At 35.1% G+C, this 55,937-nt stretch overlaps 3 protein-coding genes and 1 long non-coding RNA gene across 5 annotated transcripts; 3 read left to right on the top strand and 1 right to left on the bottom strand.

Moving 5' to 3' along the window:
• The first annotated feature begins 866 nt into the window (after positions 1-866).
• Positions 867-1,628, top strand: LOC148211777 (polygalacturonase-like). Its single transcript, XM_088122915.1, has 3 exons — positions 867-1,001; positions 1,089-1,382; positions 1,530-1,628. Exons 1-3 carry the CDS (start codon positions 867-869, stop codon positions 1,626-1,628), a joined length of 528 nt encoding a protein of 175 aa, XP_087979041.1.
• LOC148211776 (exopolygalacturonase-like) lies at positions 1,082-2,463 on the top strand. The gene is made up of 3 exons (XM_088123107.1): positions 1,082-1,382; positions 1,530-2,045; positions 2,164-2,463. Exons 2-3 carry the CDS (start codon positions 1,878-1,880, stop codon positions 2,422-2,424), a joined length of 429 nt encoding a protein of 142 aa, XP_087979233.1. The 5' UTR covers positions 1,082-1,382; positions 1,530-1,877; the 3' UTR covers positions 2,425-2,463.
• Positions 2,464-37,481: 35,018 nt separating this feature from the next.
• Positions 37,482-39,589, bottom strand: LOC148211775 (uncharacterized). The gene is made up of 3 exons (XR_015790471.1): positions 39,181-39,589; positions 38,690-38,734; positions 37,482-37,636 (listed from the first exon to the last, which is right to left on the bottom strand). It is a non-coding gene; the product is annotated as an uncharacterized LOC148211775 (long non-coding RNA).
• A 4,489-nt stretch (positions 39,590-44,078) lies between these two features.
• Positions 44,079-45,907, top strand: LOC111024445 (exopolygalacturonase). 2 transcript variants are annotated; one of them, XM_022302134.2, is made up of 4 exons: positions 44,079-44,276; positions 44,357-44,656; positions 44,804-45,321; positions 45,440-45,907. In XM_022302134.2, exons 3-4 carry the CDS (start codon positions 45,232-45,234, stop codon positions 45,698-45,700), a joined length of 351 nt encoding a protein of 116 aa, XP_022157826.2. In that variant the 5' UTR covers positions 44,079-44,276; positions 44,357-44,656; positions 44,804-45,231; the 3' UTR covers positions 45,701-45,907. The 2 variants fall into 2 exon arrangements, with proteins under 2 accessions (XP_022157826.2, XP_087979230.1); XM_088123104.1 differs by lacking the exon at positions 45,440-45,907 and having other exon boundaries at positions 44,080-44,276; positions 44,804-45,260.
• The last annotated feature ends 10,030 nt before the right edge of the window (positions 45,908-55,937 follow it).

The following is a 55,937-nucleotide window of genomic DNA, read 5'->3' as shown; positions in this document are numbered from 1 at the left end:
AAGTTTTTGGAGCTGTTACTTGTCTAATTTTGTCAAAGTTATAACTATATATTTTAACAATAGTTTTAGGTCCCACATGTTTTACGATATCATAAATCATATTATGTGTGTGTAAAGACTCTCCGATCCCGTGAGCAAGACTAATGACCGATCATGTTTTAATATTCATTCCTTCTATATTTTTTTTAGAGTAAAAGCAAAGACGTACAAGGTGACTAATCGACGATATTTACTACCTAGATTTCAGTCTCCAAATTAGTTTTTTATGTTTTTTTGTTGAGATCAATTGTTTATCAAAAGTCAATTTTGTTATTATTATGATTTATGTAGATTTTATATGAAATATCAAATAGACATCTTAATTATTTATATGTATGTTTATCGTTATTGTTTTAAATGTTAAAAGACTGTCTAAGTTAGTTAAAAAAGTCCGAGTTGTCATAAATATAGAACATTTGAATCAATGAAAAAAAAAAAATTAAATTTTAAATTATTGAAATAGGATGATATTTGAATAATTATAAATCAAATCCGCATTAATTACTCATATTTTTGTACACACACACTTGTTACGTATTGTGCTATGTGGCCATGCAGTTTGTCTCGGATACAAATTTACGGAATGAATTTTGTTGAAGTGACTAAGAGAAGTAGTCTGTTCCATAACAAAGCAAATGCCAATAATAGGCAAGCAATTGTTTAACTTCAACCTCTCAATGATTTTGATAAATTTAGCTCATAGGAATCGGAGATAATTTCCAATAATGTTAATTTCTTCACATATATAAAGAGGAACATTCATACTAATTTCTAAGTTAGCAATTAGGACTAAGAGAAGATAAGAAGCTTAGAAGGCACATAAAGGAATGGGATTTATTACATCAAACTTTGTAGCGTTACTGTTATTGTTACTTTTAGCGTCTACTGCTAAATGTCAACCTGGTGCGGGTGTTTTTGATATACTCAAGTATGGTGCCAAACCCAACACTGATGTTACTCAAGTAAGTGTATATAATTAATTTGATAGACCATTTTAATTTATACAATAAACGTTTATTTGATGAAGTAATTCACTCTACAGGCTTTAGCAACTGCATGGAAAGAAGCATGTGCAATCAATCACTCCAAGTAAATTACTGATTCCAAAAGGAATTTACCTATTAAGTGGAGCCAGCCTCAAAGGCCCTTGTAAGAGTCCTATTGAGGTCCAAGTAGATGGGATTTTACAAGCTCCGAGCGAAGTGAAAGGAGAAGGGTGGATTATGTTGGATTATATCGATCAATTGACATTGTCAGGCACTGGAACTTTTGATGGCCAAGGAAAAGCAGCTTGGGCAAAGAATGATTGCCACCAAAAGAAAGAATGCACCAAGCTTGCCATGGTAAGTGTTCAATCATTAAATAAATAAATATATATACATACATATACATTAATATAGCCTAATATCGTTTATTATTAAATATATGTAATCTCAATTAATTTATATACTTTTGACACTAAGAGCTTTTTATTTGTTCCAAATGAACAGAGTTTGAAGTTCAATTTCGTCACTAATTCAATAGTGAAGGATATAACTTCCTTGGACAGCAAAAATTTCCATATCAATGTTTTGGGCTGCAAAATCTGACCTTCCAACATGTGACAATTACTGCACCAGGGAATAGTCCCAACACCGATGGAATTCACATTGGTTGTTCAGAAGGGATTAACATTCTTAATACAAAAATCGCAACCGGAGATGATTGTATCTCTGTAGGAGATACTAACAAACAATAACTATCAGTGATGTAACTTGTGGACCAGGACATGGCATTGCCATAGGAAGTTTGGGCAAGTACACCAGGGAACAAGGTGTGGAAGGAGTTACAATAAAAAAATGCAAATTATTGATACTACAAACGGTGTCAGGATCAAAACATGGCCGGATTCTGCTGGTTCATTCGGAGCATCAGACATGCATTTTGAAGATATTGAAATGGTTAACGTCAGTAATCCTGTCATTATAGACCAAGAATATTGTCCATGGAATCAGTGCAATCGAAAGGTATGTATTAAAATTGTACCTTATTTAGTTCAACTAATTATTAACTGAAAAATGTATTTAAAAAAACAGTGGAAAATTGAGTTATATATGACAATAATGTTTTCTTTTTACTGCTCAGGTTCCATCAAAAATTAAGGTCAGTAAAGTTAGCTTCAAAAATATCAAAGGCACATCTGCTACTCCAGTCGCAGTCAAACTTGTTTGCAGCAAAAGCATACCATGTGAGGGTGTAGAAGTTGCTGATATTGACCTGACGTACAGTGGAAGTCAAGGTCCGATTACATCTCAGTGTGCAAATGTGAAGCCCACCATTTCCGGAAAGCAAAACCCTAAAATCTGCGCTGAAGTTGCTCCTCTTGATGGCCCATCAACTGATTAATTGGTTCTACTCTCCGAAGAGTTTCATGGAAAACCATTAGTCCATCTTTTTCCATAGCATTTTTATTTTTAGTTTTGAAAGTTTCCCATTTCGTGTGCATGCCATGGATCATGTGCATGCTTTTAATAATTTTGTTTGTATTTTTTATAGCAAAATCAATGCTCTCGAATGATAGTTACTACCTTGAGAGCAATTTAATGTTTTAAAATGAAAAAAAAATTATATCTTTTCTATGTCAAAGGAATAATCCCAAATTGTCAACTCAAATTTTTTTTTTTATACTTTTACAATGATTTTTGTTGAATAAGTTGTTGAATACTTTGGGAAAATTAGGATTTTTGACCCTCCTATAATTCAATTCGGATTTTTAACTACATTTATAAAAACTCTTATATGTATGTGTGATCCCTCCCAAGAAATTTTAACCCCTTTCAAGAATGTAAATGTCCGACATCTATAGATGTCTGGAATTTCAGATGCCCAGAATTTTAGATGTCTAGCATCTTTAGATAAGCACAATTTATAAGGATATCTCGGAATATTTGGATAGTCACGTTTGTTTTGCAGGATTTATTCTTGAGAATGTTTTAAATTTAAAAAATGTCCTATGAATATTTATATAATTTATAAATTAATTTAATATAATAGATTTATTTGAATTAATTTATTATATTTTATATGTTATTTTGTAGAACAAATTAATTCATATTAACTTATAACCATCGTCCAACAGCCCCACTAAGAATTCTAGGAAAGATTTTGGTCATCTGCTTCTGAGTGAGCTTCATGAAACCTGTGATTTTGGCCATGAAACCTGTGATTTTGCCCCCTTTCTAGTAGGTAACTCGTTCCCTGTGCCTTTGTTTCTATTGCGTTCTATCTCGTCAAAAAGATTAAGAAAAATCAGTCTAGCACAACCTCGACTAATAATCGAAAGACAGGATTGGGATGCAGGGAGGCTCAGGCAATCCATTCCTATCAATCATTCGTCAAGAAGCAGTAGAGAAAGAATTGTCTTTTGAAATCACTTTGTTTGTAATGAAAAGGAAAGCTGATAAGCAGGTTATTGCTGCTAGGTTGTGTCACAGCTTGGATGTTGTTCCATCTCCTCCTGTATATTTCATTTTCAACTTTAATACTTTTTCAAAAAGACAATCATATAATTTATGCTATCTTAGGTGCCTATCAGCACATTATATTTTTTAAGAGGAAAAATACCATAGGTATGTTGGTGGTAAAAAAATGTTGCTTTAAATTAATATTTATGATAATAATAATATATGAATAATGTAATTCCTTCAAAATATTAAAATAAATGAAGGTTTATATAATTTAATTACAATTTATTTTACATGTAAATCTAATGTACAAATATACTAATAGCATAAAATTTTTTATTGGAGCATGAGTACATTGAATTATTTAATTATAAATTTAAAATTTTAAAATAAAGAATTTTTTGAGGAAAATTAAAAAAATTGATGAAAGAAAATATATGGAGAAAATAATGAAGGACAAAAATTGAAAAAAGTAGATGCTCTCAACACAGGAATCTTGGAAACCTATGTTTCAGAAGGGCATCCAAAACTCGTAAGATGTCTCCCGTATGGACATCCTAGGATACCCGGACATCTCAACATTCTCGAGTATCTTAGATTCTTGTCAAACAAACGTGGGAATCTAGATACTCGTCCATCATGAACCTCAAATTCCCACGAAACAAATGGCCCCTTAAAAGTTTCTTATTGTATGCTTTGATTTTACGGTACTAATTGTCATTTGCTATTTGCCATGTTGGATGAATATATATCATTTATCAATCATTTGAAGTAAAATGTAGGGAACCACTTTAGGTTATTGACAGTTTATGGTAGCTAATTGAAAATGGAAGCCATCCAACCAAAATAATAATATTTTCGGAGCTAACCTGAGCATAGTTCAACTAGTTAAGACGTATATTCTCTCGGAAGTTAGAAAAGTTAGAATCTCCACCGTGAAATATTGTGTGTATATGTGTGTGCATATGTATAGAGGATCCAAATATACTTTTGGTATTAGACACCATTTATTTGGAAATTTAAAATGAATAATCTGAATTAAAATTTTCTTATTATTGTCTTAACAATATAATGCCAGCAGAAGTCCAAGTATACACTAAGAGGTTATAGCAATTGATAAAGATGTCTCCATATGAATTGTTTTGTAACCAAATGTTCTCATTTTACTCAATAAGTGAGTAACCGGTAACTCTCATGAGAGAGTTATTTTGGTATCATTAAGAAGAATTTGTTATTGTTTTGACTACCGTAGCTTGGGTTTACATGTGTATTCAATGCTGAATTATTGTTGTAATTTTGAGAATTAGTCATCTATGAGTATTATTTCAAACAGTATAAAACGTTCACTCATTTTAAGTATTTTAGGCTTGGTCGTTTAAGCACTGTTCGAGCATCAAGAACTTTCGAGGTCAGCAGCAAATTTCTCCTAATTTTCTTTATGGGTTGTAGTTTTCATTTGTTTTGGAACTATTTTATGATGTATTTGAGCTAAACCCTCTTTGGAGAGGTTAAATTCTTTTGCGTACCAACTTCATTTCTTGAGTATCAAAGCTCCTTCTACTGTTGAGTAAGGTTCATTTTTATTATTGAGTGTTCTTAAATGCTTGATCAACATACTTCAGCTCCTGGTGTTTTATTGTTGGGAAACACATAGAAATATATGTCAAACTTTGATTGGCTTTAAGATCTTTATATCTACATAGAGCGTAAAGACGTAGAGATAAGATTTACCTAATATTTGTTTTAAAAACTGATTTTATTGTTTCTTGAAGTAACAGAAGTTGTAGGATAGAAAATTTGAGTGTTTCGGAAGATAATCGTGTCTGTTTGGCTGTAGCAGAAATTCGATGTTGGGCAGTGGGTATTAGCAATAACGTAGATATACCTCCCCTTTTATTTCTCTGAATCTTTTCTTGTAGATTGTTATGTGCTTATTTACATCCCTCTCATTTGCTTGCTGTTCAGTTACGTCGATGTTGTTGGATCGACATGACTATATTAGAGGGGATGAATAATATTGAAGATTAATTTACTAAACTTTTTCAATTTTAAGTTTAAATAAAATAATTAATTGAACTTTTTATGTCAAAATGATATATGTACAATTTATACTAACAAAAATATCATAAAACAAACATTCGAGATAAGCACAACAATTATTTGCAATAAAAGAAAATATACTTGAAAAATAAATTGCAATAAATAAAAAATATAGGTTACAAAAAATATTTATGCTGAGAGATTTATAGTGGTTTGGCCATCCCTCGACGTACTTCACTCCTTGAGAACCTCTCGAGATTTTCCACTAAACACAATATTTTTATGGGTTTAAGATCGCAAGCTCATTCCTTTTACGGATTCAAGACCAAACGTTACAAATCACTCTTTTTATGAGATCTAGAACTAAACCCAACTTTGTTCCTGTGATAAAGATCAAAAACCTCACTCTATTCTTTTTACCGGGTTCAAAAACTAAACCCAAATAAATGTGGAAATTAAGATTATAATACACTAAAACTCTCCCAAATAGTAAATAAAAAGATGAAATCTCACAACACATAGATAAAAATTTTGCATGTTGATCGTTGGGACGGTTCATGCATGGTGTCATGTGTCGTGCTCCGATTGGCCTAAGATTTGAAATTATTAATATAATAAAAATTTCAAATATATCCATTTTAATACTGCCACGTGTCGAGTTGTGATTCGTCCCGACATCATAATTTTCATCACCACGTCAGCAAATATATCTGTTCAGCGCCATGTCATCATATCTTGATCATAAGATGTCACATCATCTTCCATGTTAGCTGTCACATCATCAAAAAGTAACTCATGAAATTCTACGTCAGCTGACACCTCATTGTAGAAGCAATTGCTAGCCGCAAGTGTACGGGTCAAGTTTTAATAAAGCGGTAAATCAATACCAATATCATTCTTAGGATTGGATTTCTAGATCACTCAATTACCACAAATACTTTTGCCCAATTTTATTTAGAAAATCAAATTGGAATATTGTACTATGATAAAGGCAAATTAACATAAACTATTAAAGAATCTAAATTCAATGGGAAGAACGTATCTTAGGGAATCGATTTCACCCATCGAATCTGTGGACCAATTATTTAATTAATCAAGATTGAACAAATTATAAATTCTATAGGCCAAGAACTCTGTTTAAACAAATTGTAAGTCTATCGATCTTAACTGGCTATCCCAGCGCAAACCAAATCTCCTTACTAAATTACGAAACAATATCTCTGTCTAGTTTTGTAACAAGTAAAGGCTTTAATGAACAAATCTCCTAAAAACCTCTAAACAAATCTCTAATCTATCGATCTTAAAACCCATTCAGTTATGATCCTAGTTCTCAACTCTCAACTACCTCTCCCGAGAGTAAGATTGCAAGTCTAAGATCAATAAATCGATGACCAGTCAATTAAAGCCATGAAGTAAAGAGAAATATAAATAAAATAAACAAATGCATTCAATCAAGAAAATCAAACATTCAATCCATAAATGTCAATAGCTACAATTTCTAAGATAAGGAAATTTAGCTACTCATGTTGATAAGTATGAAGGTTGTTCGAGTTTATAGACCTAGAAGTCCTTCTAGGATCCTTGCAAACTTTCACAAAAATAGCTAACCTATTGAAGATTCTAACCAAGAGTAAGGTTAGAAGATGAATCACTCTAAGATCAAACCTAGAAATCTAGGGAATTTATGATGGTCACTCCAGAATTAGCTCGATCGATACTAATACAATGAATCGATTTAACATCAAACCTAAACAATATTTGGAAGAGACAACACCCAATGTGTTAAGGAACAAAAGTTCTTCATTTCGACATGTCAAAACTGAATAATCCTCATATCAAGAGCATTACAAGCCTTTAAATAGACCAAATGGTCATTCAACAAAGAAATACCAAAAGTCTTTCAAAATCCTATTTAATGCAAATTGAAGAAATAAGACATGCAAACTAAAACTTGATTGCACATTAATCTAGATGCTTAAATGTAGAAAAAAAATGTAGAATGACTTTAAGTTTTCTTGGAAATCTAATGTAGGAGGCACTTCACGTTTGGATGATGTTTGACAAGCTTTGACTTCACAAACTCCCAAGAGGTGCAATCTGCAAAGGCACCAGTTCACAATTCTACACACAGTTTTTTTTGTCCTCAGTGCCATATCTTAAAATAGACAACTTTTCCCCTGCCATATTTGCTCCATTCTCTTCTTGACTCATTGAAGTAACATTATAAAGAATTTCGAGCTCAAAACTCTTTGTTAGTTCTTGTGCATTAACCATCTCTTGAAGATGTAGCGTGAAAACCTCTTGAATCTTCCTTGCCTTTTCTTGTAGTAATTGCTCCTTCGTGTACATGTATTTGGTCACAAATGGATTTGTATCATCCCCTCTTTCTTTAAAAGAATTTGTCCTCCAATAAAGGTCTTCATTTCCTACATAAAAATGAATCAAGTTAGTTCAATGATAAGCCTTAAAATTATCCCTTACCTCATGGGTGATTTATGATTTTCTTCCATGGACATGTCATTTCTTTTATTCGTTCTTCCTTGTGGGTGCTTGAGTTTACACAACTTGTTGAAGTCCTTGAAGTGCAACCTTGCAGTCTTGACGTAATATTGATATTCTTGGTCTTCTTTGGTTTGGAGTACTTGGGCAAACTCTTTGTTCCTTCCAAAAGTGCTTCCAAACACACTCACTTGGTTTGTTGACATTGTGCTTTAATTTATTTTTCCTCCACGTGGTACTTTGCATTTGCATTCTCCAACACAACAACCTGTCTTCTTCACCATGGAATTGTTTAAAAGACTTCTTGAACAAGTAGTTTTCCACAATTCTTTTCTCCTTAGGCTTCGTTTGCCATGGTTACCTACTCAACAAGGAAGCAAGTTATTATCTTCAAAATCAAGATCTATTTTATACTTACCTTGTAAGACAATCTTAAGATCATGAGAAAATGATAGGATAACTCTCATTGACTTAATCATAGCTTCCATCGTTACCTATATTAGACCACACTTGATTTGAAGCGTTAAAATTTCCTGCAAAAAACTTTGAAAAGTACAAGAACTAGGATAAAATATGTGAGCTTGATAGTAGGGGGTCCTTGTTCAATGCATTCATTAATTTTGGCCTATAAGGACAAATGGATTGGAGATTGGAGCTTACTCTTTTCCCTTCTTTCTCATTTGAATTTCTTTTCTCTTACGTCTTTTTCTCCTCCATTTACCTTTGTATTCAACTCACTTTCATTCTCATGAGAATCTTTGCTATGTTCTTCAATAAATTCATCAACATGTGCTTTAGATTCTTCCTCAAATTTTGCATCATATTCCTCACAACCATCGTTTGAATCAACTACAACATTTCTTATCAACATGACTTCTTTATTGACATATTCTTTGCTGATGTGTCCAAACCCTTTGCACTTTCAACATTTTAAATAATTAGTCATGTCCCTTATCTCCTTTGGAGCTTCATTTTTTTTAGTATTGTAGCTCTCAATCTCCACTTGTTTGGTAGCACCAAACTTTCCTTTTGGTTGCATCAATTTATTCCTTTTGTAGGATCTTCAATTTTGATAGCATGGTTATACATGTCTTCTAAGTAAGGTGGTAGATTTATATCAACCAGATGAATAATTTCCATATTTAGACCTCCAAAAAATCTAGACATGGTATCTTTCTCTTCTTCTCAAATTTGTACTTTTTCCATAAAAATTTCATCTCTTGATAATACTCAGCAACACTTTTTGTTTCCTGCCTCAAAGCTTGCAATTTAGTTTGCAAATATTTTTTATAATTTTTTTGGAGCATACCTCTTTCTCATGGCTTTTTTGAGTTCTTCCCAAGTTTCTATTGGATCATCCTCATTCCTTATTTTTTCGGACTCAAGATGTTTATACTATTCACTTGCATGATTGATGAATTCAGTAATGGCAAGTCTCATCTTCTTATTCTTACTATATGTATAGGAATCAAACACATGCTCTATCTTCCTTTCTCATTGCAAGTAAGCCTCGGGATCCGCCGGTCCAATAAAAGGTGGAATTTTGAGTTTAACTTCGCCATCTCTATTTTAATTTAACTAATTCTAGGCTTCATAACATTGACAGAGTTATTTCTTCCACTTCCTCTGACATTTCCTCTTCCTCCAAGTTGTCTTTCTTACTCATGTAAGAAAGACAACTTGGAGGTGTCATTCTTGTAAGACTCGTTCTTCTCTCTGTTGATGTGTCATTCTTTCTTGCCCATCCTCCTTCATCATTTCCATCATACCTTGGATTGCTTGAAGAATAGTCATAGGATCTTATGGTACTTGTGGTACTCCTTCTTGTGACATTTTTTTATAAAAAATAACAATAATAATAGTAAGAACCTTTCCAATCTTCTCACTAAGATTTTACTAAGGATACTCGTGTTTATCACTTGGGTAGGCTTTTGGTACTAGGTCAAAGATGCAAGGGTTAGCTTAAATTTTGGTGCAACCTTGCTTAAAGCTTGATATAACTAATTCAGGGATCAACTCTCACAAACTAAGACTAGAGTGACTCAATCTTAGAATCAACAACTCGACAATTTGAACGAAACACTAACAATGATGAAATTTTTTTATGTGTCTCGAATCTTCAAATGTTTTTTTTTTGCTACTGTTTTCTTTCTTTTACTATTGAATTTTGTTTCTTCTACTTCTATTTTTCTTTTGCTTCTGATTTTTTTGCTTCTTTTTTTTCTTATGATCCAAGAGAAAAATACAAGAATTTCAAGGCAAGTTGTAGTATGACTTGTCATGCTTTGTAAGAAACTACTTTCGAAAAAGAAAATGACAGAAAATAAAATTACATAAAGCAAAGATATTTCACCTTTAAAGTCGGCCAAAGGATGTCGACCAAGTGCTCTGATACAAAATGATAAGCGCGAAGGTTGCTCGGGTTTACAAAGTTAGAGGTACTTTTAGGATCTTTGCAAACTTTCACAAAAATAGCTAACTTAACCGAGTGATTGCAACCAAGAGTAAGGTTAGAAGATGAATCACTCTAAGATAAAACCTAGAATCCATGATGGTCACTCCTAGATTCTAAGCAACTCACTCCAAAGCTTGATCGAGACTAATCCAATGAATCAGTTTAACATCAAACCTAAAGCAAGATTTGAAAGAGACAACACCAAATGTGCTAAGGAACAAAAGTTCTTGATTTCAATATGTCAAATCTGAATAATCCTCATATCAACAGCATTACAAGCCTTTAAATAGGCCAAATGGTTGTTCAACAAAGAAATACCAAAAGTATTTCAAAATCCTATTTAATGCAAATTGAAGAAAATAAGACATGCAAATTAATATGTGATTGCACATTAATCTAGACGCTTAAATGCATAACAAAAAATGTAGAATGACTTTAAATTGTCTTGGAAATCTAATGTAGGAGGTGCTTCACGTTTGAATAATGGTTTGACAATCTTTGACTTCACAAACTCCCAAGAGATGCAATCTGCAAAGGCACCAGTTCACAATTATACACACTTTTTTTGTCCTCAGTGTCATATCTTAAAATAGACAACTTTTCCTATGTCATCATTGCTTCATTCTCTTATTGACTCATTAAAGTAACATTGTAAAGAATTTTGGACTCAAAACTGTTTATTGGTTCTTTTGGATTAACCATCTCTTGAAGATGTAGTGTGAAAACCTCTTGAATTTTCCTTGACTTTCTTGTAGTAATTACTCCTTTGTGTACATATAATTGGTCACAAATAGATTTGTATCACATGTTCACGATCAAACTAGCAAAAAATAAAAAAGAGAGACAAAAGTGAATATGTCGTGTTGATTGATCATTCCTAACTCAATCTCCACAATCGATCTTCAAAACTCGGCCTTTTCCTCGAAATAATTTGTAGTTCTCCTTATGGGCTCTCCATTCAATTAATCATGAAGGTCCTTATTTATATATTATTTCAGGACAACGTTGAGATGATAGGGACAGCGTCTCAACGATGTGCCCTAAGTGCTGGAAAAAATGATCCTAGCGTCGTAGCGTTGAGACGCTATGATCGGCATTGAGACGCTACGACGTGAAGCGTTTATAAATACACTTCAACATCATAGCGTTGAGACGCTCTGAGGTAGCGTTTCAATGCTACCCTTGCTGGTCAGTTGGCTGGTTGCATCATTTGAGCGTTGAGACGCTCTGGTAGCATCTCAACGCTAACCCCTCGAGTCTTCTAGCTCTAAAGTTTGTTATGGGGTCTTCTTAACTTGCTCGGGCTATGACCTTTCATTCTATTTAATGAGTTCGATGTCCCAATTCTTCTTGATCCTTAATTCTACAAAATAACATTTATGCGCGTAAATTGATCATAAAGAAACAGAAAGTAACAATTAATTCAATCATAATGATTATAAAATATTGCCCATATGAGGGGCTATCAACACCCCCAAACTTAACATTTTGCTTGTCCTCAAGCAAATATAGCAATCTAATATCAAACAATCAAGGATAATTATGGGTGTACATTTTTTTATAGTTAATTAATCCAAGTCATGCTCACGTACATGTTATTCATTATACCAACTCCCCTTTATACTTTATTTTCCTTCTTCTCAATACCAAAAAATACAAGTAAAGTTAAAAATTAATAATGTGTCTATGAGATGAATCAAATGACAATCAAGAAATAAGCCATGATAAGATATAATTTGTAAAAGAACTCAAGCATCTAATCAATTTCTTGAAATTCAATGCAAAGGACTTGACACCCTCATAGAATTCACTCCAATATCTCAATATGATTTAGGGTTCTTTTTACTCTCAAAACCAAACATAACATGTTATTACCATAGGCTTGCAAATGAATCAAATTTTCCCACTTGTAGATGAATAAATTGCAAAAATCAAAGGGACTTTAATAATTGTTGTAGCGGGGATTATGTAAAGGTGGGATAAGGAAATTTATAGGCTCAATAATCAAGACAACAGAGCTATTAAATTGCATAATAACATAAAGTACATCGTATTCCTGGCATCTTGAACTGTCCACCCATATCTTCGAGTACTAAATATTTTGGAGACGTAAAATTGATTGACTTTTTTTTTTTTTTTGAAAAAATAACCTCCAAATGACTTTTTTGTATCAGCTAAAATTTTAGACCATAATTCTCCAAATGATAATAGTTTTTTTTTTTCAATGTTAATCACCACCTCATTTTTCTTCTCTTCAACATATAACTTGCATAACGATAAGTTTTAATATATTACCGTGCAATATTTTCTCCTTTGTCTTGACCATACGGAAACATTTAAGATAAAACAATAAAAAGACCTCAAGGTTTCAAAATGGTGTACTAAACAAGAAGAAAAATAGGAAATTAGGCTCAAAGTTGGCTTACTACAGGAAAATATAGTGAAAGGTGGACTTTTTAGAAGTCAAACATAGGGTAAGCCTAAATTGCCTTTATCACATTAAAACATCTCTCCAAATAAGTGGTCATAAAATGCATTCACAAGCAAGTTCTAGAATAATTATGCTAGGTTTGATCACACACAAGAATAAAATTAAGTAGAGAAAGATGTAATGGGTTACTGATAGACTCAAAAACCTTACTTGGGTGTGTAAATTGCATCAAGTCAAGTGCATTTTCAATCAAAAATTTCAACGAGATACCATCATATAACTTTTAAGAAAAACGATCATTCTTATCGCTTTCATTCCATAACGAATCGACCCAAAGATGCATTCATAACATATCAAATATTCAGGGGTATTAATCATAATTCAAAGTTTAAAAAGAAAATCAGCATACATGAATTAGAGCAACAATCATCCCATCAATTTATACAGATCCACATGAGAGAAAAAATAAAACTATTACAAACCATAATTACTCTACAAATCCACATCACAGAAAAAACAAATTATTATAGACTAGAATTACTCAACACCCCAAACTTAAAACTTACATTGTCCCAAATGTAAATAAAATGAATGATTTCATTTGATGGACATCTAACTGCTCACTAGCATAACGGTTCTATTCATCCCGCTCGAACCCGAGCAAGCGATAATACTGATTTATAGTATCATGGTCAAAAGGGATGTGATGGCCACAAATATACAAATGACGGTCGTCATCTATAATGTTACCATAAAATTTTCGTGTAACTAGGACCACTACAGGTTCAGGTTTTTTAACAAACTCCCCCCAACCACGCTGTACAATGTTATTAAAAATGCAAGGTTGATGAATCTCACATGGTGCCAAGCTTCGCTCTTGAATTATCGTACGCTCCACACATACCAGTGATATAAATCAGCGGCCGCTTTTGAAACAAGGTGGTGGGATCAAAGTTACCTTTGATGATGTGACATGTCTAGCACGCTTGGGCTCATGGCACAAGAACAAATCTAATGCTAGGCTAATTTTGATTTCTCCACAAATTAATCTATCTCCGTCAATAAGAACTCTATCCAAGCATACAGTTGCATGGGCAACACAAAATCGAGTTCGAATTAGTCAAAATTTGTCAAAAAGTAAAGAGAATAAATATCCATGGATGTAGCTTCAAAAAAACCTCGAAAATGCCTTCCTTCCTCCTTTGAATGTGAAATAATGCTGCAACAATAGAGTGGATATGAGGGAATATGGAAGAATGGAATAGAAATTGGAAGAAATTGAGAGGGGAAGAAAAGAGGGGGAGAAATGGAATAGAAATTTCATTTTTTTAATCACCCTTTTTAATCACTTTTTTTAATTATCTGAAACGAAAAGAAAAATAATTTAATAAATAATAAAATAAATAAATAAATAAAATAAAACAAGTTAATGAAGTCCATAAAAATAAAAATAAAAAATACTAATGAATATAATAATAAATAAAAGCAAAAGAAGAAAATATGGATTTCCTCCCATTAGGTGCTTTATTTAACGTCGGTAGCTAAACGAAGCTTAAGTCACTTATTCAAGGAGGTTGAAATTTATTGTTTCCTCCATTGACCTCTTCATGTGTAGACTTTTTCATTTTAAAGTACTTTGTGACTTTGAACTTCTTTCTTTCTCATCTTGGACCCGGATGGTGAGCTCCCTTTGTTCTACATCGATTAAAATCCACCCAGTTGCCATAACATAAAAATCTACTAGAAGGATGAATTTGCCGACTTTTATCAACACGTTTTCAATGACTCCAAAAGGGTGCGTAGTCGATTTATCAGCTAACTAGATCATTACAGTGGTCGACTTAATTTCTCCAATATTTAATTTTCTGCACAAAGATAAAGGAATTAAATTAATGCACCCAAATCACATAAAGCTCTAAAACCATAAATACCAAGATTGCATGGAGAAGAAAAACTCCCTGCATATGCAAAAGAAATATTAATGTTAAGCTTTTTAAATATATCCAATAAATTTTTTTCAGTTGAGCATCAAGTTTTTTCTTTTGAAAACGTGAAGGATAAAGTAAATTATTAGGATGAGTAGGAAGAGTAGAACTAGTAGGCTTTTGAGCCTCAAGTGTTGGTGGTGCTTCCTTCTCTCTCTCGTTTGAATTGTCTTTCTCCTCAATATAGATTATTGGCTCGTCAATTGCTTCATGTTCTAGCTCTTAGAGTTGTCTTCCACTTCTCAAAGTCATTGCCTTGCAATACTCAATTAGGTTCACCTTAGTATCGCTTGGAAATTTTCCTTTCTGCATAACATTCAAAGTGTTAGCCATTTGCCCAATATACACCTCAATATTCTTGATGGCTATTGTATTTTCATCAATTTTCTCTTCCATATTTCCTATTTGTTTTTCAATTCAACTGGCCTAACTTCTAGATTCAGTGATGAAACTACCAAGTATTTCCTCAAGGGATGATATCTTTTCGTTCAACTAAGGTGTAACGTGTTTTGGTGGATGCTAAACATTCCTATTGTTGGAGTAAGAAAAATTTTCATGATTTCTCAATCTTGGATGATAATTTGTCAACAACGAAATCTGAGTCTGATTCCCTCTATAGTCAAAGTTTTTGTTGTTGACATATTGAGCTTGCTCAATGGTTGGCTCTACATAAAAAGAATATATGTTTGCAGCTGCCATTAACTCTTTTGATCCAGAAGTTCCTGGTCTTGAAAGTCGTGAAACAACACTATTCAAAACATCAACTTTAGCTTTTAGAACACTTACCTCTTACCTCATAACATCATAAATTTCAGCAACTTGCTTTGCAGTAAAACTCTCACTCTGCGACATATAGTTGTTAGCTGCTATGTCCTATAACAATAGGTGAGCATTGTCAGGTATTTTGGATAGCAAAGTTCTTCCAGCTGCAGCATCCAATATGGACCTTGTCTGTCCATTCAATCCATTATAAAACATATGTGTTTGCAACCATGTCGTATAACCATGCTGTTAGAATTTTCTCAAGAGTTCCTTATATCGCTCACAAGCTTCAAACTATTTGTTCGAAGTCATATTGTTTGAATGATCCAATTTTCGTTCTGAGTTAAGCTATTTTGGCAGGTGGAAAAAAATTTGCAAGGAATGTTTGGACCATCTCATGCCAAGTGGTGATACTCCCTTAGAGATCGTAGCCAATCTCTAGCTTTGTCCTGCAAAAAAAAAAAAGGGAAAAGGTGTAAGCAAATAACATCATCCATAACTCCATTCATTTTTACTATAACACAAATATCCAAAAATGTTGTTAAATGACCGTCTGGATCATCTGTGGCATTACCCCTAAAAGGACTCTCTCAAACCGTTTGTATCAAACTAGGTTTGAGCTCAACATTATTTGCATTAATTGGCAAATTGGTTATCCCAATATTGTCAGGGAAGTTTGGCTGACAATATTCTGTAATGGTTTTATGATCCTGCACCATTTGAGGTTGTTGCAAGATTGGTTTAGGTGAATGATGATTCTCAAATGAATCGAACGAATCGTCGATATCTTCAACCTTTTCCCTTTTTTCCTTTCGATTGTGCAAGTTCTTTCAACTTCAGGATTAAATGGAAATAAAGATGCATCTATCTTTGCGCATAAAATTTCGTGTAGAATATAAAAATAATCTCACAATCAATAAAATAAATAAAAGAACAAAAATCTAAATTAAGATCAAACAATTTCTCCACCATTTTGAGTGAAACTAAATAATTGTCAATCCGTGGTAATGGCGCAAAAAACTTGTAGGAGAAATTGTTAACCGCAAGTGCACAGGTCAAGTTTTAATAAAGTGGTAAGTCAATACTGATATCGTTGTCACTATTAGGTTTCTAGATCACTCAATTACCACAAATACTGTTGCCCAATTTTATTTAGAAAATCAAATTGGAATATTTGTAATATGATAAAGGCAAATTAACATAAATTATTAAAGAATGTAAATTCAATGGGAAGAACGATCTTACAGAATAGATTTCACACCGATCGAATCTATGGACAAATTATTTAATTTATCAAGATTGAACATATTATAAATTCTATAGGTCAAGAACTCTAAAATCTCAACTGCTTCTCCCGAGTGTATGCCAAATCTCCTTACTAAATTACAAAACCAATATCTCTATCTAGTTGTGTAACAAGTAAATGCTTTAATGAACAAGTCTCTTAACGACCTCTAAAGAAATTCTAAATCTATCAATCTTAAAAGTCATTCAGTTATGAATCCCAGTTCTCAAGTCTCAACCACATCTACCAAGCTTAGGATTGCAAGTCTAAGATCAATTAATTAATCTGTGGCCAATAGATTAAAGGCATGAAGCAAAGAGAAACATAAATAGAATGAACAAATGCATTCAATCAAGAAAATCAAAAAAATGAATTCATAGCGTCAATGGCTACATCAATCCCCAAGACAAGGGAATTCAGCTACTCATGATCATGATCAACTAGAAAAGTAAAAGAAAAAGAGGAAAGTGAACCCGTCGTGTTGATTTATCGTCCCCGACTCAATCTCCACAATCGATCTTCAAAACTGCACTTCTTCCCTCGAAATACTTTGCAATTCTCCCTCTAGGCTCTCCCTTCAATTCATCATGAAGGTCTTTATTATAGATTATTTAAGGACAACATTGAGACGCTAGGGACAACGTGTAGCGTCAAGACGCTATGAATGGCGTTGAGACGCTACAACGTGAAGCGTTAATAAGCATGCTTTAACATCGTAGCGTTGAGATGCTTTGAGGATGGTTAGTTGGTTGGATGCATCGTTTGAGTGTTGAGATGTTCTGGTAACGTCTCAATGCTACCCCCCGTCAGGTCTTCTAGATCTAAATTATGTTGTGGGGCCTTCTCAACTTGCTCGATATATATCTTTTTGATGGGATTGAATCCCTAGCGGATGCGATTTATCGCTTGGTTTGATTTTTCCTTTTGAAATTAAAAAACACAGAAAACAAAAATAGAGGAAGACTCTGGTTTACCTTTAAAGTCTTTTCTTTCAGAAAAACCAAATGGACAACACCAAACAATATTCCTTGCTATGTATGTGGCGAAGATCCGATTTGTGGGACCGATTACATGGAATTGAGAAGGTAGCAAATTTAAGAGAGATCTCTTAGTCTTTTTGTTTTTGCAATGCTGGGAAGAGGAAAAAAATAGTATAAAAGAGTTCTTTTACACTTTAACAAAAAGTGACATGGAATAATTCTCCACGTCACAGCAACTTCCCACTCCCATACAATTGTAGGGGAGTTTTTAATTAATAATAATACTTATTAATAATTAATATAATTAATTAATTAATATAATCAATTAATTAATTAATAATATAATTCAAATCTCTCCAATCCGGAAACACAATTCAGCAACCCCAATTCAAATCAATCTTTTAATTTCAGCATTTAGTTTTCTGCACTTTCAAATTTATTTTTAATGAATTGAAGTATGATTGTTCTTGCATATACTGTCCTGTGCATATTGTTCTTGCGCTGCTTTCTTAAGTAATAATGTTGCCAGTAGCTCTATAGTCTTGAGTTAGCTTTCTGCTAAAGCATACACTTGTGGGCAGTGAGTGTTTTTGTTCCTGCTCTAGCTTAGGTTCCAGTACGAAGGCCCCAACAGCATCCTGTGAGTACAATTAAAAAACAGAGAACACTTAGATGAAAAGCTTCCATAACTTCCATATCCATGTCAACCACTACCTTAGTATCACCATAGACTCAATCTTTCTATTTCACACCCTTTTTGATGTCCCTTTACACCATCTATATTTGACCTGCGAAAAATGTCCCTTCTGTAACTCCATTTTTCTTAGTTCTAAGTTTGGGGGTAGGCGGGAGCATCCTATATCCTGCTATCAGTCGCATTGGGGACAATGTTACATCTAAGTTCGGGGGTGTGCGTGCTTGCTTTGTTTTTGTAAGGATAAGCTTGTAATGTATAACTACAAATCTTTCTAGTCCTATAATTCAGCTCTAAAAAAAAAAAAAATTAAGGAGGCTGCAGGGCTAAGAAGGGCTAGTAGCCCATAGTTAAAAAGCTAGAATGGTAATAATAGTGTAGTGGTGAAAACAAGCGAAAGGGAGTTGCGAAGTGTATCCCTAGGTGAGTTGATGGCTTTAAAGAGGAAAGTAGGATGATGCTAGAGCTGTATGAAAGAACCTTTGTTAGAGTTAGAGCAAAGGCTTAGCTGCTCTCTTGTAGATGTTTTAAGTGAAATCAGACCCGTAGGCTATAGTAGTTGCTGGCAGTGCGTGTGAAAGTAGAAAGCAGTGCTTGATGCAAGATGTACGTTCATTAGATGCAGGAGTTGTCATTACTCAGGGATGCTAGAATTAATCTTGCTGGAGGACAAGCAAGGTCTTAAGTTTTGGAGTGTGATAACTCTCGAATAGAGAGTGTTTTGTGGGCTAAACAAGGGTATTTATGCGCGGAAATGTGAGAATCTATTCCAAATAGCCAAAAAGAATGTGAGAATTTCAAGAGTGGACTTGAATTACATGTATAATTCTTAGATTTCACTCAATTTTATGATTTAATGCTAAATTACTAAGGATTTGTACAAAAAGAGAGTAGCAGGGCACTCAGGTCGAGTAGGATGCGGCCTTGTTAAAGAAGTGCTGCTGAAACGCTGAGAAATTAAGCCCAAACCTTGGAAGCTTGCAGTCACCTGGATGCTCCAGAGTAGAGACTAGAGCAGTAACTCATTTAAGTTAACATCTATTTTACTACGTCCATATAACGTCTCGCGGGTGCCCTAAGTTTTAAGGCTTGGTATTTAAGGAAAAGGGGTCCTGAGCTGACGGGGGAGAGACAAGAGGACAAATTGATTCGTTCATTTTTTGGAAGCATTGATTTTAGGGAATGTTTCCGTGTTGACATGGAGATTCTTATCGAGAAAGTGAAGGGTGACAAATTACTGAGGATTTGCACTGCACATCTGAGGAAGCTTTCTGCTCTGTTTTCATTCTCTTCAACGATAAACTCCTCTCCTTCATTTTCCTTCTCTTTTCTTCTTTCCATTATGAACTAAACCCCACCTTCGGGGAGAGATTGGAAGGTTTCTGTAATATTTCCGACTTGCTACACATTAGAACTTTGAAGTATTGATTTAACAGAAATGTGTTTATTTTCTTTCTCACTAAACTTGTGTGGCCAACTCATTTAGGGTGCTAGCTTACTTGAGGCTCGAGAGAGTCCTTGTTGAGTGGATTGATTTCTTTAGCTATAGTTTCATTTTTCTCTCTCCGAAACAGGACAGTGAATATCAGTGATGGGTTCACTCTATAGCACCCCGTTAGCCACTTATTTATTACTTAAATCAACAGCAGGAGTTGGGTTAGAGCAAGGTTTAGGGTAAATCTTGGAAGAGAGCCGTGAAGGTCTGGGTAATCAAGTCTTTAAGAAAGCTCTTAGTGTAGCATTTTGAGAGTAAACAGTACTAGAGTCGGAGCTGCTCAGGATGCTCTAGAGCATTGTTGACTGCACAGTAATTTATTTGCACCAGTTTTTACCGTGTCCGTACAGCCTCCTGGTGGTGCCCTAATTTTTAAGGACACGACATAAATAGAAGAATAGTGCCCAGCCACACAGAGAGTCCCAGAACAGAAAAAATATTTGGGCATCGAAAAGAGGAAACATTCCCAACATTTTCTCATCGAAGAAGGAGCTGAAGGACGTGGGCTGATTCTCCTTGACATCACCATTTTACTGTTGAGGAAGCCTTCATTTTTCTTTTGTCTTCTTCATCAATGAGCTTCATTTCTTCTCTACCCACTATTTTATTTTCTTTTAGCATGAACTAGACCCCACCTTTGGGGGGGATGAACTCGCTGTAGGTCTTGTTTATTTATGTTTTAGTAACTCATATATTTACACTGATTTAATAGAGGTGTTTTTATCCTTTCATCTTACTGATTTTGTTTGGTCAACATTATTAGTTTGCTATGCTCACTTGAGGCTTGAGAAAATCCTTGTGTTGCGTGTTTGCCTCTATTTGTGTAGGATTTCTCTCTTTGAAGTAGAATGGTGAGTACTCAGGGAAGAGACTCACTCTTTCGTGCCTATAAACTGTATGTATTGTTTGTTTAGTCTACAACGAGGGTTGAGGTTAAACATGTTTGGGTATCTTGGGAGAGAGCCATGTCGATTTGGGCACTCAGTATTTTGAGTTTACTAGAGCATAGTTAGACGTGAGTGAGAGCATTAGAGTGATTCCCCCTCGATTTACCTTCATTTCGCATTTTCTGTCTGTTTTCCGTTTTCGGATGCTCGAGAGCATAATTGCAGAATATTTTTATTCTTTTTCATTTTTCTGTTTTTATCATTTACTGTTACAGCATCCAGAACACTCTAAACAAATTATTTTTATTTTAATTTTTGGTATTCTTAGTTGCTATTTCAAGTAAAATTGTAACCCCCATGGAGACGACCTTGTTTTTATACTACAACGGATTGTTTTGGTGTATACTTGCACCAATTTTCTCCTAGTTGTGAGGAAGCGAACATAGTCTCGTGTCCTCAACTTCTTGAGGTGTCTTAGGACATTGTTCCCTAGATAGATGAATTCCATACCCAAAAGGCAATAAGTGCTTCTTGAAATTCTGAATCGAATATCGAACAAGCATCTTGTCGATATAAGTTGGTTAAGATAAGGCTAGCGTTTTGTTCTTGCGATCCTTTAGAATTTGGATGTCAATGACATGTTAAGCTTCTCTCAAATCCTTTATTTCGATCTCAATAGTTAGCCACTTATTTATGTCAATGAGATATCCTACATCATTTCCAATGAGTATGATATCATCCACATACAATACTAAAAATGCTACAGTGTTGTTGACGATCTTCTTGTATACACAAGACTCATCGACATTTTGGTCAAAACCATAATATTTGATCCCAGTATCATACCTTTATGTTCCATGATCGAGATGCTTGTTTCAATCTATATACGGATCGTTATGCTTGCACAACTTTTGCTCTTGACCTTGTGCTATGAACCCTTCGGGTTGAACCATATAAATACTTTCTTTAAGATTGCCATTCAGAAAGGCAATCTTGATGTCCATTTGCCAAATTTCATAGTCATAATATGTGGCAATAGACAAGAGTATTCTTATGGACTTGAGCATAGCTATAGGGGAGAAAGTTTTCTCATAGTCCACTCCTTCCCTTTGTAGCCTATCGCCACAAGCCTCGCCTTATAGGTTTGTGTCTTTCCTTCTGCATCTTGTTTTCACTTATAGATCCATTTGCACCATATGGGTTTTACCCATTTGGGTTGATCTACAAGTTCCCAAATGAAATTGAAGTACATAGACTTCATTTCCAGGTCCATGGCTTTGACCCATTTGTCCATGTCAACATCTTTCATTGCCTGTTTATAGGTCAATGGATCATCGACAACGTCATCAGGTATGACAACTTGGTTTCAGTTAAACCCACATAGCAGTCAGGTCGTAACACAACCCTCCCACTATGTCGAGGTACCCTCAATTCTTGAGGTGGATGTGACTGACGTGATGAACAACTCTTGTTAAAGTGCTAGCTTGATGAATAACTCTTGTTGATGTGTTTGCAGCCTCTTCAGAACTCTCGTTTATCAATACTTTGCTTTGTGATTTATGATCTTAAATGTGGTCTTCTTCCAAGAAAGTGGCTTTGTCGATATGAACACTCTATTTTCTTGAGGGTCGAAAAAGAGCTCACCTCTCGTCTCTTTAGGAACCTACGAATAGGCATACTTTTGAACGAGACTCTAGTTTCCTTGGGTTGGTCATAAGCACTTGTGCCGGACATCCTCAAATCTAGAAGTGACGTAAACTAGCATTACGATGCTTCCATAGGTCAAAAGATGTTTCAGAAACACTTTTCGATGGAACTACGTTCAAAATGTATACAGCAGTCACTATTGTGTAACCCGAAAATGAGCTAGACAACTGAACATAGCTCATCATTGACTGAACCATGTCTAACAGAGTTCTCCTTTCTAATACACTATTCTGTTACGGTGTATCATGGGTTGAGAAATGGGATGCGATTCCATTAGTACAACAATTCGAACCGTTGATGTCAGTTGGCCATTCCTAACAATGTTAGTTGCTTAAATGATGTCGGTTTTACGGGAAGGCGCCTCGTTTTCCAAAAATTCGAAGTACAACAACTGACATTAACATAAACAAATAATGTTGGTTCATTTTTATGTATGTGCTAGTTTTAAATAGACATTAAACATGATGGATAATATACATACATGCGCAGCGGAAGTGAGCAAGAATCGAAATAACAATCTAGATGCATAATACAACCTAGGATTAAACATGCATGATCATACATTATGATGCTTAGAGATAAGTAGAGAAAAATACAAACCTTTGTAGCTTTTCAAAAATCTTCAAATAGCTCCAATGAAGGACCACCAAGAGACAAAAATCTTCTCCCCTTGCTTCATTCAACGCCACCAAAATTTCGGAAATTTTCGGCGTTGTCCTTTCCTGTTCAGAATCATAAAAAACTAGGGGCTTTTTAGTCAAGATAGGATCTGGAAAAGATGGAGACAAAATACCTTGTAGAGTGGCCGGTGGAGTCTCATCCATAATTGCGTCAGGAGCAATTTGGCATTGAATTTCGACTGTGGCCGAATCTGAATGCCCCAAGGGCTCCGTGTCGTGTTTGAGTCCCCACTAACCTGTTCTTGACCTTCAACATGCACAACAATAGTATTGGAAAGAGGGGGAGGGATAGACAGTTCTATAGACTCGAAAATGGGGTTATCTTGAGAAAGATTCATCCTACGACGTATACTCGTGCTATTTAACTCATGTTGAATCTCCTCACTCACTTTCTTTGAGTTTTCCATGAATTCTTGCCATTTATATTTAATTCCTCAATTTTCGCATAAACCCTCTCATTCTCTTTATCCTTAATTTCGTTATTTTTACTGAACATCTCCACTCTCTCTTGAAGTCTAGCTATTTCTTCATCTAAAACAGCACCTTTTTCCTCTAAAGTTTGATTTTTTCGAAGATAGACTTTATTAACTCCTCCTAATTTCTTCTCACTATGATCCTCTTTATTAACCCTAGCATCATTAGATTCCATATTAATTTTTTTCAGAATTTGTACCACCTATGGATAGATTTCTCCTAGGGTTCATTCTTATAGCTTCCTCATATTTTCTTCTTTGATCCCTAGGATCAAAAACTAATTTTTCATGAGAAATCTGAGAGGTTCAAGAGGAATCATATCCGATTTAGTTGGTGGAGGCAACAACACTCTCTTATTCTCCTTCTCTTTGTTGTGTGGCTTGGAGGAAGATGAACCTTCCATGGTTCTTGATCTTGCTTCACGATCAACAACGAAAATCTCTCCAATAAACCCTAAATATGCCGAAAAAGAGAGAGATGAGAGAGACTTTGAGATTCTTTAAGATTTCTTGAGATAAGATTTGAAAACAAATGAGAAAATCTTGGTGAAAATCATGAATGGGGTGTTTTGAAATCCTAGGGCTTTTTGTTTTATGTTTTAAAACATATTAAAAATATAATTGGGTTTAAAATTGGGCCTCTTTTTATTTAAAAATAACCCAAAGCCCATTTAAACATAACCCACATAATGCCCACGAAAGCCCTAATCCGTAACTCAAAAAAATCGATTTTTTCTCTTAAATTGCACCTAGTGCAATGTTAACGAGGGTCGGATCTTGATCCTGTAAAATTCAAATGCAAAAAAAAAAAAAAAAATAGATTTGGAATCTACACAAAAAAGCATTAAAGAAAATGTAAAAATTTCGCAAAAACAAAAAAAAACATTTTACATAAAAACGCCCCCCAAACAGTTCGAGAGATTGTTTCCACTGTTTTCTCACGGGTCTTTCAGTACTACAGTGGTTTTTACCTCTGTCAATATACTCACCATAATATTTCTTGACCCGATGCCCATTTATCTTAAAGATATTACCTTTGGAACCCTTTAAATCCACCGCTCCATATGTATAAACATGTTCAACTACGAATGGGCCCGACCATCTAGACTTAAGCTTACCTGGAAACAACTTTAATCTAGAGTTAAAAAGCAAAACTAAGTTTCCAAGTTCTAAATTCTTGTCCATTATCTTTTTATCATGCCACTTCTTAGTTTGTTCTTTGTACCTCTTGACATTCTCATAAGAAAACTGACGAAATTCATCCAACTCATGTAACTGGAGAATTCTCGCTTCACCTGTAGCAACATAATCAAAATTTAGTTTCCGCGTAGCCCAATATGCTCTATGTTCTAATTCTAACGGAAGATGACATGCTTTACCAAAAACAATGCGATATGGGGACATGCCTAACGAAATTTTATAAGGAGTTCTATACGCCCACAAAGCATCATCGAGTTTAATAGCCCAGTCCTTCCTGTTTACATTCACGAACTTCTCTAAAATTGACTTTATTGCCCTATTTGATACCTCTGCTAGTCCATTAGTTTGAGGGTGATATGCAGTAGCAATCTTATGGTGAATGTTATACTTGTTAGGCAAATTACATACTACTCTATTCAAAAGTGCGTGTCTTCATCACTAATCAAGCATCTAGGTGTACGATATTTAGTGAAAATAAACTTTTGCAAGAAGAGAGAAACTACCTTGGCATCGTTAGTAGGGGTGGCCAAAGCCTCAACCCATTTCGAGACATAATCAACAGCCAAGAGAATGTAATTCGTACTGAATGAAGGTGGGAACGAACCCATGAAGTCGATGCCCCAAACATCGAAAAGTTCAACATCCAATATTGGGTTTAAAGGCATCTCATGCTTCCTTGTCAAGTTACCTGATCTTTGACAACGGCCAACCCCTTGAGCAAATATGTGAGCATCTCGGAATAGGGACGGCCAGAAGAAACCACTTTGGAGGACCTTTGTTGCAGTCTTACGTCCAGAAAAATGCCCACCATATGGTGATTTGTGGCAAGCCTATAAAATCTCCTTTTGTTCATGCTCAGCAACACACCTGTGAAGAATATTGTCAGGTCCTAATTTAATCAAGAAAGGTTAATCCCATCTATAAAACCTAACATCATGAAGAAACTTCTTTATTTGGTGCTTACTCAAATCATTAGGAATTATTTTGCTCACCAGATAGTTCGCATAGTCAGCATACCAAGGGACTTCAAAAATAGCTAAAAGATACTCATCCACAAAATGCTCTTTAATCTCACAACTATCATGCTGCAAAGAAGACTCTAGCCTAGATAGATGATCTGCTACTTGGTTTTCTGTTCCTTTTCTATCTTTATCTCTAAGTCAAACTCTTGTAGCAGCAAGATCCATCTAATCAACCTAGGCTTAGCTTCTTTTTTAGCAAACAAGTATTTAAGTGCAGAATGATCAGTAAACACTATCAATTTAGTCTCAATCAAATATGAACGAAACTTATCGAATGCGAAAACAACAGCCAAAAGTTCTTTCTCAGTCACAGTATAGTTCAACTGACTACTATTTAAGGTTTTACTTGCATAATAAATAGGATGAAGAATTGTACCTTTTCGTTGACACAACATCACACCTACAGCAAAATCACTTGCATCACACATTCGTTCAAATGGCAAGTTCCAATCTGGTTCAATTATGATAGGTGCTGAGCTAAGTGCATTCTTAAGTGTCTCAAAAGCTTTCAAACAATGTTCCTAAAAAACAAAGGGTCGATCCACTTCCAACAACTGACACAAAGGTTTAGAAATTTTCACAAAATCTTTTATAAAACAGCGGTAGAAACCCACGTGTCCTAAGAAACTTCTAACACCTTTTACAGTTGTAGAAGGGGGTAGTTTGGCAATCACATCTATTTTGGCGCTATCGACCTCAATTCTTTTTTCTGAAATTCTGTGACCTAAGACTATACCTTCACGTACCATAAAATGGCACTTCTCCCAATTAAGCACAAGGTTGGTCTCTTCACACCTTTTTAAAACATTCTCTAAGTTCTCTAAACAAACATCAAACAACTCACCAAACACAGAAAAATCATCCATGAAAATCTCTATCGTGCTTTCTATCATGTTTGAAAAATAACGGTCATGCATCTCTGGAAGGTAGCGGGAGCGTTACAAAGACCGAACGACATCCTCCGGAACGCAAATGTCCCATAAAGACACGTGAACGTGGTCTTTTCTTGGTACTCCAGAGCTATAGTAATCTGGCTGTAACCAGAATACCCATCGAGGAAACAATAGCATTCCTTCCCTACAAGACGATCAAGCATTTGGTCAATAAAGGGTAATGGAACATGGTCTTTTCGAGTTACCTTGTTTAAGCGACCGTAGTCCATACACACTCTCCAAGCAGTCACCGTTCTAGTTGGGATCAATTCGTTGTCGTCATTTGTAATCACCATCATACCACCCTTCTTGGGAACGCATTGAACCAGGCTAACCCATCTACTATCCGAGATGGGGTAGATCACTCCAGCATCTAACCATTTTATGATCTCCTTCTTGACCACCTCTTTCATTTTGGGGTTAAGCCTCCTTTGACACTCAATAGAATTTGTGGCTCCTTCCTCCAGAATGATTTTTTGCATGCAAAATATGTAGGGCTAATTCCTCTAATGTCTGCTATGGTCCATCCAATAGCCCTCTTGTACTTAGATAAAACCTGCAAAAGCAAATATTCATGTTCATTAGACAAATACGAAGAAATGATAATGGGCAAAGTATCATTTAAACCCAAATAAGCATATTTTAAATGAAAATGTAGGGGTTTCTTCTCAAATTTTGGAGGTTCAATGATGGAAGGTTGCAAAGCCTTCAAATAAGCTATTATCAGCTGCAAAAGCTCGAAATGCTCAAATTGGGGTAAAATTGTGCCAGGCGCAATTTTGTCTTCTTTTTCTATGACCTCCAAATTTGCTTCTAAGTCTTCCACCATCATTTGTTGGAGTTCCTCCATGATTGCCCCTATTGTAGAGCACTCATCGACTTCATCTGGGAGACACATTGCATCAAGGACATTGAAGGTTACCTGCTCATCATTGACCTTCATAGTGATCTTTCATTCCCTAACATTGAATACCATATCTCCAGTTGCTAAAAATGCCTCCCAAGAATGATCGGCACCTCAAGATCTGCTTCACAACCAAAATTATGAAATCGGCTGGAAAAATAAACTTATCGACTTTAACAAGCACATCTTCTATTTTCCCTTCCGGTTTCTTTATGTACCTATCAGCTAGTTGTAAAGTGATAGTAGTGGGACGAGCTTCTCCTATATTTAACTCTTTAAAGACAGAAAGAGGCATAAGATTAATGCTTGCTCCTAAGTCACATAATGCTCTTCCTAGGTTCTTACCTCCTATTGAGCAAGGGATAGTAAAACTACCGGGGTCCTTACATTTAATAGGCAATGGATTCCCTAGAGCATCACTACTACACTTTGTTAAGGCTACCGTTTCATGCTCACCTAACTTCTTACGCCTAGATATGATGTCTTTTAAAAACTTGGTGTAGTTACCTCCAATTGAGCAAGGGAAGTTTCTAATGCAGTATTTCCCACCAAGTAAGAATGTAAAATTTACATTTGACATAAATAACTTCCAGAAGTTATCAGGAAAGTCTGTGAGTGAGTCTTGGGAGAGATTCAAACATCTATGAAATAAATGCCCACATCATGGAATCTCAAGATGTATATATATTGAAACCTATTATTGAGGATTGAATGAAGTAACGCATTTGGTGATTGATGTTTATGTAAATAGAGAACTACTATCACAACATTATGATGAAGCACTCAATGTCCTTGAACAAATTTGTGTAAATAACCATTAGTTGTCAAATCCACGATCAACAACAAGGAAGACATCCAAATGGTTTCAAAATGATGATGTCCTCTCTGCCATCAACTTAAGGATTGCAAACTTCACGGATATGATGATGAAAAAGATGCCTTTTGCTGGAAAATCCAATGTAAAAGCAAATGTCAGCAATATTTAGGAAGTCTCTTGCTCATACTGCGAGAGGGATAATTGCTATGATGAATGCCTAGGAAATCTGTTTTACTTAAGGAACCTTCAGGATAATAGAGACAACTCTTACTCCAAAACTTACAACCCTAGATGGCAGTAGCACCCAAATTAGTAGTACTATAATGTAAGTGACGAATTGTAGCCAATTTGCACCACTATAGTGTTATGGTGTAGGTCAATAGAAAAAAACTGGTCAATTGGCCTCTATAATTATGATATGGTGAAGGTTAATAGAAAACTGAATGGCCAATTGACCAAATATAGCGGTATGGTAAAGGTTAATAAAAAATTAAGAATTGCCCCCATACAATGGTATGATGAAGGATAATAGAAAAATGAATGGGCCAATGGCCTCGATATAGTGATATGATTAAGGTTAATAAGGATAATTTCATCTCAAATTTCGAGTATGAGTGAAAAGAAAAAGTGGCATGTGTAGGTTTTGGAATGATAATTAGGTCAAAGACATTGGGTAGTGGTTGAACTAGTATGATATGGAATTTAATGACAATGAAATTTCAGACAAAAATGGTCAAGGTGGAGATCTTAACATCAAAAGAGAGCTCAATATAGAACTCTTGTAGTTGTTCGAGAGACCATGAGGGCATTCACATTTTCTACATTTTTTACTTTTTTCACTTTTTTTTTCATTTTCATTTTTTTTCCTCATTCTTTTTTCTTTCTTATATAGACGTGACTCTACTTTGCTTAAACACAATTTAAATCAACATATATTTGTTTAGTAGGGAAAATGAGGCTGAGTTAATTTAACTATCTAAAAACATTCGTTATAAAATGTGAAGAGTAATTTTAGGACATTAAAGATACATTTTTTATAAAAGAAGTGAGACATGAGAATCACAAAGACTAAAGACTCAATTTATTTATATTTTACAAAACTAACTAGTAAGTTTTGTGTCTTTTTTCTAAGTCATCAAAAGAAAAAAAATTAATTGTCATGCACAAACAAATGATGAACATATATAAAAAAAATTAAATAAAAGTGAAAGAAAAGCACCAACATGTTTACAAAAGATTATCGTAATTAAAGGTATAAACAAATAATGTAATACTCATATGAATAATCCCTTACTACAACGCGTGTGGCGAGGCTCTACTATCCTCGATTCTTTCTTCATCGAAAAAAAATGGAGGCACCCTTATCAGCCTCCTGATTAGGGTTGACCTGAGTGAGGGATTTCATGTGCCTACACGAGAATCTAATACTCCACGAAGGCCGCCACTACTCATCCTTGATTCTAAACTTAATGGAAAAGCTCGAGTAGGAGGCTTGTGTACATGTGTGTCAAAATAAAAATAAAATAAAGCCACATATAGAAAATTATACAAAAAATAAATTAGACCTGCTTAAAAGATGAAGTTCATTGTGGAGTCGTCAAACTCTCGCTACGGGTTTGCAACGTGGAGTGGCAGACTTTCTTCCTGAGAGGAGAAAATTGGAGTTGCCACCAGTCTTTATTTATAAGATGTGACTGACCACTCAAATGCATGGATAAATTGTTCTGAACAAAAAAAAAATATTTGGGTTCGGAGGTCTTTTGTGTATAAGGAATGTATTAGTACCCGACAACACTCGTTCAATGAACGATAATTTATTTTCTCATATACTAAATCCGGTCTTATACAATTCATAACATACATTAAACTTCCTATTATACGAGAGTACTCCAATTCAGACATACTATCACTCGTATTTGAATAAAATTGATGGCTAGCATCCAAATGTGTCTTTACAACTTTTATATCAAATTTCTTGAATTTTTCATGAATTCTATCGATATAATGTGACTAAGAAAGTGCTAATCCATCAGATGTTCTATGGGCCTTGATTCCCAAGATAACATATGCGACACCCATATCTTTCATTTCAATCTTTCTAGTCAATATTTGTTTTGTAGCTAAAATAATTTTTTTTGTTGCTACCAATTATTAACATATCATCAACATACAAACATACAATTACCAACGCCGTTTGAGTTCCTTTAACATAGACATATTTGTCACATTAATTGATTTTAAAGATATTTGTTATCATGACATGGTCAAACTTTTCATGTCATTGCTTGGGCGCCTGTTTCAAACCATAAAGAGATTTGTCCAGTTTGCATACTTTCTTCTCTTGTCTAGAAACAACAAAACCATCTGGTTGTTCCATATATATTTCTTCCTCTAAGTCACCATTTAAGAAAGTCGTTTTTACGTCCATTTAATGTGTTTCAAGGTTGTATAAAGCTGCGAAGGCGATTAACATGCAAATAGAAGTAATTCTACTAATGGGTGAATATGTATCAAAATAATTCAACCCTTCTTTTTGTTTATAGTCTTTTGCTACAAGGCAAGCTTTATACTTATCAATTGTTCCATCTACTTTCATTTTCCTCTTAAAAATCCATTTACAGCCCAATGGTCTAGAACCAGAAGGAAGATTAACCAATTGGTTTTGCATAATGGTATCAATTTCACTTTGTGTAGCCTATTTCCAATATGGTGCTTCTAGAGAAAAAATTGCTTCAGCAAATGTTTGAGGTTCATTTTCCAACAAATATGTTAGAAAATCTGCGCCAAAAGTTTTTCAACTCTTGTTCTCTTACTACGTCTCGGTTGTTGTATCTCATCCAAATTTTCTTGATTAGATGATGATTCATGTGTCATTTTCCTTATATTTGACTCATTTTTCATATTATAAGGAAACATATTTTCAAAGAATCAATGATGCACTCCTTGACTCAATAATTGTTTTTGCATGTATGTCATAATTTCCTGAGTTATATACAAGAAACCGAATTGCATACCTAATAAACACACAGTCAGCTGTTTTTGGCCCTATTTTAACCATTTTAGGTTTAGGAATCGCCACCTTGGCCAAACACCCCCACACTTTCATAAATTTATAAGTCGGGTTTTCGTCCCTTCCATAATTCATATGGAATTTCTTGTGTTTTCTTATATGGAATTCTATTAAGGATGTAATTTGCTGTAAACAACGCTTCCCCTCATAAATTTTGTAGTAATCCTGAACTAATCAACATAGCTTTCATCTTTTCTTTCAATGTTCGATTTTTTCGTTCTACTATGGCATTTGATTGAGGAGAATAAGGCGCAGTAGTTTGAAGTACAATTCCATTTTCTGAACAAAAACCTTCAAAAGCTGATTCATAATCTCCCCCTCGATCACTTCAAAAGATTTTAATCTTTTTGCCTAGTTGATTTTCCACTTCAGTCTTGTAGTGTTTCAACACTTAAATGACTTCATCTTTACTTTTTAACAAATATACATGAGAGTACCTTGTATTGTCATCAATAAATGTTATAAAATACTTTTTACCTCTTCTTGTAGGAAAAAATTTCAAATCACATATATATGAATTAATTCAAGAGGTTTAATTTCTCTTTCCACTAAATGAAATGGAGGTTTCGTCATCTTTTATTCAACACATATTTCACATTTTTTATTATGATCAAATGTGAAATTATGTATTAAATCTATATTGCACAATTTATTTAAAGTTTTGTAATTAACATGGCCCAACCGCTGTTGCGCCTCTACTTAATAGCTCGAGGGTAAGTGTAAGTGCACACTGTCATAAGTAATACTATGGAAATATTCCAAGTTCATCTCAACGAGACTAGTTTTCTTTTAAAAATTGATTTTGTAAATTGCTTAAATGAGTAATCGAGTTTGGGATAAAAATTGGTGAAATTGTTGGGAACGCAATTTAAGAACACAAAGATTAAAAGGTCAACCCCCTACTAAGATTTAGTTCTAAAAAGATTAATTACACCTACCAAATGTACCTGTAATTATGCTCAATTTATGCAAACTGGTTCAACTCCTATTCCATACCGCTTTTGGTTTGTTTAGAAGCTTAGGTTAGCATTTACGTATGTCTATGAAACTCTAGAAGCCTAAATAAATCAAATTCTAACTTGTGTTTAATGGGTAAGAGAGTCTATGTCTAGGATATTGTTTTAGTTCTTATGTCTAAGTACCTTCCCGTTTTACCTTGATGAAATCCGTTTGACTCTAACCTTTTCAGAGTTAAATTGAAATTAGTGTGATTTAACAAGTGGTCAACATGAAAATCAACTGGATAAATTGTATTAATCAAGATAAGCAAAGAGAGCGTAATACGTCGTGCTCACTGATAGATGTAATTTAAAATAGATGAACTAAACCATTCGTAGGAGGGTTGAAGAGATAATTTAGCTACTCATTGAAGTAAAAGAAATACAATAACAAAAGAATGCATTTTCATTAAAATTGGAAAGAAAGTACAAAATTGAAACAAGTTGAATTATAATAAAATAAACAAAGAATAATTGTAGAAAATAGTTGAAAAACAAAACTTAAATAAAAACTACTAAACTAAAATTAATAACAAGGTGGAAAAGAAAAACTAAAGTATCGAAAATGAAGTGTATTGAAGTGATCCATGGAAGCTCAATTTATAGGCTTGGGAGGTAACAAAGTGTTGAGAATTTCATGGGAAATGGGTAGCCACTAATTGTTGTAGAGATCTTAGGAAGTAAGACTAAATGTTGGACCAATACTTGGTCAAAAGTGGTTACGTTTTGATAATCAGGGTATCAAATGTGGCTGAAGCATTGTAAAGCTAGATCTTTCAAGGTAATGTGGCTGGCACATTCCTCTAGTAAGCTGGGAAATCTTCGCGTGCAATGTGCCTGACGCATTTTGATCATCAATCTTCAATTTTTCCTTACAAAATAAACCTATTTACACAATTAACCTTCATTTACCTATAACTAAATGCCCAAGTCCTTAATCACAAAATATGCACATTTTTTGCTAAGATAGGTGTATGATCATACACTTTTCATCCTAAGTAACTCTCAACTAAGCATGAAAACCTTTTTTTTTTTAGCCTTTAATCAAGGCTTATCAACCGCCCATGCCAAATATCAGAAAAGTCAATCAAGTAAACAGAAGAACCATTCTTATTATTAATAGTTGGGGACTTTGGTACAACAGTCATTACATTAATCTTGAATTTACCATCACTTAAGTAAGTTTTCTCCACATAGACGTCATGTTTACGAAGTACAAATTTATCGGAAACAAATACCAGTTTGAACCCATTTTTTCTATGAAGAGAACCAGACACTAGGTTCTTGTGAATGTCGGGAACATGAAGCACTTCATTAAGGGTCAGTTCTTTGCCAAAAGTCTTTTTTAGCACCACTTTTCCTCGTCCTTCAACTTTGGAACTTGAAGAATTACCCATGTAAAGTTGTTCTCCATTTCATGTTGATGTATGAGTAGAGAAAATCCACTTATTTGCACACATATGACGAGTGCCTCCAATGTCTACCCACCATTATTTGGTATTGCCTACCAAGTTACATTTAGACACTAGAGCAGATAAATCAATGTTAGCAACCCCATCAGAAAGATTATCCATTTCTGTTACATGTGGTTGAGCATTTGATTTCTTCTTCTAGAAAGACTTTGGCTTTCAACAATCTTTGGAACGATGTCCAGGTTTTCGACAGTTATAACAATTGCCATTGAACTTCATGCCTTTGTTATGTGGCTGACTTGGACCAGCCCCAGAAAACTTCCACTTCTTATTATTGGCATTAGAAGATCCTTCTACAATATTGGCTTTTGAGATCATAGGATCATTGGCTCCATTTTCTATCTCAGGTTTCTAGCTATCCCCCTCAATTCTTGAGATAATTTTTGAAGTCTCTCCATGATGGAGATAACTTCTCAATTATCGATGCAACCTGAAAAGATTCACCAACAGACATTTTTTCAGCATGCATCTCATGTAAAATGACTTCAAGTTCTTGAATCTGGCTTATCACAGTTCTGGAATCAACCATTTTATAGTCCTGAAATTTTCCTACTATAAATTTCTTTGATCCAGCATCTTTCGTTTTGTATTTCTTCTCTAGCGATTCCCAAACACTTTTCGCCGAATCAACCCCACTATAAACATTGTAGAGTGTGTTGTCCAGCATGTTCGAAATATAGTTGCTGCACAAATATTCTATATGTTTTCATGCATCGAGTGCAAGCAACTTTTCTTTGTCAGTCTCACCTTCATCCAGAATAGGAGCATCTTCTTTGAGAAATCTTGCCAAACTCAACATTGTGAGATACAACAACAGTTTTTGCTGCCATCGTTTGAAGTTATTTCCATTAAACTTCTCAGGCTTTTCCACTATAAATTTCCGATATCATCGAAGACATTCTGTGAATTAATCAGAAACGTTTTCATGAAATTTTATATAAACAAAATAAATAATTTTACTGAACAATTTATCTTAAAAAGAAACACTCGATATATAGACTTAAATTAAATTGTGTGCGACAGAATGTAGTAGAACTTATTTTTTAATTAAAAAAAGATTTTGGGTGAAATAAACACACAACAGCGAAGGAACACCCAAATTGAAAACAAAATTAAACTTTGAAAATAATCTGGACACGCTAAACGGAAAGTAATCATGAAAGATAATAATTAAAAAAATAAACTTACTGAATAAACTTATGAAAACAAAAACAGCAATATCTTGAAATACTTACACGAACAGAAAGAAAATTAAAACAGAGTAACAAAAGTAAGATCAGTATTCAAAGAACCATGCAATTGAGAAGGAACTCAAAGCAACAGACTTAAAAAGAGAAATTAAAACAACACCCAACCAAGAGATCTAAAATAGAATCAAAACCGATAAATATAAATAAATATTGGACCAACACCAATACTGATTTAAGTAAGCAAAATTTACAAACAATAAAGATGACAGAGCCAGAATTTACAAATAGAGAGAAAAAATATTACAACGTATAAAGTCACGATGAAGAAAATAGGATTGATAAACATGAAATTCACATGAATTAAGACACAAATTAGAGAGATATATAAACAAAGAATATGAAAAAATTTGTCTTAAGACTGTTAGATATTATGTAGACAATTTTAAGGAAACACGAAAATAAACAATTCGAACCCAATGTAGCGTTGTTCCTTAAGACAAATTTGTTCTCTCTATGGTGCTCAAGGTTTCATAAACAATTGTCTCCCAAGATAGGACGAGTATACCAACCAATGAATGCAGTACTTCACGCACAGGACTAAACGAACTCAAAGTATTTAAGTACTCGTACAGAAGTAAAAATATAGAATATTTTGAGGGATGAGTTTTTTCTCATCCAAAACTGAAAAAAACCACAGTTTATAAATTATTTGTGGCCATTCAAATAGTTACATCTTTTCGTAATCCTTTACAAAAGACACGTCCTATCACCAAAAGTTGTGTTTCTTTATTCTATCAAAAATTAATTTTATTCAAAAAAATTGAAAGACCATAAAGCAACGAACCAAGAGAAAAAATGACAAAAGGGAGCAAACCTTGAGAAAGAGAGAAAAATTGAAGGTACTGGACCTCTCTTTGTGATCTATCCCCAAAACCTAGCCACCAAGCTACTATTTAGGATGAATTCAAACTCACCACTTTTCTAGGAAAAGATCAACCAATAAATTAAATGACAAAAATATTTTTTTATTAATTGGTGGAATGTTTAAAAAATGAAAAAAACAGTATTATGATTTCAAATATTAATTAAAAGATTTGATTTTTACCGAATTTTGTTAAATTAAATTAACACTTTTCCAAATGAGAAAATTTTTATTTTAACATAAAAATTCACATTTAATGAAAAAAAATCTTTTTGATTTTATTACTTTTTTTATTTTATTCAACAAGATTTGATTTGGATAAATATAAGGAAATCGATACTTAAACTAAATACTTTTTAATTTTTAATTTTTTCTTGATAAAACACACAAAAAGGAAAAATTTACTATAAAATTAAACAAAAATTCTACAAGAAAAAACTATTACAAATCAAATAAAGAAAAACGAATGATAAAATTGAATACTATAAAATTTAGGGTCTATATATATGACAATAATGGTTTCTTTTTATTGCCCAGGTTCTGTAAAAAATTAAGGTCAGCAAAGTCAACTTCAAGAATATAAATGCACATCGGCTACTCCAGTAGCAGTCAAACTTATTTGCAACAAAAACATACCATGTGAGGGTGTGGAAGTTGCTCATACCGACCTGACGTATAGCGAAAGTCGAAGTTCGATTACATCACAGTTTGCAAATGTGAAGCCACCACCGTTTCTGGAAGCAAAACCCTAAAATCTACGTTGAAGTTACCCCTTTTGATGGTCCATCAACTAATTAATCTTCTCTAGAACTGCTTGTATCTTCTCAAAGTTGGCCTCAATTTCGCGATTATTAACCATAAAATCAAGGAATTTGCCAAAGGATACACCAAAAACACATTCAGTCGGGTTAAGCTTTATCAAATATCGATGCAAAACTCTGAATATCTCAGCAAGGTCAGATAGGTGCGATCTTGACTGCTTTCTTTTGACAAACATATCATCTACATAATGACACAACCCGTCCCAGAACACCTACTGGTTCAAGAACAGACCGCGCCGGCCATGGACCCCACTAGGTGCAGAGTCTATAGCCGGAAAACTTCTAGACTTTTAAACCAATTTTTAACATCACTTCTATTCTTAAATTTCTTCTAGATACACTATTTAGGATTTAACTACAAATGATATGCAATTTCTTAACGACTCTGGGTGGCAGAAGCTGGTCCGTTCTCTCTTTGAAACTCAGATACAACCTGGGGGGAAAACAAAGGGGTAAAGAGTGAGCTGAAAAGCTCAGTGAGTGGTAAATTAATACAAAAAAAATAATATTGTAAAACTTCTTTCGTAAACAACTGAAGTTTCGAAGTTCTGCAAAACAAACCTTATAAAACCGTTCTACTCATAAAACTTGAGCAACTAAAACTCATAAAGACTTTCTCATAATAAACGTGTAACAGCACGCTTTCTCTAAATAAATTTGTAAATCGTTCTCCTGAAACATTAAACAAAACTATGAAAACACTTTCTAATATCATATCAAACATTTTCTTTCAACCAATAAATAGGTTCAGAAAACTCGACACCACACATGTATCCACATTCTATTCTGGTCTACTAGCGTAGAGTAATCTCAATACGCAGAGCAGAATAATTCTATTTCTGGTCTACTGGCATAGAGTAATCTCAATATACACAGCAGAATAATTCTCTCAACACGTGGATTAAAATGGTCCCAAAGACCTTGTATTTCTGGATATACTGTAGAAACACATTCACATAACATACGGGGTAATCACCTGGATACAATAACATGGTGGTTTTGAAAATTTCTTTCTCAATCTCGTAAACTTTTCTAAATTTCTTCTTTTCTTCCTTCTAAGAACTTTTCTTTCTTTCTCAAACCATTTCTGAAATATTTCTTTCTAAACACATTTCATGAAATTCTAAACTCATTTTCTGAAATCTTTCTAAATAACATTTCATAAGCTTTAAACAATTCTTTAAACTCATGAGCATTTCTGAATTCTCATAAACATTTCTAAATTCTCGAAAAAACATATTTTCTTTCATTCATAGCAGAAATGCTAAACCATACATAATATATGTACTTTCTTGAAATTCTATCATGATATACTTCTAAAAACATTTCTAAAATAAACCACCCACAAATTCCAATAATACTATCCAAAACATTTAATAAAATAACCACTCACAAATTCCAATAATAATATCCAAAGCATTTAATAAAGTAACCACTCGTAAGTCAATAATAATATCCAAAAACGTTTAATAAAACAACCACTCACAAATCCTTTAAGGGAGTCGTACGCTGTTTCAAATTTCCGCTTGACCTGAAATATTGATTTAATACCAAATTATTTCAGGTGGGTCCCACCAAACCCATTAAATTTTTCTTTCTCCCACTCTATTTCACGCAAATAGCCCAATTTTTCCAACATTTTTCTTCTTTTTTTTTCTTTTTTTTATTTAATTTAAAAACCACACTCTCTCTCCTCTACTATTGATCATCTTGTTCCTTGACCCAAAACCACCGTACCATGGCTTCTTCCCCTCCATTTCTTTTTTTTAGCTTCTTCTGCAAACTATACCAATCCAGATATGTGACCAAAACACATAAATTGAAGCTAACTCATCGATACGCATATTCACATAAACCAGAAATCCAAGTTCGACACCTATTTCAAGAGATTTCTTAGGCAAAACAACAAAGCCATAGACTATTTCTCTTCAACCTCTATTTCTTCCCAAACCTTCAAATAAAAATAACTTTAATTACCACTTCTAAGGTTGGTTCTTCAATCCGGCTCACAATCACCATCAATTTCTTCCTCTTCCTTATGTTTCGGTTGAAAACGCCAAGATCCCCTTTTCTTCCTCCTTCTTCCTTTTCGTTCTCTTTCTTTTCCTTTCCTCTTCTTTTTTTTTTATCTAATTTTCCTACCACCACGTGTCCTCTTACACCACACACACTTGCACCCTATTTTTTTTTTCAATTTCCCAATTTCTTTTTAAACACAAAAATAAAAATTCATTTTTTTCTTTTTTTTATCCAACGACCAAAATGCCCTTATTCCAATTTTTCTTATTATTTATTTTTTTTAACTCCAAACGGTCCTTACACATAAACTTCCATATTACGCTTAATCTGCTTTTCAAATATTTTGTACCACTCTTTGGTAGATCACACATGCGTTCTTCAGGCTAAACAACATGATCTTATAACAGTACAAGCACTATTCAATTATGAAGAAGGTATGTACTTAATCAAGGATGTGCATCTTAATTTGATAATAAATGGACTGGGCTTCCATATAGATGAATAGTTCGTGCCTAGTTGTGGCGTCTACGAGCTAGTCAATCCTTGGAATTGGAAAGCAATGCTTTGGGCATGCTCTCTTGAAATTGTGAAATCCACACACATTCTCCATTTTCCGTTAGATTTCTTGACTAATACTACATTAGATAGCCACTCGAGATAGATAACTTATTTTATATATTATGCTTTAAGCAATTTTTTCACTTCCTAAAAAATTACATCTCTCATATCTCTATTTACAAGCCTCTTTTTGGCTAAACAGGTTGGAACCATGGGTCGATGGAGGCGGTGCACCATAACCATTGGATCAATGCCTGACATGTCCTCGTGAGACAATTCAAAAACATCTGAATTAACTTCGACGAAGTTAATGAGTTTCTCCCTCTTAGTGGCCCCCAGCTTGGTATCTATGATGACATGCAGCTCAGGGCTAAGTAGGGAACAAGCTCCAACTTTTCCACATAAGTAGATGCTCTTGTCGAGGTGCTTGTTCATGGTTGGCCTTCTCGGAGATCGCGTGCATGACGGAGTCTTTGAGAGCAGTAGTGTAATATTCACGTGAAGTCTTTAGCTATCCTCTAATTATCCCAACACCACTCGGTGTCGAATAATTCAGGATCCGGAAGCCGCAATACTTCCCTTTGTCACGCTTGTTGGGATCTCCTATGAGCTTGTCCGGATGTTTAAACAATTTTTCCATCCTTGTTTCTTCCATATTAGTCAAGAACTGTGAGATAGGGATGGTAGTAGGAGTGTATCTTTCGTAAGGTGAGCTCCTACTTGTTCCAAAATCTGAATGTTTGTAATCAGTGTGATGCTATAAGGTTTGGAAGGCATATCCCCTATCCTTAGATTTGGAGTCAAAGTTGCCCTTTTCAGGGCGACTTGATTTCTTCTAGTCAGGATTCTTCTCTATCCGACCTGTTTTTGTGTGAGCTATACTCGTGTCTATCAATAACTTTCTTGGCCTTTTGTAAGACCTCAGCAAATGTTGCAGGGGCTTCTTCTCCCAATCTGACTACAGTTAGAGTCTAGTCTGCCAAGCTTGTTAGGAAGTAACACATTGCTGAATCGTCTGAGTAATATATGACCTTGAGTTGTTCCTCTTGAAACTAGGCCACATACTCCTTCAACGTATCATTCTCCTTCTGCCTGATGGTGACAAGGTGAGTCATTGTTTTTGTATCTTAATGTCAATAAGATAATTGGCTAATGAGTTCTTTCCTCAGTAGACTTTAGGTCGAGATTGACCTTGTTGGCAACTTTTGGTACTAGAGCTATGCACTCCCAATTAAGGCAATCTGAATGGCACGATATTTGATGGCATCAATGCTACCTGGAAGTCTATGAGATCCTCAAAGAGCTCAACGTAGTCCTTCAAATCCGTCATAGGGATTCATGGTGGGCGTCTTAAACTTGCTCAGAATTAAAGCATCTAAGACATCTAGACTAAATGGTGATTTGCCTGGCTCGCCATTGTTGGAAATACATTCCTTCTTCTCGCATTTCTTCTTAAGGGCTTCGACCTGAGCATCAAACTTGCTTTTCATATGGTCACACTATTTCCTGGTGATCAATGCTTGAGGCTCGATCAGTGTGTACTTGGATTGAACCTTGTTGTTGAGCTTGTTACGCAGGTCGCTCTGTGAGACATTCCCTCCATTTACAACGAAATTCTCATCTCGCACCTTGTAGTTGAAATAATTTCGTAGGTTGTGCCTTCCATACAACTATCTATACCCTGGAGATGGGATGGGTGTCTTCCAATTACCAGATGTTGATTGTAGTCCCCAGCTTCATTACGTCGTTCCACTTGGGAAGGACGCTATTCATCCTCATCTTGGATCCAATAATGAGTCCCGTCCTGGTCACATCGACCAGGTTATTGTAGAGTTCTTCATGGCTCAAACTCCAGCAAACATATCGTCTAACTCGACCTGCATTGCTGCTAAAGTGTCGGGGTTAGCCTGACGAAGAAGCTTCCATTCGGTCTTTTTAGTGCCTCTTCCACGGGTTCGATGCGAACATTTGGTCCGGCGGGGTGGAAACGGTGGGAGTGCGTTTCGAGTAGACTTACAAGGTTAGTCACCTGCTAATTAGACCCGAGCTCAATCCTCTCCTCCTTTAGAGGTTCCCTCATGCTGAGGGTTAGAAGCATCGCACAACGATTGGGATGATTAGAATCAGTTGACATGGCTGGTGCCATTTTAACTCTAGTTAGGAATGACTTAAAATGTCGATAGTGCCCACAAACGGCACCAAATGTTTATACGAAAAGTTGAATAAGGTCCAACCTGGTCAAGGTATAATTGGTGGAATAGCCGAAAGACCCATATGTGGAATGACCTTGCACAAGATATGCAAACACTCCGAAGCTTAGGTCAGTATAAACTCGAATTTAATAGGGAGTTCGAGATGGAATTCGATACCTGATGCAGGAGTGAGGCCCCCTATTTATAGGTTGGGGATCCGACATGCAATTATTCATATCGGCCCGAAGGTCGGACATGTTGGGTGGTGCTGTTGATCATACCTCCTAATCGTTTGTCATCCCACAAAATTCTTACTTCCTACCTTTGCAACTAAGTATACACCCGTACTCACCTTGAGCTCTTTCTGTTCTCCACATGGCATTACAATTTTCTCCCCAAACAAAATTAAAAGTTTAAATTAGTCCAAATCTTCGCAAAAATTATGTTTTCATTTTTCTATTTTTAAATTCTACTTAATACCTTGAATTTTCACAAATCTATTTGGAACAAAATGGTTAAATTTTCATATTGCATCGGATAAAAATGAGTTTTTTTTCCTTTTCTTTTTAGTATAAAACGTGAAGGTAGGAATTCAAAATATATGACCTTTTGGTTAAGTTGGAGATAGATGTCTTATCTAATTGAGCTAAGTTCAAGTTGATACGATAAAACTACATTTTAAGACAAAGTATGGGGATTTGTATTTGATGGTGTGTATATATTTAGTAATATTAATGGTAGGATAGTTGGTAATTTCAATATTTTTAATTATTCATATGAATGCTTCATTAATTAAATTAGTAATCTAAACAAATTTAAATAATATGTCGATAAGAAGGAAAAAGAGCTTTGACAGTAAAGTTTAGAGACTACCTCTTGCCCATATTTTTAGTAAGGTTATTGGTAGGATAATTGGTAAATTTAATATTTTTGAATTAGTCATATGAATATCTCATTAATTAACTTAGAAATCTAAAAATAAATAATTAGTCTAAGATTTACTTCAGAAAAATATTACGAATTTATAATAAGATTTTCCTAACTAGAAAAACAAGAAAAAAATTATAAATAGAAAACTATGATAAAATGATTCCCACGTTGGTGTTTAGACCTAAACTATCACATTCCTTTGCTTTCTAAATTTTTCACTGGCAGCCGCGTTGAGTTGGGAAAACCATATATATTAAGAGGTACTTAATTGGGTACGATTACTTGACTTTGTTAACTGGGTACCAATTATCATCCGTTGAAGTTTAGGTTTCGCATAAAATCTTATAGCATCTAAATTGAGACATCAAACAAGTTTTTGGAGCTGTTACTTGTCTAATTTGTCAAAGTTATAACTATATATTTTAACAATAGTTTTAGGTCCCACATGTTTTACGATATCATAAATCATATTATGTGTGTGTGAATGACTCTCCGATCCCGTGAGCAAGACTAATGACCGATCATGTTTTAATATTCATTCCTTCTATATTTTTTTTAGTAAAAAGCAAAGACGTACAAGGTGACTAATCGACGATATTTACTACCTAGATTTCAGTCTCCAAATTAGTTTTTTATGTTTTGTTTGTTGAGATCAATTGTTTATCAAAAGTCAATTTTGTTATTATTATGATTTATGTAGATTTTATATGAAATATCAAATAGACATCTTAATTATTTATATGTGATGTTATCGTTATTGTTTTAAATGTTAAAAGACTGTCTAAGTTAGTTAAAAAAGTCCGAGTTGTCATAAATATAGAACATTTGAATCAATGAAAAAAAAAAGTTAAAATTTTAAATTATTGAAATAGGATTAGATATTTGAATAATTATAAATCAAATCCGCAATTAATTACTCATATTTTTTGTACACCACTTGTTACGTATTGTGCTATGTGGCCATGCAGGTTTGTCTCGGATACAAATTTACGGAATGAATTTTGTTGAAGTGACTAAGAGAAGTAGTCGTTCCAATAACAAAGCAAATGCCAATAATAGGCAAGCAATTGTTTAACTTCAACCTCTCAATGATTTTGATAAATTTAGCTCATAGGAATCGGGAGATAATTTCCAATAATGTTAATTTCTTCACATATATAAAGAGGAACATTCATACTAATTTCTAAGTTAGCAATTAGGACTAAGAGAAGATAAGAAGCTTAGAAGGCACATAAAGGAATGGGATTTATTACATCAAACTTTGTAGCGTTACTGTTATTGTTACTTTTAGCGTCTACTGCTAAATGTCAACCTGGTGCGGGTGTTTTTGATATACTCAAGTATGGTGCCAAACCCAACACTGATGTTACTCAAGTAAGTGTATATAATTAATTTGATAGACCATTTTAATTTATACAATAAACGTTTATTTGATGAAGTAATTCACTCTACAGGCTTTAGCAACTGCATGGAAAGAAGCATGTGCATCAATCACTCCAAGTAAATTACTGATTCCAAAAGGAATTTACCTATTAAGTGGAGCCAGCCTCAAAGGCCCTTGTAAGAGTCCTATTGAGGTCCAAGTAGATGGGATTTTACAAGCTCCGAGCGAAGTGAAAGGAGAAGGGTGGATTATGTTGGATTATATCGATCAATTGACATTGTCAGGCACTGGAACTTTTGATGGCCAAGGAAAAGCAGCTTGGGCAAAGAATGATTGCCACCAAAAGAAAGAATGCACCAAGCTTGCCATGGTAAGTGTTCAATCATTAAATAAATAAATATATATACATACATATACATTAATATAGCCTAATATCGTTTATTATTAAATATATGTAATCTCAATTAATTTATATACTTTTGACACTAAGAGCTTTTTATTTGTTCCAAATGAACAGAGTTTGAAGTTCAATTTCGTCACTAATTCAATAGTGAAGGATATAACTTCCTTGGACAGCAAAAATTTCCATATCAATGTTTTGGGCTGCAAAAATCTGACCTTCCAACATGTGACAATTACTGCACCAGGGAATAGTCCCAACACCGATGGAATTCACATTGGTTGTTCAGAAGGGATTAACATTCTTAATACAAAAATCGCAACCGGAGATGATTGTATCTCTGTAGGAGATACTAACAAACAAATAACTATTAGTGATGTAACTTGTGGACCAGGACATGGCATTGCCATAGGAAGTTTGGGCAAGTACACCAGGGAACAAGGTGTGGAAGGAGTTACAATAAAAAATGCAAATTAATTGATACTACAAACGGTGTCAGGATCAAAACATGGCCGGATTCTGCTGGTTCATTCGGAGCATCAGACATGCATTTTGAAGATATTGAAATGGTTAACGTCAGTAATCCTGTCATTATAGACCAAGAATATTGTCCATGGAATCAGTGCAATCGAAAGGTATGTATTAAAATTGTACCTTATTTAGTTCAACTAATTATTAACTGAAAAATGTATTTAAAAAAACAGTGGAAAATTGAGTTATATATGACAATAATGTTTTCTTTTTACTGCTCAGGTTCCATCAAAAATTAAGGTCAGTAAAGTTAGCTTCAAAAATATCAAAGGCACATCTGCTACTCCAGTCGCAGTCAAACTTGTTTGCAGCAAAAGCATACCATGTGAGGGTGTAGAAGTTGCTGATATTGACCTGACGTACAGTGGAAGTCAAGGTCCGATTACATCTCAGTGTGCAAATGTGAAGCCCACCATTTCCGGAAAGCAAAACCCTAAAATCTGCGCTGAAGTTGCTCCTCTTGATGGCCCATCAACTGATTAATCATTTCCATGGTGGCAATAGTTTCATGGAAAACCATCTTTTTCCCTAGCATTTTTATTTTAGTTTTGAAAGGTTCCCATTTCGTGCATGCGATGGATCATGTGTGCATGCTTTTAATAATATTATTTGTACTTTTATAGAGAAATCACTGTTCTCGAATGACAGTCACTACCTTAAAATTAATTTAATGTCTTAAAATGAAAAGAAAAATTATTTTTTTTGTGTCAAAAGAATAATCCAAATTTGTTAGATCTAATTTATTTGGTACTGTCATGATGTTTTTTTTTAATAAGTTGTCGAAGACTTTTATGAATTAATTTTACACGCATAAATGTATTGTGGATTTAACAAATATTTGACCCATGTCAAAATTTCTTAATTTTCAACCAGTTATACTGAGTATGATGTATGATCAAATTCATAATAATCAAATGGAATATTTTTCTATGGATGATTAATTAACAACATGACACAAAGTGAAGAGATGAAAAGCCAATTAACATGTTACTGCAAATACAAAGAAAAAACAATACACATGAATATAGTTAATTATAATATATATATTTTAGGATATGGTGTTTGGACTAAAAGTACACCGCTGCAAGCCATCAACACTTGAAGTTTCTTATTATATGCTACTAATTTCCATTTTCCTATTTGTCGATGAATATATATTATTTGTCAATCATTTGAAGTAAAAGATAAGAAAGCAAAACCTAAGTTTATGGTAGCTAATCACAAACGGAAGCAATCCAACCAAAATAATAATATTTCGGATTCAAATTAGGACGTATATTCTCTAGGAAGTTAGAATCTCCCCTCTCATATTATTGTTGAACCATTTAGGATCCCAATATGCTTTCGCTATTAGACACGAATTACTTGGAAATTTAAAACAAATAATCTGAATTAAAATTTTCATATTTTTTTCTCCATATGAGTTTTTTATAACCCAATGTCGTTCTGAATTTTTCTCAATAAGTGGGTAAATTATAACTTTCTTATAGAGAGTTATTTTGATATTATTTAGAAGGATTTGCATGTGGTGTAGTGACATAGCAAGATTACAGAGTGAGTTGCACTTTCTATAACTGAAGCATAATATTCAGCAAGAGAGGCGTGCAAAGGCATATTGTGGATGGAGCGGTTTATGTAGGAGCTTCGCTTCAAGGAACAACTATATGTGATATTCTGCAATAATCAGACTGGTATTCATCTTGGTAAGAGTTCAACATTTCATTCAAGAATAGAACGCATGCTATAAGGTATCACTGAACGAGAGATTCCCTAAATGATGGATTGTTTTAACCTGAGAAGATACATACTAGTCATAATGAATCAGATATTCCGACGAAGAATCTACCGAGAGAAAAGCTTGAGTTTTATCGTTCCATTACTAGAAAGGCCAGTTCCTTCGAACATTGAAAAGTGGGGATTTATTGGGTATTTTTCACCTTGTATGAAAGCCCACTAAGATGAACCATATGAGCCTTAGGTTTTTTTTTTTAATTCTTTTATATGTGTGCTGCCATCAACGTGAGAAAGATGGAGAGGGAGTTTATGCAGAACCATACGGTGAGGGAGAGAGAAATGGGAAAGAAATTGAGAAAAGAAAAAAGTTATGTACATAGGCATTTTCAACACTTTTGGAGGTCAATCTATGGTTCGATCGAGCTGAAATTTTGACAACGTATTTACAACACGAGGGTCTTAAATCTTAAGGGTGTAGATTTCTTTTGGAGCTACCTACAATCAGATATAGTGGGTAGTTGTGGTGCTACAAGTGAGATCTTTCTAATTTTCTTCTGCTGTGTTATTCCCGTGTTTGTGATCATCTGAGGTTTCAAAATTTTTTGTTGGTTTATTAGAAAAAGAAATTGTTGAATCAACTGCTCCTTCATAATTGCTGGTAATACCAACAAGACAAAAACCTACTAGATGCTTAACACAAAATTTATCGAGATTTATTGTCTCGAGATATCTATTATTATATGCCTCCAGTTTTGACTAGAAAAAACTTGGTCTAGCCTAATATTAATAGTAATGGAGATTTTAACTCCAGTAGGTGGTTTTTTGCTCTCTGCTTTGAGAAGGTTTTTCCACGTTAAAATTGCTTGTGTCCGTTACTTATTCAAATTATGTTTACTTACTTTTTCCTATTACTTTTACTTATTATTTCGTATTGCTGATGGAGAAATCTGAGCAGGATACGTGTCGAACATTAGGGATGATAGCGGGGCGCGGGACCACAGGTGGTTAGGAACGTACATTGCGTGTGCATACGGGCGTGTTACCATCAGAGCTCTACGAATAGAACGTTGAGGGCTGCAGCCTTGAGTCTGCGACTGCAAGAGGACAAACTGGCAGACGGAGGTGCCACCCACCTATTTTCAGAGGTGTCCACCCTCACTCGTTAGAACCCCTTACAGCTCGATGTGCCCCTACGCCCATAACCGTCAGCCATTCGCACCTATAAAAGGGAAGGACCCCATCACTACCAAGTGGAAAATCTATCTCTAAACCTAACATGTCTACCCTTATTTCCTTTACTTTGATTATTAACTTGATCGTCATAGTATATTAGGCGAGGCACCACTTTGGCGTCGAGTTTTTTTTTTTTTTGTTGCAGACTCGTTTGCCTTTCGACGATACACGCTTCTCAATGACGCATGGACCTCTCCAAAATTTACCTTCAATAGTTGGCGCTGTCAGTGCGGAACGATGTTTTCAAGCCGAACGAAAGCTCGTTTTCCTTCTCTAAGACTCCGAGACGATGTCCTCCAATTAGGAATCGTCATTTGAATAATTTATCAACTAGGAACGTCGGCGCGACAAACCTACTGCCAAGGCACTGCCACCCCTTCTGCTCCTCAGAAGATGAGGGGAGCCATGAACGCATGCCACCCACTCCGCCCGATGGATAACCTCGAGAAGTAGAAAGAGGGGAATCCCCATAGAAGGAGCTCGAGGAGCTGAGGTAAAGGTAATGAGCGCCCACATGTCGTTCCAAGTAGAGAGGTTGGTAAACGTCATCCTGATCGACCGTACCAGGAAGACAGCCAACCCTATCGTTGAGAACGGGGCACCGAGGGGATCGTCGAAGGGGAACCTTAAGGCGAACTCGGAGACGGCCAGGTCCAGGCCCTACTTTAGTATTACTGACACGACCCGCCCTAAACACCTACTAACTATAGGACAAATCGTGCTGACCACAGACCCTCAACCATCTACCAAGTCTATAGTCAACTTCGTTCTAAACTTCTAAAACTAATTTAGATTATTCTTCAACATATAAAACATAAAGTGTAACATAATTCATCTCAAAAAAATAACTACTCGGCCATGACTCCTAAACATGTTGTACAACCACAAAAGGTACAATTATTCCAGTATGAGTCATTCTAGATGTATATACAAAATGATATGCAAATTCTGAGACGGTGAGTGGCAGAAGCTGGTCGGCTATCTCAATGAAACTCTGGTGCAGCCTGGTGGAGGAAAACAATGATAAACAGTGAGCTAGGAAGCTCAGTGAGTGACATTTTAATAAGGAAATAATTTCATAAAACTTCTTCCATATAAACAACTGAAATTTAAACTCTTATAACAAACTTCTTTAAGTTGAAATAATAAGCTTTTCCAGCAAAATTTCATATACTTTCTAAAAAAACCACTTTCTAAACACATACCAATTATCTTTCTTCAAACCTAAAACAGATTAAGGCAACTCAACACCATATATGTATCCACATTCTATTCTGGTCTACTAGCGCAAAGTAATCTTAATATGCACAGCAGAATAATTCTATTTCTGGTCCACTGGCATAGAGTAATCTCAATATACATAGCTGAATATTTCTCTCAACGCGCGGAGTAAAATGGTCCCAAAGACCTTCTATTTCTGGGTATACTATAGAAACACATTCACATAGCATACGGGTAATCACCTAGATACAACAATATGGTGGTTTGAAAACGATTCTTAGAAAATTCTCAATCTCATAAACAGTTATAAAATTGTTCTTTCATTCTTTTTAAGAACATTTCTTTCTCAAATCACTTCTAAACATATTTCTTTCTAATCATACTCAGTAAGCACTATAGTTTCTCAGAAAATCATAAAACATTTCTATGTTCTAAAAAACATTCATAAATTCTCAGCAAACTCAATTTCTCAGCAAAAATAATCAAACATACATAATATATATTTTCTTGAAGTTCTAAAATAGATGTCTTAAAATATTTAGTAAAATAATCACTCACAAATCCTATGAACGAGGTGAATTGGGTTAGTACGCTGCTCCAATTTCCGATCGTCCTGAAATAATAATCAATGAAATTTCAATTCACACTCAATTTCCAATTTAAACTCTACAATTCTTCAAATTAGACCATAAATTTAATCAACAACCCCATTCTCTCTCTACCATCCAATTACACCTCTTCCTCTCTCATCTTCCTTACAAGTGGGACCCACAATACACAAATTCCAACTTGGTTATTAACCATTGGTTATACTCCAATTTATTTCCAACCAAAACCCATTTCACGTTTCCTTCTTCAATTTCCAATCATTTTCCCTTTTCTTTTCTTTTTTAATTCCCAACACATAGCCTTTCTCTCTCCTCTACACTATTCATCTTCTTCTTCCCAAACCACAACCAACGAAGCCTTCCACTTCTTCCTCTCCATTTCTTCTCTTCTTCTTCTTTTACTTCACAGATTCCTCCGACCTACAACAATGAAATCATGCACAGGGGCCGAAACCATCACAAGAGTTCAAGAAATCTCTTAGGCAAAGCAACAAACACCCATAGACCATTTCATTCCAATCTCAAAAAAAAAAACTTGTGAATCACAAATCCACAAAGCAAGGGAGTCCATATTCTAGAAATTCAGGGTTTAAAAATTCCAAAACTTACGAAAATCAAGTTCCCAACCTCAAACCGGTTTCAGAAACTTCAATTTCATCCTCTCCTTCCTTTGTTTCGTTTTCGTTCCTTTGGTTTCTTTTTTTTTCCTTCTCCTCTTTTCCTTTCGTTTTCTTCTTTGTTTCCTTTTTTTCTTTTGTTTTTCATCTCCACGTGGCTTCCTCCAGAACACACACACACATCTCACTTTTCCACTTTTCTTTTCTTTTCTTTTCTTCTTTTTTTTTTAAAAAAAACTTAAAATTACGAAATCACCCTTACAATTACTATTTTCGACCTTCTACCGTTGTAGATGCTTGTATTTCTCCTCATCCACGCATTGCATGCTACACACATTACATACTAGCTTAGCGACAATATTCTCACTTCTGCATATTTTCCACGCTTCAAGTTTTGGGATGTGCTGGAGCTTTACATGTTATGTCCTTAGTTGCATGTAGGACAATGCAAACTTTCAAGTTTGAGGGTGTGCGCATTTGCTTTGCTTTTAACCCTTTTTAGCTCAGTATTGTACAATTGAATGTTTCTAATCTTGTAACTCAGCCAAAAAAAAGATTAAAAAAATTATAAAAAAAACTCATATATTATGAAAGGTTAAAGGATTAGGAAGGCTAGTAGCCTATAGTTGAGAGTCCAAACCAGTAATAAAAGAGCTAGTGGTTCAAGGCGAGTGAAAGGGAGTTTCACCCATCACACGGCTCTCAAACCCAACCAGTGGTGGATCCCGAGAGACAATGTCAAAGAGCTTTATCCTTTGCCCCATTCTTTGAGATGCTCATCCCCGTCGATCAAGCAGCAACACTACTCGTGATAGGTTGAGTTGTAAGCCACTATCGTTCGGTTCGAATAAGTCAAGTCCCTTCAGTCTACTATAAAGTTTGTGGACTCATCATGAATTAGGTCGGGGTGGCTGGTGGTTTCGAGATCCCGAAGAAAATGCTTCTTTTATGCCTCAGGTATTAACCACAATTCAAACTTCCGTTGGAGTTCCCGCAAGGATAGACCAAACTAACCAGGAACTACTGAATATGCAGCCATGGAACTGCAAAATCCCTCGTGAGAAATGAATCTCTGGGTGAATCGATTTTTTGAAAAGGAAAGTAAGATGACGCAGGAGCCTAGGGAAATAACTTTTTCTAGAGTTAGATCAAGATCTCAGCTACTCTCTTTTGATGTCTAAGGTCGAGGCAGAATGAATGAGCTCTCAAATGTGTATGCATTGTGGGTGAACCGAGAAAGTGAAGTTAAATGCAAGATGTGATGTATTGCCATTCAAGTACTCTCTTTTTGGTTGCAAAGTGTAGCCTTACTTGGGGACAAGCAAGATCTTAAGTTTATGGGTGTGATAACTCTCCAAAAGAGAGTATTTCTATTGTTTAAATGGGTAAATTTGTACTTCAATATGAGGGTCCTTGTCCAAATTAACATGTAAAGTGAGGAATTGAGTGAAGAATTCATTTATTGTATATAAAATCATCAGTGTTTCAAAGTTTTGCAAGTTCTAGCTAAATCCCTGATATTTTGGAATGTAGAGTGCTGTAGGAATGCTGGGGCTTTGCTAATGTTGCTATTCTGGAGTCTGGAGCCTTTCTCATGCCCCAGCATCTCAGGACAGCGCAGTAACAAGTTTTATGCGGAATTTTTATTGGTCCGTACAATGCGCGTTTTATCATATTTTTTTCTCTAATTTTCGGGGGATCTAGAAAAGGAACAAGATAGGTGCTCTCTCATTATCAATCCCCAAGGGGGAAATAGATCTCAAGAGAGAAAAATACTTTAAATTGGTTTCAAAAGGCAAGGAAATTCTTCACCCATTTCGAGGAAGAAGCTGACGAAGAAGGAGCTGCCCCTTTCTTCATAACTAACCGAGCTTAGAGTTTCTTGTTGTTGCTGAAGTCTTTTCTCTTAATCGGTCATCTTTTTTCTTCTAACCACTGCTTTATTTCTTTTATTATGAACTAAATCCCATTTTCGAAGGGATTTGCTTGCTTTAGCTTAGAACAGTGTTGTTCTAGCTGCTTACTCTGCTGATATGTTTTAATATTTTCATCTCATTGATAATGTTTTGCCAGCATTTCCAGTTTGTTAGCTCTTTTGAGACTTGAGAAAGTCCTTTTGAGGCATAATAATCTATATTTGCGTTAGATTCATCTCTTTGTAGTAGAATGGTGAATACTCAGGGATGAGGCACACCATATCGTGCCTATAAACTATGTTTATTCTGCTTGCTTATTTCATGGTGGGAGTTGAGAATGAGCATGTATGGGTATCTCGGGAGAAAGTCATGTCTATTTGGGCAATCAGCACTTTAAGTTTTGCTAGAGCATCTGTTGGAAGTGAGTGAGAGCGTTTAGAGTGAATCGCCCCTGATTCCTCTCTTATTCTTAACCGTTTCTCTATTTTCGTATGCTCCAGCATCTGTTATTACAATACTCTATTTCTTGGAATTTCTTTTTTGCAATTTTATAGCATTTACTTAGTTTAGTTATACCCATGGTTTTAAATCTTCGTCGACATGTCGATATGTCCATCGACATATCCATGTATCCATGGGTTCGACATCGACATGAGAGGTAAATCGACATTTCCAGAATATTACAAAAAAATCGACAAAATATAAAAAATATTAATATTAATCATTTTTAACTTGTTTAGAAATGGTTAAACGATTATTTGTTAATTTAAATATTTCTTTTAGTTTTTTATTTTTATAATTTTTTCATAAATATTCATCGATATCGACATTTTATCGATATTTCCATGAAATTGATACCTCGACATTTCCATCGATATAGACATTTAAAACCTTGGTATACCAACATCGATTATCTTTTATTTGCATTTTTTGTATTTTTAAACACATGCTTTGAGTAATATCCTTAGTCCCTGTATATACGACCTTGTTTTATACTATAACTGATTATTTTTGTGTACATTTGTATCGGTGTTCATGTAAGTTGTGGACCAAGCAACAAGGACCCCTTCATGGCTCCCACTCAGAGATTTACTGGCCTCTTGAATCTTGAAATTCCAAGGCATAACCCCGAGTAGAGGATCCAACTAGGGCTCCCACTCGGTATCCACTAGCTGAAAATCGAGAAACGACTAAAATATCATTAGATGACTCCCCTATCACATTCGGAATGGAAGAGTCACTGGGGGCAAGAGGGGCTAAATCCGTTAGTCGATGAGGAGACAAGCAAGGAAAAACTTTCCTTCAAAATTTGAGAGTAAATTACAAAAAGAAAAGGCAAACTCAGCCATAAAAAACAAACAAAGTCAATGGAGGGATGCAAAACGAGTAGTGGTCTAGTCTACGACCTCGTTGTAAGGTAGGCTCTTGGAAATAAGGTGCTAGAGATGCTCCTCGAAGGCAAGACTGGGCCTAGTAGTCCAAATGCGCTTCAAGGCATCAACAATGGGCTGAAGATCAACGTCAAGATGATAGCTATGTAGCCGATTCAGCATAAAGCTAACTTATTCCTGGTAAACGTCCCTTTCAAAAGAACGGAAGGAAGATGAACCTCGAAACTTGGACTCTAGAAAATTCGGATCCTCCAGATGTTCATTGGCATATCGTAATTCTTCCCACACTGGTCGAGAGAGCAACCTCCAACCGGCCAAGTATGACTGTATGCTTAATCTTTAATGCCCCCAAGGCTACCTCAAGGCTAGCTAACTGCGTAGATTTGCAGCCGAGAGAGTTCAATACGTTGTTCTCCATCTCCCGAGCCTTGGCAAGGTCAACCTCTGCCAAAGAACTTCCTCCCTCTATCCAAACAAACATATCATCGACCTTGGAGAGCCATGACCCTAGTTCAGAGCCCTCGCGTCGTGGGATGCGGCTTTAACCTATGTTGCCACCAACTCTTGGGCAAGCGCGGCGATGCAAGATCTGCCAACACCACCTTCCGATGAATGCGGTCCAGGTCGATCGCAGAGTCGCCGCTCTCTCATATGCCTTTGCAGCATCATGTAGAGCGGTCGAACGCTCTTCCCGACCGTTGCGTTGCCGCCTCATGCCTAATGGTGGATAGGTCAGCTTCCCTCATTTGGCCACAAAGGCGTTCAAGTTCCGCCCGATCGTCTCGAGTCTGCTGCTCATGAGTCATAAGCTCGAAGGCCAATGACACGGCATGGAAGCGTCCAGACAAGTGGGAGAAGTGTTGTGTATCTACAACTCACGTGAAAACCAGTGCAAGTATACACAATATGCTCAGTTGTAGTATAAAAACAAGGTCGTATCCATAGAGACTAAGATTATATTTTAAAGTAGTAAAGCAAAATACCAAAAGAAAAATAAAAAGCAAAATTATTAAAGCAATTTGAATGTGGTAACATTAAATGTTAAAAGACAATATGAGCAAAAACAAAAATGATATGTGATTATGTGTTGAAGCAGCCAAAACAGAGAACAAACTAAAACGAGTTATGTGATGCGATATAGAGGTAAATTGAGGGGGAATCACTCTACTGCTCTCACTAACGACTAACTATGCTCTAGCAAACTCAAATGTTGAACGCCCAAATAGACTTGGCTATCTCTCGAGATACCCAAACAAGTTTATTCCCAACATCCGCCATTAAATATACAAGCATTGCATATAGTTTACAAGAGCGATAGGGTGAACTACATCCCTGAGTACTCACCTTCCTACACGATTCTAATGCAAATAGAGGCAAACATGCATCAAGAGGATTTTTCCAAGTCTCAAACGAGCTAACAAACTAATAACGATGGCCAAACCCAATCAGTAAGGTGAAAGAATCTAAACAGCTCTTTTGAATTAGCAATAAGAACTACTAAAACATAATTAATCTAGCTACAGCAAGCTCACCCCCGCCCCCAAGGTCGAGATTAGTTCATGGTAAAAGAAAATGAAACAGTTGGTAGAAGAGAAAGAAGGCCCATTGAGTAAAGAAGCTTCAGTAATGGTGGAGAATCCCCCAGCTCGGTAATGATGCTAGGTTCAGTTTCTCCTTCGTCAGCTCCTTCCTTTAGATGGGTAAGGAATGCTCTTTAATTTCGATGTTGAAAATTGATTATCTATTTTGTCTCTCCCTTTTGCGGCTGGGCACTATTTTCCTTTTATCCCAGGCCTTTAATTTTAGGACAACACCTTGAAGTTGTACAGACACAGTTAAAACTAGATAACAAGTTACTGCGCAATCACATATGCGAGAGCATCCAGTAGGTTCCAACAACCTCCAGCATAGAAACTTTTCTTATGCTCTAGCAGCACCTCAGCAACCTTCATAGCTCCCAGCTTAAACATCCTTAATTCTGGAAATCACACCAAAATAAT

Source organism: Momordica charantia, assembly GCF_013281855.1.
Source record: "Momordica charantia cultivar OHB3-1 chromosome 4 unlocalized genomic scaffold, Mcharantia_2.0 BLBB01000004.1, whole genome shotgun sequence".
Lineage (NCBI taxonomy): Eukaryota > Viridiplantae > Streptophyta > Magnoliopsida > Cucurbitales > Cucurbitaceae > Momordica > Momordica charantia.
The sequence above is the reverse complement of the archived record's forward strand: the minus strand, read 5'-3'. Positions and strand labels throughout refer to the sequence as shown.

Bases quoted from the DNA above. Each gene is read 5' to 3' on its own strand.
- LOC111024445 (XM_088123104.1), top strand. From the start codon at position 44,142: ATGGGATTTATTACATCAAACTTTGTAGCGTTACTGTTATTGTTACTT. The intron at 44,277-44,356 runs GTAAGTGTATAT...TTCACTCTACAG, and splicing joins CCAACACTGATGTTACTCAA to GCTTTAGCAACTGCATGGAA. The intron at 44,657-44,803 runs GTAAGTGTTCAA...CCAAATGAACAG, and splicing joins AATGCACCAAGCTTGCCATG to AGTTTGAAGTTCAATTTCGT.
- LOC148211777 (XM_088122915.1), top strand. From the start codon at position 867: ATGGGATTTATTACATCAAACTTTGTAGCGTTACTGTTATTGTTACTT. The intron at 1,002-1,088 runs GTAAGTGTATAT...TACAGGCTTTAG, and splicing joins CCAACACTGATGTTACTCAA to CAACTGCATGGAAAGAAGCA. The intron at 1,383-1,529 runs GTAAGTGTTCAA...CCAAATGAACAG, and splicing joins AATGCACCAAGCTTGCCATG to AGTTTGAAGTTCAATTTCGT.
- LOC148211776 (XM_088123107.1), top strand. From the start codon at position 1,878: ATGCAAATTATTGATACTACAAACGGTGTCAGGATCAAAACATGGCCG. The intron at 2,046-2,163 runs GTATGTATTAAA...TTTACTGCTCAG, and splicing joins GGAATCAGTGCAATCGAAAG to GTTCCATCAAAAATTAAGGT.